This window comes from Mirounga angustirostris, unplaced genomic scaffold, assembly GCF_029215605.1.
Source record: "Mirounga angustirostris isolate CCGP_5_RB_7025 unplaced genomic scaffold, mMirAng1.0.hap1 SCAF_6, whole genome shotgun sequence".
In the NCBI taxonomy this organism is placed as follows: domain Eukaryota; kingdom Metazoa; phylum Chordata; class Mammalia; order Carnivora; family Phocidae; genus Mirounga; species Mirounga angustirostris.
In genome coordinates, this window is record NW_026991714.1 from 85,744,440 (window position 1) to 85,816,111 (window position 71,672).

General features: G+C 46.3%; 1 protein-coding gene across 3 annotated transcripts; it reads right to left on the reverse strand.

Moving 5' to 3' along the window:
* Positions 1 to 233: 233 nt before the first annotated feature.
* Positions 234 to 47,196, reverse strand: TRIM67 (tripartite motif containing 67). 3 transcript variants are annotated; one of them, XM_045876210.1, is made up of 12 exons: positions 47,072 to 47,196; positions 46,444 to 46,954; positions 46,159 to 46,380; positions 13,835 to 13,930; positions 12,338 to 12,460; positions 11,257 to 11,367; positions 9,949 to 10,108; positions 7,565 to 7,710; positions 5,146 to 5,284; positions 3,471 to 3,774; positions 1,446 to 1,608; positions 234 to 299 (listed from the first exon to the last, which is right to left on the reverse strand). In XM_045876210.1, the coding sequence occupies exons 1-12, from the start codon at positions 47,194 to 47,196 to the stop codon at positions 234 to 236; spliced, it is 2,166 nt and encodes a 721-aa protein (XP_045732166.1). The 3 variants fall into 3 exon arrangements, with proteins under 3 accessions (XP_045732166.1, XP_054363757.1, XP_045732165.1); XM_054507782.1 differs by having other exon boundaries at positions 9,955 to 10,108; positions 46,159 to 47,196; XM_045876209.1 differs by having other exon boundaries at positions 46,159 to 47,196.
* Positions 47,197 to 71,672: the final 24,476 nt, after the last annotated feature.

Consider the following 71,672-nt stretch of genomic DNA (forward strand, 5'->3'; position numbering starts at 1 on the left):
GTTCACCACCGACCAGTGGTCACTTTCACAAGTGGCCAGTCTAACCAGTTGCCTCAACAAGCATGGCTTGCAGACCTGTTCTGCGTCTCCCAAAGAACACTTGTCTCTAAGATACTCAGTGGCTGCTGGGGCTGCACCCATGACATCATCGTCCTACCCTCATGGGTTCTTTGAACGTAGTGAGGGGTGGTGGGGCTTTTCCCAGATGCCGGTGAGCAGCTAGAGCTGAGAGGCTAGTTGCCTGACAGCTTGGGCCGCCCCAGGTTTGTTGGCACTTCCAGTCCTGTGTGCAGGGTGACCTGGAAAAGAAGACAGGGTGAGTGAGGGTGGGGGAGGCCACCGCGAGAACCCCGAGGGCTCACATAGCATAGTGGGTCGCCACAGGTAGTGGCCCACTCTGTCGTGGGCTATGCCTTTTTCATCACTGGGCACTTTAGGAGGTGTGACTCAGTATCGCTCATGCAGTGTCCGCGAGTCTGCCCTGAGGAGCTGGTCTGTGCCCGGATCACCCACTTTGTCCCAGCGGCCAGGAGCCCGGACGAGGCTGATGCTCTGTTGCAGCAGGTATATGGTTCTCGCAGTTGTATATTTGTTTCTGCTTTCTTTCCAGGCCCCCCCGTTCCTTTCCGGCACCTGTTCTAGTACCCTTGTGGGAGGACAGCCCATATTCCAGGCTGCCTCAAAGCCCTTCTGTGAATGGGTGGCGGTACAAATCAATCCATCAGTGATTGATGCAGACCTATCAATATGCAGAGCCAGTGGGCACCACAAAGCAGGACTCCCAGAGGGAGGAGGGCTCTGCTAGAAACCAACGGTGCTGTCTCCACATTACTCTCCCTCTCCCCTCACACCCTCGTGGGCTCCCATGTTGTCTCTGTCCTTTTGGGGCCTCCTGAGCCCTCCCCCAGGACGGCCCAGCCCTGAGATCTAAAAGGACATCTTTCCTGCCTGCTTCATGTGGGAGCCAGAGGGCGCAGAGAAGGGTGAGAGGAAGCAGAAGGAGACTCACAGCCCCTCGGACTGGTCTCTTCCAGCCCTCCGCTGTGTTTCTCCTCTCAGGGGAGAGCCACGCCTGGAAGGCCCCAGCCCACACCTGGCCATCGGCTCAAGCTGGGCAGGGGGCACTGACTTCCTCCCAACTGCTCACAGAGTGCCTCCATTGCACCTTTCCCAGAAAATGGAAACCCTACCTGCTTCCCCACTCCAATCCCTCCCCCCCTCCCTCCCACGGTGGCTCCACAAGCTGCCACCGTAGAGCCTCTGCTTATTTCAAGTGAATACGCAAGACTTGATCATGCCGGAGAGACCGTCTCCAGGGAGGGTGGGCTGTGGTAGGTAGCAACAGTCAGCTTCCTTATAGCCCACATTGTCCAAGTGCGCTTCGGAAGCCCCCGAACCCCGAGGGGAGCCGCCAGAGGGGCTCCTGCCTGGAGGGTACGCAGTACCTGCACGTTGCGGTTGAGGCTGAGGGCCGGCATGAAGACCCCGTCCACGTGGCTGAAGGCTGTGGGGCCCTGCTGCTGCCCATTGATGAAAAAGGTCAGAGTGTGCTTATTCAGGTCCAGGAGCACCCCAACAGTGGCCCCCTTGCACACGCCGCCTTCCGTCCTAGGAAGAGAAGCCCCAGGAAGCCCCATCACCACACCTAGCTCGGGACGTAGGTGATGGCTCAGAAGAATCACGTAAAGGATGCTAGGAATATCCTCACCCGCACACAGCCCCCGTGGCCATGCAGGGAGCTATTCTTCTGGGCTATGAGACTTTTCTTGAAGTGCGCTCACCGGTTAAAGGGCCACACAGCAAGGCCTTACCCTTCGTGTATGCTTCCTCACCCTGAGGGAACCGTCTTATTCCGTCCCTTTTATCCTCACAGTCCCTGAGACCTGGACCCCCAGGGAGTTTTAGGGTTTTGATGAGTGGGTCCCACTTGAAAACCTGGAGTGGGGAGCGTGGGTAGGGAAGGCTCCTTTACCTGCCAAGGAAAGGAACTAACTTGGTGCCCTTGACAGTTTTAACCAGTGAGGATGTTGAGATCCACAAAGGGGCAGACAGCCAGGTCTTTGGGAGATTTCAAAAGGTCCACCGGCCTTCAGCTCATCTCAGAAACCTCCCAGGGACTCCTGAAAGGCCGTGCATGGCAGGGGACAGATGCTGAACCTGGAATCAAGTCCCCCGTCTGAGTCGCCAAGAGTGGAGCCTTGAGGCTGAGTTGTGAAGCTCTCAATAAACGTCCCTGATCCCACATTTGGCGGTGGTGGGAATTCACAACCGCCGCGCCAGAAGCATCAGTGAGCGGCCCTGTGCTGAGGGGCCCCGGCCCACCTGCCTCCTCGCCGTGTTGGAAGGGGGTCCTTCAGACTCCCTTCCCTTAGCTGAGGGCTGAGGTCACCGCCTCCACTCCAGGTGCTCCACTCTGACAAGAAAACCATTTTTACCCTTTTCCAGACGGGGCAGGGGCTCATCAGCTGCAGGCTGATGGCGGGCCAGAGAGCAAGGTCGTGAGGAAGGGCGTAAGGAAAACTCGGGCGCTGACCGGAAAAGCGCTTCCCAAAAGGGCAGGATTCCCCGAGGGTGTCCTGGGACCCCCGGGGCCGGATCCCGCAGGTGGGAAAAAGGAACTAGAGCCCGGCCCCTGGGGCTGTTCAGACACCGACCGCCGGGTGGCGGTAGAGACCGGGCCGAGGCGCACACATCTGTTTCCCACCCAAGCGCACCTGCGCCCAGGGTCCGCGCGGGGCTCCCCTCCGCAGCCCCCCACCCGGGGCTCCCACCCGGCCCCTAACCCCACACAGAAGCGGAGGCGGGACCCTGAGCTAAGTCCTGACAGCGCCGCGAGGTGGCCCTGTGACTCGGGACACTTGTTTAACCTAAGCCCTTCATATACTCCGTAAAATGACTTTTGTACTGTTGTGAGGACTGAAGGAGATCGTGTAAATCAGGTGCTTCAGACAGCGTCCGGCGCGAAGTAAGCTCAATAAATGCTCCCCGTTATTCCTCCCGTGGGCAGCGTGTCTGGGCACCGTTCGGTTTAAGCGAGTAGAGACGGAGCTGGTGGGTCTGGACCGGGCCCCTCTGTGGTTTGTGCGCAGGGGCGGGGTAGGTCCAGTCCCTGGAGAGACCTGGTCGCGGCCGTGAGGGCACCGGCCGTGCGGGGACTCGGGCCCGGCTGCCAGTGCGGAAATGAAAGGGGAGCAGAACTGGGAAGGGAACGACAGCCGAGGGCCCGGGCAGAACCTGGTCGTGGGGCCTACGGAGTGTCCTGTCAAGCCATGCCCTGGGGCTGCTCTAGTCTCTGCAGCAGGCTGTGCAGGCAAACACTCACTTCTGCCTGGACACTGGACACCCAAGTAGCTGCAACACCTCCCCCCGCTCCTGACGCCTGAGCTCGGGAATGGCCGCGGGGACGTGGTCCCCACAGGGTCCGCGGTCCCCACAGGGTCCTCGGTCCCCAACAGCCCGCGACGGCGCACCTGTTGGTGTGGGAGTTGCAGTGCATGAACCAGCTGCGGTTGTTGTCCACGTACATGGCCCAGGCCTTGTCATCCTTGCCCAGCATCATGTCCTTGACCACGCTGGCCCTGGCCACCCCAAAGGCGGGGTCTGGGTGGTTGTCGTACCGATCCACATGCAACTCCCAGTAGTGCACGCCCTTGGAGAAAGCCGCCGTGCCCAGCACCACCCGGTCGTCATAGCTGCTGCAGGTGGCCGTCTGGTTGTCATTGGATAAAATGATGTCCCGGTGCCCAGAGTTGGGGTCAAAGGTGAACCAGGCCACTGGAAAGGAAGGAACCAGAGTCAGGGATGGAATTGGCTAGCAGTCTCTAACCTGGGCTGGGAGAAAGACTCATTTGCATCCAGCAGAAAGTTGGCATCCAGCATCGAATGTTCTTTCCTGTGTGATTCACACCCAGGCACACACGTGTTCCCATGCACATGTGTGCACACACACACACACTCTCGGATCTGTGTTCATCCAGATTCTCAATCACATGAGCCCAACCTCGTCAAGGAATGCGGACATTCGGGCCTCAGAGCCCCAAATCTAAATGCATTTTATGGAGTCTTGGTCTCTGACACCCTTCCCTTACGTTCCATACACTGCTGAGAGTTAAAGAGGAAGTAGATATCCATGGCCCCACGTGGTGGGCAGGGGCGGGGGTTGACACACAGAGAGGTGAAGTGATGTGACCAAAGTCACCAAGCTTCATCCTCCTGTTTCGCAGCCCATTGAGTGGCCTCCTCTGTTCTCCAATCCCTCAGGTTGTGGGAAGTGAGGTGCTTACTCTGAAATTATGACCACGATGCATAGGGCAAGAACTGCTGTTCTCCAGGGTAGGGGGCCCCTGCGGGCAGAGAGCTGGTGAACTCTTCATGCCTTCTAAAATGAGCCTGCAGGTTGCACCATTTTCAGAAAGCATCCCCAGTTGTGCCCTTGACAAGAGCATCTGCTCCTGCCCTTTCTCCCCTCCATCCTTGGGAGACTAACCAAGTGTGTCACATTTTCCTCAGGGCGCCCAGAGGATGTGCTAGGATACATGATGACAATAAACAGGATCAGCGTCATCCCAGGACGCTGCACCCGAGGCCGGGGCATGCCTGGGTTAGCAGGGCAGATGCTTTTTGGAACATGAGCTTTATTTATATCATCACTCCCTGCTAAGGACTCAGATGACCAAAATCCCACGAACGCTGATGTGCTCTTGTTGCCAGAAACCTGAAAGGTTGCAGCTAGGTGTGTAAACCATCAGACCTGGGCTCTTGCACTGGATATTCGAGGGATCGTTTCTTGCTGCGAGGAAAGTCATACCCAAGGACCAGTGGCCTTTTCTCCAGGACCGTCCTACCCATTTTCAGCCCCTGGGTCTCCCTGAGCCTCTCAGATGCTCATTTCCCATTCCAGTCCAGCAAATGGGGTGAAGAACTGGCTCTTTTTTGGTGGCTTGTGGGGAGGGAGGTGCAGGCAAGGGGCCACGGTGAGCAGGGCGGGGAGGGGCTGGGAAGAAAAAGTATACACTTCACCACTGCCGCATTCCCTCCATCCCGCCACTCCTCTGTCCTATGCAGCTGAGTGTTCCCTCCCGTCCTCCTTCAGAAGCTCATCCACAGTGCCTGAATCTGGTCTTCCCCCGAGCCCCCAGTGCTCACCATCAGAAGTCTGCAGGACGACGGTTTTACTGTAAGGCCCGACGCCGGAGGAGTTGAAAGCTTTGACCCTGGCATTGTAGGTGCTGTTGAAATGCAGACCGTCGATGGTGCACAAGGTCTCTTTGCCAACATACACTTCCTAAAAGACAACCAAGAGTGCTCAGGAGGCGCCTCTGTTAGCTGGAAAATTTCTCTTGGCAACATGTTGTCATTCAAAGAGCTAGTGCCTCAATAGAGCTTTTGAATCAGGGGAATGTGGCTGAGTGGCTGCAGGCCCACAGACCATGTCCAAGTCGGACACACAGTCCGACCACTGGCTGGCCAGCCCATCTGCCTGTGGAGATGGGAGGTGTGACGGGGTCCTAGGGAGGCAGCGAGGGATGGCGGGTCTGCAGCCAGCTAGCATGCCTCCTGAGAATGTCCTGCCTCCGCTGAAGTCTGCTGGTCAGACAGGACTTCCCAAGGGGCTGGAGGTACAGAAACCCCCACTTCCTTCTTGGTTGGAGCAAGAGAAGGTTGCTGGGGTTTAGTGGGAATGTAAGCTAGGAAACGTGAGCTAAGCATCTAACTAAACAAAATCACCAATCTTTTTAGAAGAAGGGTCAGCACACGTGATGGGAAGAAGTGTGACCAAACACAGGTGGGGTCAAGTTGATTTGGATTGAGAGGGGCACTCCACCTCCTTCCCATCTTCTGCCACCCCTGAGGTTGGCATCTTCCACTCCTTGGCCCTCCTCCCCCAGAACTGCTTTGCTCACAGCCTTCTGAGACGGTGAGACATTTCTGTATGGGACCCCAAAAATCCTTTAGTAGGGATTTATTTTCTTCTCCATTCACTTCAAACTTATCTTTGTCCTCTTAACTTTCCCAAATGCAGAGCCTGGCCCTCCTCCTGTGCCACTGTTTCTACTTTGTCTAAAACATCTTTCCTATCTGGTTGTTTAGGGGGTTGGCTCTTCATTTGTTACTCCAGGTTATTAATAATAGCAGCTGTGTTCCAGGCATTGTACAAGCCATTTTAATCCTCACATGATCTCTGAATGTTGTTTTTGTTTTTTTTGTATTTTATATACAAGGAGACCTGGAGAAGGTAGGAAACCTGCCCAGGATCAGAGTGAACCAATTTGGAAGCCAGGGTTCAAATCCAGGCCCGCCTGCATTCAAAGCCAACACTTTTCCCACTATAACGTGCAGCTCCTCATAAATTCTAGCCCCTGTATCTAGCTTTTGTTAGTGGTCATGTCTCAAAGGGGAGAGGCATCTGTATTTGAATTCTGTGGCTGCTTCTTTGCACATCCTAAAACAGTCTTCTCTTCCCATTTCAGAAACAGGGGCTCTTTTCCTGGTTTCCGGTCCCAGAGTTCTTTCTGGTCTTAGCTCCTTTGCACAGCCAGAACACCTGAGGTTCTGAACCCAGTGAGTGATCTGCCATTCCGTGCTGACCCGACCCCAACTCGTCTCTTCCCTAAATTGCCCACATTCACACAGGACCCAACAATTCCTAAGGGTTCTTTCCCCAAGTCTTACGTTCCTGTAGGATACCTTTCAAACAAACAAACAAAAAAATGAAACAACATATGCATAAATCCGTTTGAGAGAAACAAAAGGAACATTGGTCTTTGGCAAGATTCGATAGATGGTGCAGGTCCCTAGGAGAAGGAAGGTCACAATTGTTAATGGTGGCAGTGGTTTGTTCCAGTTTGTCTTAGTCTCCTCGGGAAGGGAAAGGAGGAACTCTCAGAAGACCCAGAGTTTGTTCTCCTTGGTGTTCCTGCCCACAAAGCAACTTGACAGTGACCTGAGCTTCGCTGTGTGAAATCTCAAGGTAGAGTTCTATTAGGGGGTCTGGGTTGGGGTCTCTCCCAGATGGGGGAGTCGAAGACCATTTCTGGCTCACTAAGAGCCTTTATTGTCGCCACGATATTTCATCACTGGAAACGTGAGTGTAGAAGGTCATCCCAACCCAACCACCATTTACAAAGTATCTGTCTTCCCAGGCAGAGCACCTTGCCGGGTAGAACAATCTGACCCAGGCAGGGCAGGAAGCGACAGAGTGTTGAGGGAGTGGGGACCTGCGTGAGCAGAGATATCTGGGAGGATGTGGAAGAATAGCTATGACTACACTGGTGGGGTGAATTGGGAAGTCGATCCATGCAGGTGACAACTTCTCTGAGCTCGTCCTCTGCCTCAGACCTGTGTCAGTCTTCAGAGGAAAGCTGTCCTAAATTTTCTCTGTGGCTGCCACCTCTGCCCAGACCTAGCCCTTGGTAGAGCAGCCCCATCTTCCAAGGGTCCAGACCCACTGGCCCTCTGTTTTGGGGCCAGTGCCCTTTGGGGGCAGCATTGGAGCTGAGGGCAGCCCCATGGGCTAGTCCAGAAGCTTCGGTGTTACCCCCCAAAGCAATCAGGAGGGCCTCACCCGGAACTGGCCCCCGTCGCCGTCATCCAGCTCCAGGATGTAGCCGTCCACGGGGCTGTGGGTGAAGGGCGGCATCCTCCAGGCCAGCGTGACACTGTTGTTGTGGGTACAGCACTTCTCCAGCTGCAGCAGGGGGCCGGGTGGTACTGTGACAGGAACCGCTAGTTCAGTGCCCCAACCCCTTGAAGGGCCCCGGACACCTGTGTGGACTCTCCTCCCCCCTGGCAGTGGCCCCCGGCCCCCAGAAGGAACGGTGGCCACCTGTGGTCACTCCCAGCCTCTCGCAGCCCCAGGAGTCTCCCTCTCAAGGCGGGTGGGGGCGAGGGCAAGCACGGGTGACTGGTGACCGTGCACTTCCAGCGTGTCCTGGAATCTGGGGTTGGGGGATGGGAGAAGCATGGCAGATGCCCCTGCACCTCTGCGTCTGGAGCCCTAAGGAAGGGCTGTCCTCTTCTCCACCTGCCCACTGAGAATCCCTAGTTTTGAGTCTCAGACCCACGAGGGATTCCCACAGAGCCGGGGTTCGCATGCCTCCTGGCCACACACAGGCCTGTGTGGACCCTCTCTGTGGCTTATACCGAGGCTTGGGAAGGAGCTATTGGGGTGGGGGGCATGCAGAATTCAAAGACACATTTGAACTTTTGGCTGGAAGCACCTTAAAGGCCCAGGGAACCAGATCCGGGAAGGAGAGGCAATCTTAGAGTATCCAACAGCCAACCCTCGGAATTAGGGATGTGAATCAAATGTATCTTAAGTTCTATCATGGCAAGATCAGGAAAAAGGTTTTATATTCTAGCTTCTTTCGGGCTCAAGAGATTGTAGAGATAAATCCAGTCCACACTGACAATTGTTGAAGGGAAAATCACAACATCGGATTTCTAAACACTATGGAGGGACGCCTGGGTGGCTCAGTTGGTTAAGCAACTGCCTTCGGCTCAGGTCATGATCCTGGAGTCCCGGGATCGAGTCCCACATCGGGCTCCCTGCTCTGCAGGGAGTCTGCTTCTCCCTCTGACCCTCTCCCATCTCATGCTCTCTCTCTCTCATTCTCTTTCTCAAATAAATAAATAAAAATATTTAAACACTATGGAGTTCAGTTTGGCTCCGGTCGTTAGGGCTGTCTTCCAAAACGCGCCTGATGGTTCAGCTGGGTGCAGCCCTGTCTTGTTTACAGACTTGGTCTCAGGACTGGCTGAGCAGAGCCGACTCCCTGGGCCTCAGTTTACAAGCATGTAGGGGTCCTCTCTCCATCCTAGGCTCTGTTGTTGCTTCTCCCACTTCCTCTGTGAATCCGCCACCCAATCCCACCCAAAGCAACATCCAAGCCTTGGAAGCAGCTCCAAACCACCTTCTTTCACACCCTCCCTTCCCAGAGCCACCCCTTCTTCTGCCACAACTCCTCACCCCCTGCCGGGCTCCCCCTGCTCCTCAGTACCATGTCTCATTCACACCTAGGGCAGGTGGCATTTCCAAACCTCGCCTGAGGTGCAAACCAAGTGTGGGAGTGAGCACGCAGATGTGCAAGACACTTGTTTTGTCTTTAGTGTAAAACTGGCCACATGTTTGGCAGGTAAAGATTTCCTGCACTCATAGATTCTGTAGGTGTGGCACTCTGTCCTTTGATATTTTGGTTTTAAAAAACCAAACAGCTTTATTGCCTCTCCGGAATGTACCCTTGATGCCTCTGGAGAGAGAGACTTTCGAATAGGACTCTGGTTCTGGCCAACACTCGCTAATTTTGTAACCTGGTTCAAGGCATGCAACTTTACTTGACCCTTAGCCTGTGTCTCCCATGGCTCTCCCCCACCTCCTAGCACCCTCCATCTTGTTCATTCTGCTCTCACCTCTGACCTTCTTGCTCTTCTTGGAACCCAGAAAATGGATTCCTGCCTGAGGGTCTTTGCATATGTCACCCCTCTGCCATCTGGAATATTCTTCCCCTATATCGCATCTCTCTCCTCCTCCTCCTCACATCAAAATACCCCCCTTTCCCAAAAAGCCTCCACTGGACATTATATGATATATTTGTGTACTGTCTATTTCCTTTTCTAGAATATCAGCTCGATCTTATGAGAGAGTTTGTTGACTTGTTCAAAGCTGTGTCCTGCACCTAGAAGAGTGCCTGACACACGGCAGGCACTCACTAAGTGTCTGAATAAACAACTAATCCTCTTTTACAAATGGGAAAACTCAGGCTCAGACTGGGGTGCTACCCACCCTGGGCCACCCAGCTAGTGGGTGGCTGAGCTGGGACTTGAAGCTGGGTCTGTGACTTTGGCATCTCTCCCCTCCCGCTCTGTTTTCCAATGACCCTGAGCTGCCCCCTCAGAGTGGATGCCTCTTCTGAAAGAAGCACAGACTGAACTGGGCCAACCACGGCTCACCCCTACATTTCATCTGGATGAAGTCCAGCTGGTGGATGGCCTGCAGCAGCGGCTCGCTGTCCAAGGTCAGATCAAACTCCGCAGACACTTTTGGCTCCAGGGCACCTTTGACCCACTGCTCCTGAGACACCTGGACACGCTTGATCAGAGCGTCCGAGATCTTAAAGGGGAGCACAGAGTTTAGGGTTTTGATTTGCAAAGGAAAACTCATGCAGCAAGTGGTGGGGAAGGAGGGGCTTGGTGTCTGTGGCTGGGGAGGAGGAGGGGGGCTGCGCTAGCCACGTGCTCTCAAGCCACAGCAGAGAAGATATGATCCCTGCCAGCACGACACTGAGCAAATAAAAATGCACTGTATCGTTGGAATCATATTTTAAAAGAGCAATCATCTAAATGTGAAGAAGAACTTGCTATTTAAAGGTATCAGGCCAAACCATTTTGTGAAGCAAATGATTCTTTTTTAAATACGCAAAAGCAGTCTTCATTATTCTGCTTTTGCTAGATCTCGTCCTTTGCAAAGTGAAACATACCAGTGGTTTGTCCCAGGGTCTGAAGGAAGTGCTTCCTATAGCCCCAGAGTTTTGAGGCTCACTCTCCACAGTGTGTTCCCTCCAAGTTGCTCTGCTCCAAACTCCCCATCACGCCCCCAGCTCTGTTCTCCTCTGCTCATTCTGACACTTGCACGTGTCCCCGAGGAGCCATGATCCCGTGTACCCTTCTTGGGGACTAGTCAAGGGGATTCATCATTTTCCCCGCAGATGGAGGACTGAGCCACCATCTGAATCACTGTCGTGTTCTTGAGAGTGGCTCGTGGCCCTGAGTCAGCCCGGCTGTTGGAGGGATGCCCCAGCAAGGCTGCTTGGGCTCTGCGGGTAGTGGCCATCTGTCTACGCCTGCAGGACTCTGCACATGGAGGTAATGGGCCGTGTGGATTCTGCTAACTCACGTCCTCCACCACAATCTTTCCAGCTTGTCTGGCAAAGACTGTCCTCTCCCATTTGTGGGGAAAATGTTGAGTTGGGGTCTCTGGAAGTTGAAGCATAAACGCATGACATTTTGGCCCTAGAAATTATGACATTTGACTCCCTCTTTTAATCAGGACACAGAACCAGGGTCACAGCTAGTGAGAGTCAGAGCCAAGAGGAGAGCCTAGGTCCTCTGGAATCTCTGAGCAAAGGAATATCTACTCAATTCCCTGGAAGGGACTAATCCTTAATCCTAATCCTTAGGGACTAGTCCTAAAACTTCGGCTAGTTTGGGGACTTGGAGTGGGAAGCCAAGCCTGTCTCTGTCCCCCGAGCGCAGGCTCACCTGCAGGAACCCGGAGGGGTCGTTCTCCTTGATCACCTCCAGGCAGTACTCCATCAGCCCCGTGGACTGGCGCAGCTTCAAAGTGCAGTGATTGATCTGGTCCCAAACCATCTGTGATGAAAAGAACCCCTAGTGACCTTCTCATCAGAGGAAGAGCAGCTGGGCTGTAGTGGGAGTTGGAGAATTAGCACAGAGAAAGCCCTGGGAGAGGCGACCACTTTGCACCCTCTCCTCTGGCTGTTCTGCTCCTGAGCTCCATGGGCCCTCTCTCCTGGGGAATAAATGGACCCACTTCCCAACAAGCGGGCCCAATGCCTGACAGAACGAACTCTGTTCCTGAACTCTGGATAGCAGAGAAAGTGCACAGTCTGAAACTCTCCACGGGACCAGTGACCAACCTCTTATCTTACTTCTCACCTGTCATGGATGGGTTCTGCTGCTTCACTTGAAAGCCACGGACCATCCCCAACACTCATTCCTTCTTTCCTTGAAAGTATTATTTCCTAATTCATTTGGGAAATGTCTATAAAATAGGTTGAACCCCCCAAGACAATGAAGCAGTCCTCCGTCGATGCAGAGTGTTCGTGGCACCTGCCTGGACCAGGAGCCCAGTGTCCTGTGAGGGGAAACCCTCCCCTTCCCACGGTGGACATTGGTCATATTATTATTGCTCATTTGAGGGCATGAGATACTAGAGAGGGCCTGAAGAAGGGGACAGAGCTGGCGACCTGAGCAGAGTGTGGCCTCGCCACCAACCCTGGTCACTTCTGCTCTGCAAGGTGAGAGGCAGAATTCCTTAGATAGAAAACAGGACCTCAGAGAAGATGGGAGACAGTATTTCTGACCTGAGCAGGAGTGTGGGCATCTTACTGCAGCTTTGTAGGGAGAGCATGGCTTTGGGGAAAGTCACGTGAGTGTGAGCAGGTGCAGGGGCAGCTTGCTCATCCCTTCTTCGCCTCATTCATTCATTCGTCCATTCTCTCACTCAACTCATATTGACCCGGTGCCTACTGTGTGTGCCACCCCACGTGCGGTGTGGAGGCTGTGATGAGGACCAGGGTGTCATCACCCAGGTACCTACCTTCAGCTTGTGCTCCCTCTCTTTGGTGACCTTGGTGAGCAGCTTGGCTTTCTGCCGAGTTAAAGCGTCGACCAGCGCATCACACTGAGCAACCAGGCAGGCTTCGTAGTCCAGTCCGTTTTCCTGGGGGAGGCAGAGAGCTTTAGGGAGAAGACATGCTGAAATCTGGCCAGTGCTAGACACAGAGAAGTATTTCAGAGAAGCTCTTGGCCAAGTCATCTGTAACATTATTACATTGGAAACAATGTGAATATGAGTCAGAGGAGGGGTACCATGAATCTTGGCACATCTCTATGGTGGAATATCCATTGTCATTCAAACCTTGTTCATTAAGAGGTTTTTTTTTTAAGCTTTTATTTATTTGACAGAGAGAGAGAGCACAAGTAGGCAGAGAGGCAAGCAGAGGGAGAGGGAGAAGCAGGCTCTCCACTGAGTAGGGAGCCCGACGTGGGGCTCGATCCCAGCACCCTGGGATCATGACCTGAGCCGAAGGCAGCCGCTTAACTGACTGAACCACCCAGGCGCCCCAAGAGTTTTTAATATCATGGAAAATGCTCATGAAAGACTGGGAAAGGGAAAAAAGGGGGGGGGTTTACAAGTTGTGTACGGCACAATCCCACACTGGGTGCATGTACACGTGTGTCTAAATCATGGAGGAACATGTCAAAATGGTGAAGCGGTCACCTAAGGTGGAGAGATATCGAAGTTTTTCTTAGTCCTGTCTATTGTTCTCTACTTTCCAAGATTTCTACAATATATACTTTTGCTTTTTGTAGTCAGAAGACAGGAAAACAAAATACAGTGCTCTTGCTGTAGGATCTGTCTCGGTCTTAAAACAGAATCCTTCGAGGTCTCTGAGATCAGCAAGGATTCCGAGCCCGTGCCGTGGCCTGTGCTGAAGCTCTCACCACCGGCACCCCAGAACGTGACTGTGTGTCCCTTCTGGTTCATCATCTCTGTGAGCCAGTCCTCCATGCATGCGCATGCATGCAGAGCACACGCGTGTGCACTCTCTCCTGCAGACAGCTCCTGAGGCCAGAGACTGGGCCTTCTTGATCTGTATTGGACTCAGTATGGGACACAATACGGGAGCTCAGTACACACATGGATTTAGTAAATGATGCATTGGTATTTTGATGCACTGATTCCCTGCCTCTGAGGCTATGCAGTAGGACAATTAAACCTTCTTTTTTTTTTTTAAGATTTTATTTATTTATTTGACAGAGAGAGACACAGCAAGAGAGAGAGCACAAGCAGGGGGAGTGGGAGAGGGAGAAGCAGGCTTCCCGCGGAGCAGGGAACCCGATGCGGGGCTCGATCCCAGGACTCTGGGATCACGACCTGAGCCGAAGGCAGATGCTTAACGACTGAGCCACCCAGGTGCCCCGACAATTAAACCTTCTACAAAATGCTCGCCACAGGACTGTCCCTTCCCTCTTGCCACTTCTCGTCTGCTTCCTATACTAACTGCCCTCCCGGGACTGGCGCTCTCCTCACCTGGATCTGCTGCAGGATGTTCTTCAGCTGGACCAGAAACTCCTTTGCTTCTTTCGCCTTATCAGAAACCCCATTTAAGGCCTGGGACAGTTGGGCCTAAAAAGATATCGTGTGTTGAAAAGGCAAATTAGGGGTGAACAGCATATAGTTTGTTCTTCACCAGCAAGGCTGGTGCGTGTAGGTGAGGGGCTGGGCCGGTTCCCCCATGCCCCCATTCCTCATGTATGCAGAGACCACTACTGACTCATGGGCCCTAAACAGTTGCTTATTCCTCCAGCAACAGTTGACAAATGTTGATTGACCTACACTCTTCTGTCTGGACCCCAAAGCTGGACAGAGGTAAGGAGCGTTCCGCTAATTTGTTGAGGCTGACTGGTCTGCTCCTGATGTTTGCAGAACCCAGGACCAGAAGGCAAATAGAGCCCTCTCCTCCCATGGTAGTTCTATCCCTCATCAGTAGGACCCTCAGATGCTTACGTATGGACATCCCAGGTCCCAGCCACCCCACCCCACCCCTATTCGTCTTTTGGCCTGGGGTGGGGGAGGGCAGGGAAGAGGCCTGCCGGCCCTAGAAATGGGCTGGAGCCATCTGGACTGGGAACCCTGAGGCATTGTCTAGAGGTGGGATACGGGCTCTACGGCAGTCCCCTTAACCCTCGGGACCCCTCTCCTTGCAGAGAGCAGTGTGGACAGAGGAGGCCCAGAGGTGGAGCTGCCGGCCCAGATGGAATCTATGGCCTTTAGCATTAGGCTTCTTTTTAACAAAATGCACACACACACACACAATCAAATTTGTCTCCAAACCTAGCTATCGCAGAGACTGATGACCTTGATTGTTAAGCATGTTAACCATGAGTCACATTTTTCTAATTAAAAAGCTGAAGATGGGGCCAGAAAGGCCAGGGTCATATCCTCGCCCCTCCCTTGCTTTCTTGAGGTCATTGCTCAAATGTCTCCTGGTCAGTGAGGCCTTTCCTGATGACCCCATAAAATAGCCCTCTTCCCTCACCCCACTTTGTTCTTTATAATGCTCATCACCCCTCGACATAGCTTTGTTTACTGGTTGTCTCCCCACGCTCGAATGTAAGCCCCCTAGCACAGGGAACTTGCCTGGTTTGTTCACATCTAGGAGCCCCTGGCACATGGTAACATTGCATGAATATTTGTGGAATGAATGAATCAGTGGTTGGTATTCTTTAGACCATACCAAGGATCCTCCGAGTGTGGTTCCTGGACCAGCAGCCTCAGGGGCACCTGTCTCCTGGGGCTTTGTTTGAAATGCAACTTTTATGGCCCCATCCCCGGGCCTGCTGATCAGAAACTGGAAAGGAAGGGCCAGAGCCTGTCTTTTATGAAGCCCTTGAAGGGGATCTAATGTCTTTTGAGATCCACTGAACTGTACAAACACAGCCTGGCTGAGCATCTCTGAGGACCGTGGTCACTAAAGCCATGGAGTAGAAGAGATGACTCAGGGAAACATGCGGAAAGAGAAGCAGGGGGCCTCAGACCTAGGGAGCACCAACAACACTGAAGGTGAGGTCAAGGTGAAGTTTGGGCTCGGTCCTGCTCGGTCCTTTCTCCACTGCCTTCCCCATCCCTACCCCTGCCCCAGGTGGTTTAGACTCCTCCCTCCATGGCTCACCCAGGGTGTGCCTCTTTCTTTCTTTCTTTCTTTCTTTCTTTCTTTCTTTCTTTCTTTCTTTCTTTCTTTCTTTCTTTCTTTCTTTCTTTCTTTCTTTCTTCCTTCCTTCCTTCCTTCTTTCCTTCCTTCCTTCCTTCCTTCCTTCCTTCCTTCCTTTCTTTCTTTCTTTCTTCTTTCTTTCTTTTTTTTTAATTTAAATTTTAGGTAGTGAACAGACAGTGCGACATTGGTTTCTGGAGTAGAATTCAGTGATTCCTCACTTACATACAACACCCAGTCCTCATCACAACACGCACCCTCCTTAATCCCCATCCCCAGTGCCACTGTCTATTGCAAGGATCGATGCACAGGGGGCGCCTGGGTGGCTCAGATGGTTGGGCGTCTGCCTTCGGCTCAGGTCATGATTCCGGGGTCCTGGGATCAAGCCCCACGTTGGGCTCCTGGCTTAGCGGGGAGCCTGCTTCTCCCTCTCCCTCTGCCTCCCCCCCTGCTCATGCTCTCTCTCTCTCTGTATCTCTGTGTCTCAAATGAATAAATAAAATCTTTTAAAAAAAAAAAGTATCGATGCACAAAGATGAGCCAATCAAACTTACGGGGATGACAAGAGTTCTATGTCTGCTCTGTCCAATTCGGCAGCCACCAGCCATGTGTGGTACCTTCTTCTCAATGCCCCCTGGAGGGCCTACTTGAAAGGCCACTAATGTAATTCAGGAGCTCCATTTTACATTTTATTTAGTTTAAGCTTCAACCCCCACAGGTGGCCCCTGGCTACTGTTCTGGACAGCACAGGTCCCTGTACCCATCCTGGGAGGGGCGCAGGTCCTAGGACAACTTGGCCCATCCCCAGATAGCTGCACCCACAAAGGAAACTGAGAGGTCAGCATTGTTCATGGGCCCCAAGGGGATCATTAACAACAGGGATTTTATTTATTTTTTATTTATTTTTATTATTACTTTTTTTTATTATGTTATGTTAGTCACCATACAGTACATCATTAGTTTTTGATGTAGTTTCCATGATTCATTGTTTGCGTATAACATGCAGCGCTCTTTCATTTTTAAAAAAAGATTTATTTATTTATGTGAGAGAGAAAGAGAAAGAGAGAGTGCGTGAGCATGAGCAGGGGGAAGGGCAAAGGGAGAAAGAGAATCTCTAGCAGACTCCCCACTGAACGCAGGGCCAGACGAGGGGATCAATCTCACAACCCTGAGATCATGACCTGAGCTGAAATCAAGAGTTGGACTCTTAACCGACTGAGCCCTCCAGGTGCCCCAACAAAAAGGATTTTATTTATCTATTTATTTTTAAAGATTTTATTTATTTATTTGACAGAGAGAGACACAGCGAGAGAGGGAACACAAGCAGGGGGAGAAGGAAAGGGAGAAGCAGGCTTCCCAGCGAGCAGGGGCACTGGGATCATGACCTGAGCGGAAGGCAGATGTTTAACGACTGAGCCACCCAGGCGCCCCCAACAACAAGGATTTTAAATTGAAGTCTATCAGTGTCTAGAAAAGTGTAGCACTTCCTTCCCTATTCCAGTCTCCAAAACATGGGGCCCACAGAGGCTGCACCAGTTCCTTCCCCAAGGAGGGGCCCATCTCCTGTTAACCTATATAGTCTTTGAGGCTGGGGACTTTGTCTTTTGTCTTTGCATTTCTAGCCAGTGGTGCCGCCACAAAGGAGGGGCGCAGAAAATGCTCACTGACTGATGGTGATTGCTTGACTGGAGGTATATGCTAATGTAGGACAGATCCTGGTAACTCCATCACGGCTGCTCACGCCCTTTGCCAGAGAGGAGCCCCGAGTGCCGCCTTAGTGAGGGTCCTCCACCCTCTGGCTGGCACTTGGCACCAGCTCAGCTCTGTCCCCGCTCCAGCCATCCAGTGCCAGCCTCCCAGCAGCCCAGCCCACTGCCAGGCCCGTCCACCTGCTTCCTCCTTGGCAAGTAGATCAAGGAGCGTGGCCGGGAGCCCAAGAACAGAGTGGTTTTGAAGGACACCAGTGACCTTAGGCCAATACCCAGCTCAAAGGGGAATAATCTCACAGTTCAGCAGACACTGCTGCCAGGCCCACCAGCCTTGCTGCCTGACCTTTCCCGCCCCTTCTTCTCAATGCCCCCCTGGAGGGGCTACCTGAGCACAAACCATCCCAGGGCCCAGCAGTGTGTTCCTTTGCCTGAGGGTTCCTGCACCCTGGTCTCCCGTTATCTCCATGGAAGTACGCCTGATGGCAGTGTGAGTGCTGGGGCGGGGGTGGGGGGCACTAGGTGATGTCCTGCAAGCACACACTTATACTTTTCTTGACCTTGATTGTTTCATATATGAAATGGGCACAAGTCACCTCTACCTGCCCAGGGGATAGCATTGTGGAAGTTGGACCTGGGTGTTCTAGTGGAAAAGGAGCAAAGGTTTTTGGGGTGAATGTTGAAATCATTTTTTAAGAGGCAAATGGTTTATTTGTTGGCTTTGTGCTAGGGGTTTACAGCATATTGTATTTTGCTTCTGCTTTATTTATTTATTTATTTGTTTGTTTACTTATATATTTATTTATAGACATGTGTTTCCTCTTTTCCCTGGGGACTGTTTGGAGTACTAGCTGTGGACACTGAAAATTGTCCCTTTCTGGTCTGAGAGAAGAGCCTGCGGTCTGAGAAATGAGAATGGGTTGTGTTGTCTCTTTGTTTGGCGACTATACCAAACTCTTGAAAAGAAAGGAAATATCCAGGCAAAGATGAATGTTTTTCATGATTGAGTGGATTTTTAAAGTATTTTAATTCCGGGATGGTCAACATCCAGTGTTATATTAGTTTCAGGTGTACAATACAGTGATTCATGGCTGAATGGATTTTTTTTAAGTAGGCTCCATGCCCAGTGTGGAGCCCAGCATGGGGCTCAAACTCACAACCATGAGACCAAGACCCAAGCTGGAATCAAGAGTCAGACACCCATCTGACAGAGCCACCCAGGCACCCCATGACTGAATGGATTTTAATCTGCATCAGAAAGTTGCATTTTATGTCTTCCTATTCTTTGAAGGTTAGAATTACGTTCCTGTAAGTATTTCCGAGCTGGGTCAAAGCAACAGTCTGCCTGGCCCAGCATTACGTGTTCACCAGCAGCTCCAAGGAGCCACTTCTAGGTACACAGGGCCCTCGTCTTCCATTCTGGATGGTGGAGCAGTGCATTATAATGCATGAGGCATGAGGACTCTGGGCTAGTATGGTTCAAATCCAGGCTCCATCACTGGTTAGTTGGGCATCTTCATCTCTTTGTTCTACAGTGTCCTCCCCTATAAGATGGGAAGGATGGTAATAACCCCTACCTCCAGAGATGTCTTATGATTATGCTTAGTAATGTAACTCAAGCATTCCCGAAATCCTCTTTAATTGTGAAACCCAGGTCTGCCATATATGAATTGTTGCGGACTGAATGTTCGTGTTCCCCGAAAATCCATACGTGAAGGCCCTAACCCCCAATGTGACGGTATTTGGTCGTGGGGCCTTTGGGAGGTAATTTGGTCATGTGGGTGGAGCTCCCATGATGGCATTCGTGTCCTTAGAGGAAGAGGCAGGAGAAATATCTTTCTCTCTCTCTCTTCTTGCACATGTACCAAGGAAAGACCATGTGAGGACACAGTCTAGGGGTGGCCGGTCAGAGATAAGGCAGGAAGAGAGGCTCAAAAGGAACTGACTCAGCCAGCACCTGGATCTTGGACTTGCAGCCTCCAGAACAGTAAGAATGGATCTGTTGTCAAAGCCACTCACTCTGTGGTATTTTGTTACAGCAGCTTGAATAGCCTAAGGCATGCATTTATCTAAATTACCTAACTGGGGGCGCCTGGGTAGCTCAGTCGGTTAGGTGTCCGACTCTTGATTTCAGCTTGGGTCTTGGTCTCAGGGTCCTGGGATCGAGCCCCTCGTCGGGGTCCCTGCTCAGGGGGGAATCTGCTTCTCCCTCTCCCTTTGCCCAGCCCCGCCCCCGCTCGTTCTGTCTCTCTCTCGAATAAATACATAAAATCTTAAAAAAAAATAAATTGCCTAATTGGGATCTATTACAGTTTGGGTTCAAATGGCCTCAGAGATAATTCTCCTATGTTTGTCATGGTCTCTGTGCGCGGGCTCCTAAGCTGCTTCCTTTCCAACCTGGTCCTTGTTCTCTCACATCTGGTTACCCAGCAGGAGGGCAGGAGGGCAGGAGGTTAGAACCAAGGATCTAGACATGGCTCAGTCCAGCCTCTCATTTCACATACACAGAAACTGAGTTTCTAGTAAAAGGTGACCGTAAAGAGTGCACACACAGATGAGTGCGTTCCCTTTGATGGTAGAAGGCACACTTTGTATGGGTGGCATGCCTTACACACAGTGGACACTCATTAAATGTTTCTTTTGTGAAGTTGCCCAAGGTCATACAGCTTACTAGAAGCCATTCTGGTTTGAATGTAAAAGCTCGAGAAAGTCGGTGCCTCTCTCAAGGAAGCTATTGTCCATAGGCTTGAAGGGGGTGGAGGAATAAGAGCCATGTTATTATTATTTTTTTAAAGATTTTATCTATCTATCTATCATCTATCTATCTATCTATCTATCTATCTATCTATCTATCTATCTATCATCTATCTATCTATCATCTATCTATCTATCTATCTATCTATCTATCTATCTATCATCTATTTAGAGAGTGCAAGCAGGGGAAGGGGCAGAGGGAGAGAGGGAATCTCAAGCTAACTCTGGAGCTGAGTGCTGAGATCATGACCTGAGCAGAAATCAAGAGTCAGATGCTTAACTAAGCCACCCAGGTGCCCTGAGACCCATCTTATTACAATGTCCATTTGTGTGCATCTAACATCATCACAAGTTTGAAGAACATTTTCCCCATGAGCTAGGGAATCCTTCCTTTTAGCACTATAGACCCCACTGCTAAATGAGAGAAGGCAAGGCCCCCAGTAGTGCCTGTCTACTGGGGTGTAAGGTGGGGCTTTGAGTTTAAGGCTGCCCACATGCAGTGAGAGGGGCAATGTCCGATTACATGCTGAAGATCACCACTTAAAGGTCATGCCAGAAAACTGAATCCCGCATATCCAAGTAACCTCTTGACCATTGTCTCTCAAATGCAGCCCTGACCATGGCATTTCCCTTCTCACCAACGTTCTCCACTCCCCACTGAATCAAGGTCCTGTCCCAGGCTCTGGATGTTGTCGCCCTCTCTAGTGTCACCTCCCAGGGCTGCCCATGTGGTTTCTACCCTTCAGTCAGACTAGGATCGGCCACCCCTGGGCTTCTGTCCTCCCCGCCTTGGCTCCTGCAGTGCCCTCTGCCTCATAAGCTCTCTTGCTCAAGTTTCTCATGTTCTTGCCTGCTAACATCCCATCCATCTGTACAGACCCTTCCCAAATGCCACCTCTTCCTGAAGCTTTTGCTACCCTCCCCAAAGGAAGTGTGCCCTTTGATTTCAGACCAGGCTGGCTTCTAGGACACAGCTCACTGTCTTTGAGACATGTGGCCCAGGAGTGCATTGGCTTTCCTGCTCTGTTGGCCAATCCCAGGCCCCCGATGTCTGGCAAGCTTGTCCTATGCATGTTGTGTGGAGAACACCGTGCCTTACACTTAGAATGTGCTGCATAAATAGCTGTGTCAGTGAGTTGATTTTGTTCTAGACTTTGTCTGACTAGCTCCCTTGAGCTATGCAAGACTCAATTCTCCCACATGCTGGGCATAATTAAAATGGCCATGTGGTCCCTCCGAACCCACCGTTTCTAGGGCACAGAGCCCCATATGGTACTGGGCGCTGGCAGTCTGACCCTACCCTGCTGATCGAGATGCTTTTCATGACTTGTGGGTATTAACTCTTTCTAGTTAACTGCCACCACTGATCCACCCAAATGTCACCATACTAGGTGGGACATACTGATGTCCTTCCATGCCGGGCGTCTCAAGCATTCTTTCACCTAATCCTGCTCACTCCCTTTTCTGAGCGACCTGCCAACAGCTGGAGAAGCCCTGTCCCAGAGCAGCATCCCCTCTCCAGATGGCAGAGAGCAGCTCTGTTTTCCAGTCTCCTCCAAACTGCTAGCCACAGGCTTGAAGAGCTCAGTAACCAAATAAACAAAACTGTCCTAGTGGTCAGCCTAAATTAAGCCTTGGAAACCCAATGGTGGGCCTTACTATTGAAACAGATGTAGTGACAGAGCCAGAGACTGGAAAACCTAGCACCCGTCTCCCAGGGGACAACTCATAGGGACAGGCAGGTGCAGGGAGGTCCTGGGAGAGGGGAGGGGATTGGCCCACACAGGGTGCTAAGATGGGAATGGGGACACCCCCTCTCCCCAGTGAGGTAGTGGCAGCCAGACCTCCCAGATTCCTTGACCTTGTAAGATCCTTCTTTCCCAGTCGGCTCCTAGGACCCAGTGCCCACCCCCAAGGGGCCAGGTTATAGAGACTTTGTTCCACAGGGTCTGGAGGGTGTGGAGGACTGATGCTAAGGGGACAGGACTCTCAGGTAGAAGTCCACTTAGGGAAAGATCAGACCAGTCTTTGCTGTGAGAGGAGCAATGCTGGATGGCAAGCCTCTTCTGTGTCTACTGTGGGCCACAGGCTAAGGGGACCCCCCTCAAGTAGCAGAAAATATCTTTGGTGGAAGAACTAAGCAACCAGCGGTTACCCAGGCAGCTTCTTTCCAGTGGATGTGGCCCAGATTTGAGGGGGGAGTCCCCTGAGGCTAGACAGCATAGAGGATCAGCTCTGTCCCCAGTGACTCGTATGTTTCAGGCCACTGAGCCAGTAAGGAGGAGACATGGTATTTGAATGGGGCTCTAGATGCTGATCCAGTGCTCTGTTCTGTGATCTGCCAAATCCAGAACCTCTAGATGGAGGCTGTTGCTGTGACCCTGTCCACATCGAAGAACTGTATCTATGAAGACCCTGCCTGCCCTTACTGCCCCCACCCAGGGCTGACGCAAAATAAGCGAATACTGTGAGGGGATCTACCTTTCCTTGATTTCTCAGACTTATTCAGTTGCCCTGGTTGTGAATTCTTAGGGTGTATTAGTTTCTTGCTGCTGCTAGACAAGTTACCATAAACTTAGTGGCCTGAGTCAATACCGGGTTTATTTGCTTACAGTTCTGGAGTCTTACAGAGCTAAAATCAAGGTATCAGCGGGGCTGGTTCCTTCTGGAGAATCTAAGGGAGAATCTGTTTCCCTGACTCTATCACTGTCTAGAGGCACATAGACCCCCGGGCTCCTGGCCCTTCCTCCATTGGTCAGCCTCCTGCTGTGTCCTCGGGTCTCCTACTACTAACTCTGGCCTCCTCCCTCCTCTTACATGGATCCTCATGATGACATCAGACCCAGATAAGTAATCCAGAACCACCTCCTTATCTCAAACTCCTTACACCTGCAAAGTCCTTTTTACCATATAAGGTCACATATTCACAGGTTCGGGGATTGGGACGGGGGCGTCCTTGGGGGCCGTAATTCAGCCTGCCACACCTGGCAACTGAACTTATCCTTTCCAATCTCATCTCGCGTGTGATCACTGGAATGTTCAGTGTCTGACACCTCAGAGGCCCACGCTTGGGTGAGGTCATGTTGGGTGTATTCAGTGTTGTATTCCCAGCTCCCGGCCAGGTGCCTGGCACACAGTAGTGACCAGAAATGGTGCCTGACTGAAGGCCTGTTTCCACTTGGATCCCCTGTTCCTTACGGAGGGCACGGGGCAGGTATGAGGACAAGACCCATCCATGAAAGACCCGCCCTCTGAGGCCAGAAGCGGGGGTCCTACTGAGATGGCTGTAGTACGTGTGCCTCAGAGCACACTCTGGCTGCCTGAACCCGGCGGCAAGTTGTCCTCTCTTGCAGTGGCACAGCTCCCTGACACTGGGGACGTCCCATCAACAGCAACAGTAACAAGGGATGACATTCCCTAAGTGCCAAGCCTTTCCATGCCTAATTTAGCTGATTGCTCACAACCTCTCAGGGAGGTGCTATTATTATTATCCTCGTTTTATAGCAGAGAGGATTGAGGCTCAGAGAGGTGAAGTAGTTTTCTCCAGATCACACAGCTGGAAAGTGGCAGAGCCAGGGCTCAAAGCCAGGTTTTTCTGGACCCAAAGCCCAGGCACTTAGCTCATGCTGCTTTCAGATACTCAACCAACATGGAGGAAGGAGAAACCTGATCTTCCACCAACACTCCTTGGAGGCAGGGCTGGTGGGCTGGGACAGCCCCTCATCGCTGGCTGCATCTTTAGTCTTGAACAGATCCCCTCCCCGGCATTCTGTCTGTTCAGGCGGGGCTGCCTATCTCCCAATGTCTCAGGAATTTGTCAGACCTGAGCTCCATTCTCCACTCCATGAAAATTTCAGATATGCAGTGGCCATAGCAACTTTCCAGATGTCAAAGTGACATCCCTGGGCGATGCACCTGCACAGCCTAGTGGCCCTCCCACAGGTGGAGGAGATGCTGACCAGTACTTACTTCCCACTCCAGCGTTGCCCAGGGGCGGGCTTAGTGGGGAAAGCAGGAGAGCCAAGAGTGCACCCGGTAGGTAGAGGATAGGGTTGGCATGTCATCCCCACACCTCATTCAACCTTGGTCCTAATGCAGTTGAGGAGTGGGAGGGATTGTGTGGACACAGTCATAGAACATAGTTCTCAAAAAGATGTTTCTATTTATGATTCTGACACCATTTTCAATGTGTGGGTTCTTTCCCCCGCACCGAGCAACACCAGCTGGGTGTGCACCGATTCAACTCAATACCTGGAGACAGCATCAGATCCCATAGGTTAAGGGCTCAGTCCTACAAGACTGTCCACCACCCACTTCAGATGCCAATCTCAAGCCCACGTGTCACCTGTGCTTCTGGCAGATGGGCTATAGATCAGAGGTTCCCATGACCCCCTCCTCGGGTTTGATTAATTTCCTAGAGCAGCATCCAGAACTCAGAGACACACTTTACTTACTAGATTACTAGTCTGTTAAAATGGGAGAAAACTCAGGATCGGTTAGATGGAAGAGATCATAGGGTAAGGCTGGTGCCTGGAGAGGCGCGAGTTCGAAGATGTACCCACATCCCACCCAAGCAGGTGGCCTCCTCACCCTCCCAGGGTAAAATCCAACTCCCCCCTTGGGGAGTCCAAGCCCACTGGGACCTTTCCCATGCACCTTCTGAAATGTTCCCTCCTGCCGTGTAAGGGATGAGGACCCAGCAACTGGGACACCAATGGGTGACACAGTGGTGACCTTCCAGCCTCATCATTTCCCCGGGCAGCTTCTGAGCTTCTCATTCTTAGATTTATCTTCTGGGGCGCCTGGGTGGCTCAGTTGGTTAAGCGACTGCCTTCGGCTCAGGTCATGATCCTGGAGTCCCGGGATCGAGTCCCGCATCAGGCTCCCTGCTCGGCGGGGAGTCTGCCTCTCCCTCTGACCCTCCTCCCTCTTGTGCTCTCTGTCTCTCATTCTCTCTCTGTCAAATAAATAAATAAAATCTTTAAAAAAAAAAAAGATTTATCTTCTGTTCAAGATTCGTGTGCCTGGTAAGATTAGCACACTGTTGACCTTGGTGATCAGGCAGACAAGGATGCTACGGGAATATGTTGGTAGGACAGGCCTCTGGCAGGGGATAGAAGCACACCAGATGGCCAGAGCATCCATCATCCCAGCCAGTGGGGTGCCAAGTGGGGAGAGGCTGCCATTTTCCTGCAGTCAAGATACTTCTCAGCTCAAGCCCTCACCTTTGATCAGCCTCAAGGGGGCTTTATGGGTTGAATTGTGTCCTCCCAAAAAGATATGTTGGAGTCCTAACCCTAGTACCTCAGAATGTGACCTTATCTGGAGATGGGGTCTTTAAAGAGGTATTCAAGTTAAAATGAGGCCCTTAGGTGGGCCCTAATCCAATAAGACTGGTGTCCTTAGATACAGGGGAAGTTTGACACAGAGATAGACACACATGGAGGGAGGTCACCACGTAAAGACGGGGTGATGCAGCCACAGGCCAAGGAGCTACCAGAAGCTGGGAGAGAGGCCTGGAACCAATCCCTCCCTAGAGCCTTTGAAGGAAGTGGCCTTGTGTCACCTTCGTTTCAAACTTCTGACCCCCAGAACTGCAAGAGAATACATTTTCAGTCTCCTAAGTCATGTAGTCTGTGGGACTCTGTTAGGGCAGCCCCAGCAAAATGCAAAAAGGTCTAAGTAGGACTTTCACAGATGTCCTGCTTTAGCCAATAAACCTGGAGTTGATCCTCATCTGTTCTGCTCTGCCTGGAAATGCATTCCTCCTTCTATAAAAAAATCCCATCTCTGCCAGAATGTCTCTCCTTCCAAACCCCAGGTTCAAGGTTTTCTCTCTTGTGGCTCAAGCAAAACAAAGTCAGAACTTCTCAGCCTGGCTGTCAACACTTTCATCCATTCATCGGTCTTCACTCAACAACCATCTGTTGGCCTCCTACAGATGAGGATGGGTCGGAAGGATCAGCACCTTCTCCCTCCCTGGGCTCACTTGCAACCCAAGCATCTACCTTCTGGCAGATCCATGACCCTGAGCTCTTGTCCCAGCTGTCACTTCCACTGAGGATGCCCATCTTCAGTCCTGCTCAGCTTGCCCAAGTCCCACTCCAAGTTCTCCTCTTCCACGAAGTCTTCCAAGAGTCCATGCATTTGTGGGGCCCCTTCTCCACTGTCCTCCCTCAGCCTCTCACTTTCCCTCAGGGCTAGTCCTTGTCACTGTCTGTCTTGAGATCCAGTTACTCGTCTACCTGCCGGTGTCACTCACTGGCCCAGGACTGCCAGGGTGAGCAGTGAATTCCTCTTTGTGTCTCCAGTACTGTACCCGCACAGAACAGACACTCACTAGTGTCTGTGAATTGCTCACTCGTGAATAGTGAATCGACCAAATCTAGTGCATGGGCTCCGGGGCAGCAGAAGAGCAAGGATGAGTCTTTGTTCCCTTGGGTGGGGCTCAGGGGCAGCGCTATAGACTGAGGTTCTATTTCTAGAGCTATGATGCCTTATTCCTGACATGGCCTCACCTCCCGGCCTGCCCTGTCTGGCTCATCCCAGTTTTGTGGCCTCTTCCCAGGGGTCCTACCCCGGTGCGAGCTCCTGAGACCCACTCCTTTGGGTGATTTTAGATTCTTTCCCACTTCAGATGAGAAAAATAGAGCCAGACACCCTTCCAACTTCCTTCCTTTTTTTCTCCCCCCCTTAGACCCTTCCAAAGGAGGTGGGTGGGATGGAGGGAGGTTCAGGGGAAGGGGAAGCTCCTTTCTTGCAGAGAGGTTTCAGATAAAGGCAATGTGAACCTGGAATGGATGCAGTGTAGCTACATGTCGGCTGGCTGGACTCAGGAATTCCCACAGAGGGAAATTTTCCACCAAGCCAGCCACTCAGGCTTTGGTAGATGGGAGACCGTCACTGAGGTGCTCTGCTCCCCAGGTCACAGTTCAGCTTCACACTAAAGGAGGCCTTGAGTGCAGAATAAGCGGACCCTCCCCTACCTGTTGGCCATGTGCTCAGAAGCCCTGCTGAGTGGACCCCTAGAAGTGGGCTTGGGAGTCAGGGTCTGAGTGCAAACCCTAATTTTCTGTGACTGGGTTTCTGACCGTCTCTGAGCCCTTGTGTCCTTATGGGAAATGGGGTAATGATACACACCCCGTGGGGCTGTCTCAGGTTCATGGAAAGCCCTGGGTTCAGGGGCTGGCACTCTACTAACAAGACCCCAGAGAGGCTTCTCCAGAAATCGCAGGGACCCCAGTTTTTCTGCTGTTGGCCATCCAGTTCCTCATAATAGCATGCTCATTTTGCTTTGAGAAATTGCCTCTTCCCCATGGGGTACAGTCTGGTGGGAATGGAATAGGCCCTGATCCTACGGTTTTCACCCCCACGAGGGGCAAACACATGCCCTGATCTAGGCCAGCAGTATGCCAGCTCCTTGGAACTCAAAACTGAGCAAAGAGACAAAGAGACCTAGAAGAATGAGCATTTGTTCCATTGCTCTCTGACCTCCTGTAGATCCCGCTTCTTAGCATTTGGAAAAGCCTTTGGAGCCTGAATGCTGGGTTAGAATCCTGACCCACATACTCTGTGAGCTTGGGTGAATCATTTCATCTCTCCCTTTCCCCATTTTTCTCAACCACGAAAGGGGGGATAATGGCGGTAGCTATTAAGTTATTAAGCGAGTTCATCCATGTGAGGAGCCGAGAAGAGGGCACCGCACACGGGCTATGTGCTCACTGTTGTTACACTTGCTCAAAACTCCCACTGATTCTGCGAGTACTCAGAAAAAAAAGTATTTTATTTCCAACAAATTCTCTTCGAGCTAACCGGACTTCATTTCTTTTGTTTGCAACAAAGAACTCTACCTGATTTAGTGGTTAGGAGGCCAAACACAAAGATAGCCAGGTTATAATTCATGATTCTTGCTGCACCTCGATGAAGGTGATCCTTACGGAGATAGTGAGGTGGGAGGCCTCTTTTCCTTCCTCACCACGACTCAGCTTCAGGCTCGGACTCTCCAAATGCTGACAGCTTAGGAGTTCTCCGTGAACTCCTGCCCCCGGGCACGCAGGGGGAGCAGTCGGGCCCGTCAACTGGGCTCCAGAAGCTGTCAATACTGATAATGTCAGAGCCCCCAACCACATTTCCGGGCTAGGATGTAATGCTGAGGTCAAAAATAAGAAGAGGTAAGCCTGGTGGCGAATATCACCGGGAAGTGGCTTCCAATTATCAAATATACCCGTGGGCACACAGTTCCTTCCTATTCTGATAAGGGGGTCAGTGAGTGCCAAATGACCCTCAGGAGTGCACACGTGCAGAAACCAGACTCAGAATAATTGGAAAATTCATGCCCCGCTGGGACTCGGGCTTGTCAGTTCCCGTTGCACTGAACGGGCAAAGGCAGTCGCGGGTCCCACCTTCCAGACACAACCCACCTTAGCACACCTGTCACATCTCGGTGCCTCTGCACCTGCTGCGCCCTCCTCCTTGCTTTGCCAGCACACACAGTCATCATTCAAGTGTCCCTCCTTCATGTTGTCTTGCCCCCCAGCCCCAGCCCTCCCAGAGTCTACGGAGATGCACCTTTTCTGGGCCCCCATGCCACCCCACACCTTATCATATTATCCTGTCGTCATGCATTTACTGTTTCTTCTGCTAACCTGTGTGGTCTTAGAGGATGGAGACTCTATCTGCTTCATCTCTGGATGAACTACCAGGGTATAGGCAATAAGTATTTGTTGAATAAATGATTTTTTTTGTTGTTGTTGTTAGATAAACGACAGGGAAGTTTAAAAGTGAACCAAGGATCGGAGGCAAGGACTAGAGCTCTATCTTAGCTTTGGATCTGACAGGCAATATAACATTAGAATGATTGCGCAATTTCCTTTCTTACTCTTTGGGGTCACTTACTCTAAAAAAGGATTATGTGGATCTCATTTGTCATTAGCCACATAGAGATACTATGAGGAGAATATGCTGTGGAGGTATACTAATGATCTCAAACTATCACTTTTAAACTTGCTCAGGAAGTGCTAGATTTATAATTCTACCATAGTAGAATACATGGATTTTAAACAAAATGAAACTATCCAGAAAAAGGTTTAGGGCAGAGCGAAGAAGTTCAAAGCAAACCAAAGTAATAAAAAAAAGACAATTTTTGGGGTGCCTGGGTGGCACAGTTGGTTGGGCGGCTGACTCTTGGTTTTGGCTCAGGTCGTGATCTCAGGGTCCTGGGATCGAGCCCCATGTAGGGCTCCACCCTCAGCAGGGAGTCTGCTGGAGATTCTCTTCCTCCCTCTCCCTCTGCCCCTCCCACCCTGTGCTCTCTCTCTCAAATAAATAAATAATTTTTTTTTTTTTTTTTAGAAAAAGAAAATTTTTTGTCACCTCTGGACAGTATGCCCTGTTCCAGGAGTTGTATGTGTGACAGGGAATATCTATCTCTCCCTAGTTCAGGGAATCATGGGGGAAAAGCCCAAATTAAAAAAAAAAAAAAATCAAGTCTAAAAAGTATTTTATTTCCAAGAATTTGTTGGAAATAAAATACTACATAACCCTAAATATGGGTCTGGCAGAGGACACAACTAGATTTAAAAGTGTTTCCTCAGTGTTATGCAATCAAAGGAAAAGAGAGAATTGTTTTGACCAAGAAACAGGGCAAGGCTCAGAAGAGAGATGCAAGATATGAAGTGGAAAGAATGTGATTTTATCAGACTGTGTAAGCAAGTTAAGCCATCGTAACAAACACCCCCCCTACACACACACACACACACAACTCAGAAGCTTCCAACGGCAAAGATTTACTTCTTGCTCACATAGAGTGCTCACTGCAGGTCACCTGTAACTCAATTTCATGTCCTCTTCATTTCAGGATCTGCCTAAAGGAGCATCCCACATTTGAGATTAGGAAAACAGCCACAGCTGGAACACATACTGATTCTTAGAGCTTCTCCTGGGAGGCGGCGCACATGACTTCAGCTCTCATGTCATTGGCCCACGCGAGTTACACAGCCTAGCCTTGTGCGGATGGGGCAAGAAGTACAAAGTACTTTGAAGAAATAATAAAATTTAGCAACGTGATGCCTGGAGTCAGGCTGACTTTGGCTTTCCTTTACTAGCCATGTGCTCTTGGGCGAGTCTTCTATAGAGTCTATATGTTGGGGATTATAGTGCCTACTTCTTACTTAAGACAATTAAAATTGAAAAACATACCAGAACATGTGCCTTTTTTTCTTCCTTCCCCTGGGTCACCCACCCTTCCTTCTACCATTGCCTTCTTCCTCCATTCTTCACCTTCCATGCTGCTGACTTCAACACAATGGATATGACAGGAGTCCCAGTACAGCTTAGGCAGGAAAGTATTTGAGATTGATCAATCTATCATCTATCCTGTATCTATCTATCTAGCCACTATTAAGGCAATTATATATGTGTGTGTGTCATACACATTGTAAGTTATAAGAGTACAGATGATTTTTCACATTTTTCTTTGCATCTTTGTATTGTCTGAAAATTTTTTTTTAAAGATTTTATTTATTTATTTGACAGAGAGAGAGACACAGCGAGAGAGGGAACACAAGCAGGGGGAGTAGGGGAGGGAGAAGCAGGCTTCCCGCGGAGCAGGGAGCCCGATGCAGGGCTCGATCCCAGGACCCTGGGATCACGACCTGAGCCAAAGGCAGACGCTTAACGACTGAGCCACCCAGGCGCCCCTTGTCTGAAATTTTTAAACAATAAGTATTATTTCTTTTACAATCAGAAAAAACAATAAGGCTATTTCTGTTTTAAAAAAAAAAAAATGTCACTAGGATCACATTTGAAATCTCCACCCTGAACTGCTAAGGAATTTTACAGCTGAAAACTAACAGCTCTGTGCTCTTTCCCACAAATACCTTCTAATTCAGGACATTTAAATGTGAGAACAATGTCCTGATGCAGCAATACTATATATATATTTTTTGCCACTTTTATTTTAATTCCAATATAGTTAACTAAGCAGTAACATTTCGTACAGTAAACCTGGATGGTTAATATTTTCAATATAGATACTTTTGGTGATTATTGTGAGGACTCATGGGAAAGTTATAAGGATGAAAAGTTGTAAGGATGAAATCTGCCTCTCCTGCATCCTTCTCCTACTCTTTGCCCAGAGTCTTCAGGGCCCTGCAGATGTCCAGTGCTGTCACCTAATACCCCTAGCCACCCCCACCGCACCCCCTACCCCCTGCCCCAGGACCTCATTGCCCCTGACCCACAACTGGAATCTAAACCCCTATACCCATTAGTGAGCCTGGTCTCTGCCACGTCAGGAGCAAAGCCATTCAATATGGCTGAATATTTTCACAGGGCTTCAGGAAACGGTTGGTTTAATCTGCCTGGATTTGGGACTTTTGCCTTTCAATTGCCAGCTCTTTTTATGTTTCATTCCTCCACCCAGATTGACTATGAATGTTATTGTGTGCCAGGGGTTGAACTGTGTCCCACAGAAATTCTGACATGGAAGTCCTACTCTCCAGTATCTCAGAATGTGACTTCTTCGGGGTTAAGGTCACTGCAGGTGTAATCAGTTAGGTTAAAATGAAATCATCATGGAGGAGGGTGGGCCCTTATCTGATGTGACCAATGTCCTTATAAAAAGGGGAAGTTTGGACAAAGTGACACACACACATGGGGAGAATGCCATGTGAAAATGGGAGGTCTCAGCCGTAAACCGAGGAACCACCCCAAGCTAGGGGAGAGGCCGGGGACCCATCCTTCTCTAGAAGCTTCAGAAGGAGTGTGGCCCTGCTGGCACCTTGATCTCTGACTTCTGACCTCCAGAACAGTGAGAAGGACAAATTGTGGCTGTTTTAAACCACCCATTTGTGGTCATTTGTCTCCGCAGCTCTAGCAAGCACATACATTCTGTATACTCTTCCATCCTGCCACAGACTCTTTCAGAGGTATCCACAACCTGGAATCATATCACACACAGTCTGTCTCACACCATAAATAGGGGTGTCAGGTTAAAAGGAAGCTGGTCAAGGTCCTGGTACCTTCAGGAGAGAAGTCGGGGACTATAATGAACGAGTGCCTCGAAGGTACAGTAGGTACCTTCACTTACTTCCTCTCACTTCGTCCCATACCAGCCTTTCCAGTGTGAGGAAACTGAGGCACAGAAGCATCAGAAACTGACCCAAAGACAGAGCTTCAAACCCATCCTAGACCTTTTGATTTCAATTCACACCCTCCCCATTACTTCAGCCAGTGAGGGACCAGACGGTTGGTGCAGGCGATCCTGGGATGGATCTCTCTAGGCATCCCTTTAATGCGACAGTGGGAAGTGGTCCCATCCAAGGACAGCGCTGCTTCTTAGCCCTCCCGCAGGAGGACTCCTACGCACGACCTCTGCCCTGGTGCCCTGCCACACCACACTCGGCCTTGACCCTCACAGTAATAACCAAGACAATGATGGCAACTGTGGCTTTCTCCTACTGAACACCTGCTATGAGGTGTGCACTGCCTTAAGTTCTTCAAGTGCATTATTCCATTTAGTACAAGGTTATTCCATGGCAAGACAGAGTTTTAGGACTGTTGTCTCTAAAATGAATTTTCTTTTTTTTTTTTAAAGATTTTATTTATTCATTTGAGAGACAATGAGATAGAGAGAGAGCATGAGAGGGGGGAAGGTCAGAGGGAGAAGCAGACTCCCTGCCGAGCAGGGAGCCCAATGCGGGACTTGATCCCAGGACTCCAGGATCATGACCTGAGCCGAAGGCAGTCGCTTAACCAACTGAGCCACCCAGGCGCCCTAAAATGAATTTTCTTATTCCCTGCATTCTACTGCCTCCACGGCACTAAAGATTTCAGTAACATCACTTTAGCAGACTTCTGCTCAATCTAGTCTCTGGACAAGCTGTAGCAGTGCTTACATGATGTATAGCATTCTTGAATCACTATACTACACACCTGAAACTAACATAACACTGTATGTTAACTATTCTGGAATTAAAATTTAAAAACTTAGTGAAAAAAAAAAAGACATAGCAACGCTAACATCCAGGGAAAGTCACACCGATGTTTCCAGCTAGCTTCTGTCGTGCCACAAGATCAGCTCACTGTTTCTGATACCACGTCCACATATAATAAGGGGGGGGGCATGCTAATGAGCGTGGATGGCTCTTTTCAATCAGGGGCCCAGAAAAATGCAAAATCCCTCCTCCCCTCATTTTCCATGCCATTGGCAGGAATGTCCCCCCACCCCCTTCATGAATCAGTCTGTTCCATGATTCACCATGAATTAATAGGGACTGCACTGGAATAGTCATTTATGGCATTGTTATTAGAATACATTTTGGTGTTATCACTATTCCTTTATGAAATAAATGTTTCTCATAGCCTATCAGGTGCCGGCTGCTCTGCTGGGTACTGTGAATACAAAGATAAATAAGACACAGTTCTTGCTGCCAAGACTTTCAAAGTGTAGTGTTATTTATGCATGTGATGTATAAAGTTGGTTAAATAAAGAAAGACACCTGGTAAGTCTGTTACCTGCAAGACACCATTGATAGGTATAAATAAGAAAAGTCTAATCAAGATGGGATTTTATTTTTAAAGCTGTCTAGAGTATTAGAATGAGCGTCTATAAAGACTGGGAAGACTCAGTTGGCAGAAAAGTGAAATTGGGCACAGTCAAGACCATGTTTACATGAAGACAAGCCAGACACCAGACAGCAATTCCAATCATGCGTGGATGGTACCAAACAAGTCTGGGATAGGATGTCAGGTGCACAAAACCCTGGGACCAGAATCCTGACTTTGCCAATGTGTAAAAACCATTTGCTGACCAAAGGCAGGTGAGGTTCTCTATCACCTAGTAACCCAAACTGCTTCGTTAGGATCAGGCCAACTGCAGTCACTGGTAACCATAATAGAATTGTCTTTGTGACAATCATGTTTGACAAGAATTGGTCTTAGAGTTTTCCTTCCAAGGTCACATTACAGAAAAGAACATTTGCCTTTTTGTTGGGACACCTCCTTCCTTTTCACCTCTCCAAATTCTTCCTGTTGTCTGAAACCCACCTCAACTCCCCTCTTTTCTCACAATCCTCCCTCATGTCTCTGTTGGTATGACTCCCTACTTAGGGTTGGTTCCATACGCTTTCAGCACCAGCTACTTATGCTCTGGCGTTGTTCTTTATTTCTTGTGCATTAGTGGAGATGAACCCTCCCATCTATCTAATGCCTGGAGCTAAGGACCAAACCCAAATCATCCTCTTAATCAACCTTTTGGTCTGTTCCCTTCCATTGCCTCCTTCCTCCTGTGAATCTCTTTTCTCATCTAGTTTTCTTACTTTTCTTTTGTCTCCTCTCTTCCCACCCTTATCCTCTTAACTGAGCAAAGCAGGCTGCAATGTTCAGAGGTTTTTGCTACCAGGTTTTACTGGCAAACAGGGTAAATATAACAACCTGGGTAAATGATAAAAATTTACAAGAATCTTCCAAAGGAATATAGCCAAATTTCCTGTTCTCCATTGAAATTGACATAAAGCTAACATCTGATCTTTCTTAACCTTTCAGGCTAGATGTCCCCTTAAATGTGGCTTCTGGAATCCATTTGTCACATTATTTTTTTATCACTCCAGATCTACAATGTTTTCAGTAAGTCTCACATGCTAAAAACTGGGTAATTGAAGATCCCTTTTTAAAAAAACAAGAACCAGAAATGGCTTCATATTTCTCAATGTCCCTCCCCTTCAAGTGAATATATGTTAATCCCTGGCACTCTACTATCAGATAATAAGCTGCTTGAAAGTAGGAACTAGATTTTAAACCTCTCTCTTAACACCTCACACATTGCTGTACATTTAAGTTCCTTCTTTCTTTCTTGACTGATAAAACTCCTCCTCATCATTCAAGACATCAGCTCAAACATCATCTTCTCTTCAATCTCCCCTCACTACTCTTTTCCCCTGCCCCTTCTGAAACTCTAGGCAGCATTAACTGCCTTCTCCTCTCTGTTCCCTTACTGGTTCATTCACATTTCAAATATGGCACTCATTCCACTTTTTAATATTAGTTCTATGTACATTAGGTTGGTTATAAAATGATCCCTCTTCTCCAGTCAGCTGTGAGCTCTCATATGGCCTATTTTATATGTATCCACAGCCCCCAGCACAGCCTGTGATTTACAGTAGGTATCCAACGAATGCCTACCCAATGGAATGTTTTGATTGGATAATACAGAGAGCCATGAGATGATGTTTGTCCTTCGTGTGCTAGAGGAAACGCAAATAGACTCAGGAATGAAGGTACCTTAACAGTGCAGCTTTAACTCATACTTTATTTGGGCCCCAACACAGAGATCACACCATTATCACCACCACCACCACCATCATCATCTGACACCCAGCAAAACCCAAACACGGCAGATGACAGCATGAATCCTGCCTGTTTCACCCAGATGGCTCTGAAGCCTGTGTACCCCAACTGAAAGAAGCAGCTTTGGGAACCCGAGGGGCCCGTGTAACTTCTTCTGATGTACATGAAGCAGAAATCACTCAAGGAACAATTTCAATTTTGATTTAATACTATTGGAAGCTACTTTTCCATGGGTCTCTCATTTCTGTAAGTCTGACCAATGAGGGACGGATCGCTCTTTTTTCTGGATACTCTTTCCAAGAATGTTTGTATAGACAACAATCTTGGAAGCTAGAGATGCTGTCTCCCTCTGGAGCTATGTGCCCCACACTAACCACCCTTTATAAAAGATTTAGGCTCCCCAAGTTCAGGGTTCTTCTCCTGTGATACAACCTACTATGTGTGCAAACGGCGTCTGGCCCTCTTATTACCGCCCACTGTGAATGGGGGCTCAGGAAACTGGCACAAACATGCAGATACTCTGACTACTGCTATTGCTATGAGTGATAAATTGTTCTTCATTTCTGACCCGGGAGTCTCATGTCTTCCGCCTGCATCCATGAAATTGTGGTAACTGAATTTTGCTAGCTGTACATAGGCTAAAATTCCAAATCTCCCACAGTTCCCGACATTATCACCCCCAGGAGAATTTTCTTGCCTTTAATATGCCCTGATTTGCCCCCTGTGAGGAAGACAAACATTCATCAGTGAGAAGCTGCAAATACTTGTAAAGGAAACCAATTTGAGGGGCAATAATCACACCCTCTGAACAAGCTGATGGTATGTGGTGATATTCCCATGAAAGATGTGAAATAAGGTGAATGATCCTATTGTCTAGAGCAGGCACAGTCATTTGGGAGTCTCTGAAAGGGAGCTGTCACATGTCCCAGTGACTGGGAAGGCCCCTATTCCTTGATCTGAATGTTTTCAAGCAGCATTTCTTTAATAGTGACTGAGCACTGCTCAGAAGTAGGGTTCTAGCTTAATGAGATTTTCCAGAGGTTTCTTGTTCTCTTTGGTTTTGTTTTGTTTTGTTTTGTTTTTAAAGATTTTATTTATTTATTCATGAGAGACAGAGAGAGAGAGAGAGAGACAGAGGCAGAGGGAGAAGCAGGCTCCCCGCGGAGCAGGGAGCCCGATGCGGGACTCGATCCAGGGACTCCAGGATCATGACCTGAGCCGAAGGCAGTCGCTTAACCAACTGAGCCACCCAGGCGCCCTCTCTTTGGTTTTATTAAAGCAGGCCACTGTTTGCTTCTTTATTAATCTATTTCAAAAGGTATTTAAGGCAGTAGAATTCAATAGCGCATACCTTAGAAGAGAGAAAGAGAAGGGTGGGGACACAAAATGAAGCCAGAAATAAGTCTTGGAATCTATAACATAATTAAATCTATTATGTATGCACCAAATATTTGGCTCTAAACATTCTAGCAGCTGAAGACAAAAGTGAAACCTGATTAGTTACACAATCCAAAGAGACCGTTAGATTAAAAAAGGGCAACATCTGCACCCAAGAAGTTGGCTTGCAAGAGGAACGTGACAGTCACTGCAGGGAAGTACAAAGCCCTATGAGGACCCTTCTCCCTTCCACAACAAAATCCTAGGCCACTAGAGAGAAGCAGCAACTCCTATCCTTCTATCCCATCGCTCTGAGCAAGGTGAAGACCCCATGTGGCTAGAGAAAGGGAAAAGAGAAAAACCCTACCTTTCTGGGTGAGTTGCAGAAAATAGTCATTGGTCCAAACTATTTGAAGCTTCCTACTGCTAGAGAAGGGGCAGGACAACTAAGAAAATGCAGAGAAAAATCTGGAAAGGGGCTAATCAGTTGACATGACACATCCTAGGAAAGAATAAGTGAGCTTGAAGAGTGGTCAATAGAAATTATTGAAACTGGGGCGCCTGGGTGGCTCAGTTGGTTAAGCGACTGCCTTCGGCTCAGGTCATGATCCTGGAGTCCTGGGATCGAGTCCCACATCGGGGTCCCTGCTCAGCGGGGAGTCTGCTTCTCCCTCTGACCCTCCCCCCTCTCATGCTCTCTCTATCTCATTCTCTCTCGCAAATAAATAAATAAAATTTTAAAAAAAAGGAAATTATTGAAACTGTAACACGAAGAGACAAGAAGAACGATTAAAGAAAAAAGAACCAGAGCATCTAAGAACTGTAGGACAATATCAAACTATCTAACATATATGTAATTGGAATTCCAGAAAGACAAGAAAGAGAGAGAGAACAGAGCACAGGAATTATCTAAAGAGATAATATAAGAGAATTTTCCAAAAATAATAAAAGATATCCACCCACAAATCTAAGAAGCTCAGAGAATCCCAAGCAGGATATGAACATGTAAACTTCTTTCCGTTACTGCTGTCTCTCTCCTAATTCAAGTCCCTATCTTTATAGCCCAAACTACTCCAATAGTCTCCACTTGGTCTTCCTGATTCCACTCTTGTCCCCTTACTATGCGGTTTGTAAATGACAGTTAGAATGATTAAAAAAAAAAAAATCACTTCCCAGCTTAAAGGCCTCCAGCTGTCTCCCACTGCATTTACCATAAAATCCAATCTGTTCCTGTGGCCTGCCATACTCCAAGTCCTCTGCACCCATCCTATCTCCCTGCTCTTGCTACTTATTCATCTTTTTTTTTTACACTCCAAACATAGGGGCCCATTTCTGTCCTACAAATACATTGGGCAACTTCCACCTCTGGTTCTTGGTTCTTGTCTTCTGTATGAAACACGCTGAGCTGAACAGAGCTGAACAGGGCTTCAGAGCTGAACAGGCCAGTTTTTAAGTCTCGCTTTTTCAATCTTCCCCCAAAAGAGTCCACCAAGTCCTTTTTATCATATTACTTTACTTCCATCTTAATGGATATCAGAAATTATCCAATATCCACTAAGAAATCATCCAGTATCAGAAATTATCCAATTTATTTATTTGTGCTTTGTTGATCTCCTTTCTCTTAGGACTATGTTGCTCTTTGTGGGAAGGGAACACATCCTTCTGTGGCCTCAGTGTTTAGAGTGGTACCTGGTATGATATAGACATTCAAGATTTCCTTGTTGATTGAATGAGTAATTAGTTGAATTGAAGAATAAATATTCATTAAGAGCATAAGCTCAGAAAAAGGACTTAATGTTCAAAAGACACCATCAGCTTTTTAGTTATCTATAGTTAAGTATTAGAGAATACTTTTAGTTATGTGGGTATACCACTCAGCCGATAGGCAAAGCTAACCATATGACAACACATAATTTATTGAGTGATGATAAGCCACCCTTTTCCCTTTAAGAGGCCTATCATTTATTGGTTTCCTGGTTTTATTACTGCCACCCAGAATCAAATTATTAACAAGGACTGAGAGATTGGGCAATATTTGTACAAATATTTGCCTATTTCCTAACACAACCTTGACCTCATTTTTAAAAACTACGTACTCTCTGAACAGATTTTTCAAATGACATGTGACCAAGGCCCAGCCTTCTTGCAGGTGCCAATGTTCCTGTCTGCTGTGTCTGTCATTTAGACCTCTTCCACACTCCTGAGTTCACCAGCCCCACCTCACCTGTCTCTGTCCCTTCTGGACCATTCCGTACTCTCTCTCTCCTCCAAACCACTTATCCCCTCTAGAGCCCCCTGGAAAATGAAGAGGCGATGCTACATGATCTGTTACATTCCTTCCAGCCTTCAAACTCTCTTATGCTATTTATTCTAAACAGGATGTTTTGTCTCTTCCTCATCTGTTGACTTCCATTTTCTGCTGCTCCATTACAGTCGAATGAAAGAGGGGTTGTGTCCCAATCTCTGTCCCTACTTTTTAGAATATTTCTTCCATTCGTACTACTCTTTGGATGATGCTCCACACATCTGTTTTTGTTCAGATACATACACAGCATTCTATTCCATTTTTATAGTTAATCAAAACGTACAATGAAGAAATTTAAAGGATCATCTTTTTATAGAATCATTTCACAACTCGCTGTGCACCTACAGCAAGCCCCTACCCCAAGTTCCTCATCTGCAAAACAAGGAGGCTGGAATTTATGATGTCTGCTGGAAACAGCCTATTCCAGGAATTAAAAATTTTAAATCCTGCACAGTTTTTGCTTTGCAAGAGGAAATTCCAAGCAGGGAGGAGTGAATTCACACCCTCCCCCGCACCCCCCCACTCCCCTCCAATGTCACCTGGATTCTCCCTTGCCCCTTTAGGTTCCATGGTTTTGATACTTCCAACCTCCACCACTCCCTAGGCAGGCCTTTCAAAACTGGCTAAAGAGTGGATAAAGCACTCTCTTTGTTTCTTTATAGAACAACTAAGTAGCAAACCAAAAGGAAATCCAGAGATTTTTAAACAGTAAATCTGTTTCTCTTCAATCCAGGAAAGCAGCAAAGAGCATTTGTCCAGGATTTCCTTCTCCTGAGACACCCATGCTGGAGCCCAGAAGGGCCCAGACAGCTCTGCACACACCTCCACCCCTCAGAGATTCCCACTCCTCTGGGCCACATGATCCTTGAACACTGCATTGTCTCCCAGCACAGAATTTGCTGAACCTAAATATTCTGTTTAGTGCCGGAGTAATTAAGTAAGGCTCTCTGGTTCAATCTGCTCAGACTCCCTGAGTCCACGTATTGAGTATCAGCTTCAGGCTTGAGGGGGCACCACATTTCTCAGATGACTTGTACAGTTAGAAGGATGGGCCCAGTGTCCTGGACCCCAAAAAGCATCCCTATCAGGGCTTCTCAAATTTTGAAGTACATACAAGTCAACACGGGATCTCGCTAACATGCAAATCCCGAGTCCATAATTACCGAGGCAGATCTCAAGAGTCTATATTTCCAGCAAGCTCCTGGGTATGGCAGTTGCTATTGCTCAGCTGACCACACTGTGGTCACAGGTCCTAGTCTAGAGGTAGCACACTGTTTCCCTACAGAGGACCAGGTGGTAAATATTTTCGGCTTTGCAGTCCACGGAGCTCTGGTGAAGCTACTCACCTCTTCCAACAGCCACTGTAGCTAAATGCAGCCATAAGCAATATGTATTTATTACTTGGTCTATAAAGTACTACCAGTATTCAAATAAGTGTACTTATATCATAGTTCACCTATGATACATGTTCTGCCTTTCTTATTTATATATTATATATAAGTAGGTATAAATACCTACTGTTCCAGTAAAACTTTATTTACAAAAAAAGATGGTGGGCAACGGTTGGTCACCCCTTTCCCTAGTCTGTCTCAAAGATGAAGAGATAAGCTCCCCTGTAGAACTCTCCCCATTGTTGACATCCACAGCTAAAGTCTCATTACCATGAATATCCATCCACATAAAGGACCTCCCACTGAAGGCTAAAAATACCAAACCTCAACCATGGAACGACACCACCGAGTACAGTATGAACTATATGTACCGCTGGTAATGGTCTTTCTCATTCTTCAAGGTCTTCCCAAATTCTAAACCCTTCTATCTCTATAAACAGTCTTCAAGAAGAAGGTAAAAGCAGTTCAAGTTTATGGATTTTTGCCTTCTGCTCTGAAACCCACTTTCTGTTTTCCAAATGTGTGGAGTGCTGAGGAAAGCATATCTTTCAAAGGTTGTTAACATAAGTGTTCTTTCTAATAATTGTTCCAGAATACCGACCTGCTTGGAATTAAATCCAAGCATGGGGCAGGGCTATAGCCCAGGTGGCTTTGAAAACATGGTGATGTTAACACAGAGGGTGGTTTGAGAGGCTGTGGTAGACGTTAGTTATCAGAGTAAGCTCATGTTTCCAGAAGTTGAAGCAGATTAGCCGTTGGTTCTTAGACAACCTGGGACAGATGGAACAGAAGCCAGTCTAATACTTCATTTCTGAGAACTTCAGAATTGGTAAAAGAGTCAACTTCTCAAAAATCCAGGCTTTCATTCAGATTGAGCATATTTCCATGCCATGTGCTCTGAGGACCCTGATGCATTTCAACATTCAGTAGCACTGGACTTAGAATCGTCAGCTAGTGTGCAGCAATCAGCCATAGAATAGTAGAACTCAGACCTCCCCAAAGGGTTTTACCAAGCACTTCTCTCTACCAAACTCTCTTCCCCCCCCATCCAACCCCACCCTAAAGTGCCTCAGATAAGCCCTGAAGGCTTGGTCTTTTCATAGGCCTTCAAATCAAGAGGGGTACTTGGGCAATAGCTGCTCAGCTCAAACCAATTTTTGAGAGAAGGCAGATTGCCAACTAGTAGTTAAAAATATAAAAATCTAGATACTTGTAACCCTCTTTTAAAAAAGAGATATAACAATAATGTGATGAAAATAGGAAACAGTAATTACTAGAAACAAGATAATCCACCTTATTTTCACTCCCCATGGTCCCTGTCTACATGAATTTTTTTTATTACTTACATAATTTTTCTATTGGGAGAAAATAGGTATAAACTTTATGGAAGGCAATTTGGCAACATTAAGCAAATATCTTAAGGCCAGATATCTTTTCACATAGTATCTCCATATTTAGAAATTTAACCTAAGAAAATAATTAAGAGGGAAAAAAAAAAGAGTATAGGCATAGATTTAACTAGAAAGATGTTTATAACAGCAAAAGACTGAAAACAACCTAAAGTCCAGCACTGAGAAGTTGATCAAATAAAATATTAAATCCTTATGAAGGAATGGCATGCAGTCATCACAAATGATGTACAATAACTGACAGAAAAGATATTTATATTATATTATTAAAGAAAAAAGACACAAAATAAATGTATGATAGAACTCTACAAGAAAACCCTAAAACATTAGAAACTTTTTTCCTCTCCAAATTAGAATTTGGAGATATTTAATTTTTACATTTCTACATTTGTAATTCTAACTCTTAACAAGTATTTATTACTTGGTCTATAAAGTACTACCAGTATTCAAATAAGTGTACTTATGATCATAGTTCACCTATGATTACATGTTCTGCCTTTCTTATTTATATATTATTTCTTTTATTTATTTATTTTTAAGATTTTATTTATTTATTTGACAGAGAAAGCAAGAGAGCACAAGCAGGGGGAACAGTAGAGGGAGAGGGAGAAGCAGGCTCCCCGCCAAGCAGGGAGCCCGATGCGGTGCTCGATCCCAGGACCCTGGGATCATGACCTGAGCCAAAGGCAGACGCTTAACCATCTGAGCCACTTTAAAGGCTTTATCCTTTTTATAAAACAAGGTAGGAACATGGTGCTGACAAGCCAAGTGCCCTTTGGCAGACCCTCAAGACATGAGAGTAACCTGATGTCCTGTTTTCCCTGAGATTTCTAGGCCTTATCACCTCCTTTGCTCTTGCCAAGTGCTGACTCATTAGGAACAGTAATCCTGGGGTATCAAGGAGATTTTGTTTTAATACTCTCTTATTTTCCAGGGTTCTCCAAAGACTTCTAAAGAAGGGTTTATCCAGCATTTTATACCTCAGTTCAGGAATCAATTTCTACCCATTTTAATTCAGGGTTGACCATTTGCACCCAGCAGGAGTTACAGATGAACTGGTTGACGTTCTGTGATGTGTCACTCTAGGGGAGAGATACAGTTCACAATGATCCTTTCCCCCTGGCTTCAGGAAAATTAGAATTCCATGATCAAAAGGCAAAAAGACAAAAGCTCTCCTGGAGAGCTCCCCTTCTGTGTCCTATCTTTCACAACATATTGTTTTTTTCACATCAGAGTTTCTTTGAAATGATTAATCCTTTTCCAGAAGAATTATCTAAAAATGTGTTACAATAACCAACATATGGAAACAACCTAAGGGCCCATCAATAGACGAACAGATAAAGAAGATGTGGTACACACACACACACACACACACACACACACACACCCCAATGGAATACTACTCAGCCATAAAAAGACTGAAATGTTGCCGCTTGTGACAACATGGATGGACCTTGAGGGTATTATGCTAAGTGAAATAAGTCAGAGAAAGACAAATACCACATGATTTCACTTATAAGTGGAATCTAAAAAACAAAACGAACAAATAAACAAAAGACAACCCAGACTCATAGATGCAAAGAACAGAGGGATGGTTGCCAGAGGGGAAGGGGTTTGGGGGGTGTGAGAAATGAGTAAAGGGGACCAAGAGATACAAACTGTCAGTTATAAAATAACTAAGTCATGGGGATATAATGTATAGCACATGGGGAACACAGTCAATAGTATTGTATTAACTTTGTATGGGGACAGATGGTAATTAGATGTATCATGGTGGTCAGTTTGCAATGTATATAAATGTTGAATCCCTATGATGTACATGCAAACCTAATAGAATATCGTATGCCAATTATACTTCAACAAGAAATTAAATACATAAAAATGTGTTTAGCCCAAACCTAAAGTTTTTACACCATTTTCCAAAAGGTGATAATCAACCTTGTTTTAAAATAGATTTCAGTGTCACTTAGAAGTCTCTGCTGAAGAATCACTAATTAGATGGCAAGCCCCAGTCACGCTTGGGAGGAATTAGAGCAGGGCTTTAATGAAGATTCCTGCAGTCACAGGAGTGTTAGGGAAATGTTTCTGTCCCAAATCTAGTTCTGGTAGTACCACAAGGCTTTGTCAATGCTGCTGGGATTTTTGGATAATAACAACAGAGGCTTTAAGTTTGACTGAAGAATTTAAACTGTCCCCGTAGGAGTGTGCAATCGAATGTTGCAGTTTCTCTTTCAAAAGTAGCCACCCTCACAGTGGAGTTCTAGACACCTGCCCACAAAACCAGACCAAACACTCCACATGTGTTCCCTAGCCCCTCGTTGAGCCGCTCATAAACACTCAACAATCGTCCTTTCTGTAGAAAAATAGCACCTGCTAAAAGATAACAGAAGAACTTCTGTTCATTCTTGAAAAGTATCTTACATCATTCCTTCTGGATTTGGGAGGATGTCTTAGTTCCCTGAAGCTGTGGCAATGCGTATACAATTGAGACACCAGATTCTGCATAGTCCTGTTTCCCACAGATAACTTTCCCACTCGGTTGAGCAAATATCACACGTGCTTACAATATTTCCTCATAACTTTGCATTGTTGGTTGAGGATAGAAATGTTCAAAAAGTGCCGTGGGTACCGAGGGAAGGATGACCAATGATTTTTTTCCTGCATAATCTTCATCCTTGAAACCATAGCTCATTATCCAACTCACTTTTCCTGGCCAGAGTCTTAGTATCTTTTAAGATTGCATGCTCATCTCAATTCATGTTGGTTTCCACTCTCCACTGAGTCTAAAGATTTAGGTGGCAACACCTAGAATTAGTTCTGGCCTCTAGGCTGTGAAAGGTAACAGCTTGTGAAATCTGAATGTGAACCTACACTTCCTGTCTTGGCAACTGATCACTTTCTTTATTTGTGAAATGATGTCTCTTCTGCAAATTTCCCACTCCAAGGTGGATGTCTAATGTTTTCCCCATTTCTTTTCTGATTTTCTGATTTGAAAATGTTAAATTACAATAATAGCACATACATTGTAGCAGATGAAATTATATAGTAACTGAATACAACAAATCTATAATAGGAAAGATTAGTCCCTTCTCTTCTCACCTATGTTACCTTTTTTGTCCATTTCCAGTTGGATGATACAAGGTAACCATGGCAAATTGCTTATGTCTTTCCTCCTCAAGCAGAATACATAGTTCATGTTGGGCCATTTGGAGACCTTCTGCCTCTTTGGGGAGTGAGAGTTTACTGGAAAGAGGTTATTGAATGATAAGTGTCCAAATGTGCCGATGTAGTTGGGGTCATCAAACAAGGGACTCTAACTCTGTCAGGCCAGAATCACTGACCTCAGGTGCCAAAGAGTCCAGTTGTGTGGCTTGGCCTTCGGATAGAAAATTAAGGTGAATGTTCATTAGAAGAACTGACCCCACTCTCGCCTGGGGACCTGAACAAGGATGTGACCTGATTTTGAGGATTCTCCCTCGCAGGGTCAGGTACTGAGGACACATTGATAGCCACGAGTTGGCACTTAGAGGCTGTTCCATTTTCACTTGGGAGGTGGCAGCCCCAGGCAAGTCACTGGGGAAGAAGGCTTGCAGCAGCCTGCAGAGGAAAGTATGACTTGATCGGCAGGGTCCCCACATTCCCGCTGCCATGAGTGGCAGAGTCCCAGCAAGAGAAAGTCTCTGGGGGGAAATGATGCTCCCTTCTTAAAAGGGCACACACCCAAATTCTCAAATAAGGCCCACGAGGAATTATATCTTCCCTCTAGGCTGAGAGGCATTCTGGGGGTAGAAAGGGCTGGAGACGCTTTGAGAGAGTAGGCAAATTTCTGCTCTGGAAGCTGAGGGGAATTCTGCTCTGTAGGAAATAGTGTGTCCTTTCACTGAGGGCTGGGATAGTATCCTTCCTGCCTTAAGGGAAGATGAACCAAGAGCGAGGAGATAGCGGACATTTTCCTGCAGGTGGGTGGGAACACTTGCACTTAAAAAATCTTTTTCCCCGGAGGAAGGGGGCCCTCGATGCCATAAATCCGGAAGGGCCCTCAGGATAATTTATAAGTCAACTTGGGGAATGAAAAAGCCCTGCTTCTGTATTCTGGGTGCCCTTTGTATAGAATCATACGATCTCAGGAGGGAGTGGCCGAGGAAGTCATCTTTCCATGCCCTTCCCATTCCCAACAGCCCGTTCAGAGCACTGGATTCATTTCAGCATTTGTCAAATGACTGAGGAGGGAATGAATGAATGAATGAATGAAGTAATTCCTGCCTTCTGCCAACTCTCCAGGGAAGAGGCCAGGCACCCTTCTCGCACCCTCTTCTTTGCACCTGTGCCCCCGCGCCCTGCCCAGCCTGCGCTCACCTTGTGCTGCTTCCACATGGCTCCCAGCGGCTTCACCTCGTGCTTGCCGTGACGGCCCTCCTCCAGGCACAGGTAGCACACCGGCGTTCGGCAGCTCACGCAGTACATGCTGTAGCTCTCCATTTCGTGCTCGGGGCACGTAGGGAACTTGCGGGCCGAGCTGCCCCCCGCCGCTCCGGCGCCCCCCGGGCTCTTGCAGCCGCCGCCTCCGCTGGGGGCGCCCTGGGCCGCGCCTGGGGATGCTGAGGCGGCCTCGGCGGGCGCGGGCGGCGGCGGCGGCTGCACCAAGCGATGCTTAGCGAAGGGTCCTCGGGACGGATGGCATTTGAGCTGGCAGGCAGCGCAGTAGAGCACGTCGCACTGCTCGCACAGCGTGGCGGCCGGCTCCGGCGGGGTGCGGTCGCACAGCTGGCAGATGGCCACTGCAGCGGCTGCGGACGCCCCGTGCACGGCCCCGCGGCCCTGCTGGTGCCGCTGCACGATGGCCTCGAGCAGCCGGTTGCGCTGGAAGCCGCGCAGGCCTCGGTGGTCCAGGGACGCGCTGCGGTGGCACTGCGGGCACGTGATGGAGCTTGAGGAGGACGAGGACAGCGAGGAGCAGGCGGCACCCCGGGCCGCGGCGGCCGAAGAGCCAGGCGGCGCAGGCACCATGGGCAGCACGCGAACCCCGTTGGGGGACTTGAGGCTGGGGGTGTAGGAACCATAACCGCTGTCTGTCTCACTGTACAAGCTCAGCTTGTCCGCGTGGTCCCCGCCACCTCCCGCACCGCCGCCCAGGCCGCCGGCTGCGCTCCCGCTCGCGCCGCTGCAGGCCGGGCCCGCCGCAGCGTCGTGGTCCAGAGGGGGCGCCGCGCCGGCGCCGGCGGGTAGCCCCGAGCCCCGGGAGTGCAGAAGCGGCTGGGGCAGGTGCTGCTCACCGTCCGGTGTCTGCACGGCGATGGTGCGAGCGCAAGGAAGGCAGACGTTGTGAGAACAGGGCAAGATGATGGGCTCCCGAAACAGGGAGCCGCACACGGGGCACTTCAGCTCCTCCTCCATCGCGGCGCGGGCAGGCCGAGCTGCTCACAGCTCCGGAGACAGGCGGAGGGGACCAAGCGTGGTTAGCACCGGAGAGGCTGCAAGCGAAGGCATTACACAGGCATGGCCACTTCACAGCCCGGGGGCACGCCCCTCTCTCTGTCCTGGGGCCACCGCCCTAGGACCGCTGGGGGCAAGAGAAGGGGGAGGGTCCTCACCTCCTGCCCGCGAGGCTCCTGCGCCAGCGGCTTCAACCTGCGGCCAGAGTCCGGAGCCAGTCGGCTGCCCTCTCGATGGCCTGTGAGGCGCTCTAGGTTGATGAATCAGCACTAGCGCCGCCGCTGGCTGCAGCGCGCGTCTCCTCTGCACATCAGGACCAGCGGCCGGGCTGCCGTTCCCTGGCTGTTGGGTTTCAACCCCTCGTCTCCAGTGGGCAGCTGCTCAGGGGCTCCCTTTTGCTCCGGCCCCGCCCCAGTCAGAGCGATCAGTAGGTGAGAAGGCGGGTGAGCAGGCCCTTTGGCCGTGGGGCTGGGTTCAGCACCACGAGGCGACGGACAGCGCCCAGAGCTTGAGGTGGAGCCGCCGCTCCTCGCGCGCGGACTGAGTGGCCGCCACCTGGCGTGCAGGGTCGCAGCTCCAGCGACTGTCTCGGCGGGGCCCGGCTGGCTCCGAGACCTTCGCTCGCCGCCCTCCCTGGTGGCTGCTGGTGCGAACCAAATGCGCCCTGGGGGCTTTTTCCCCGCGGCAAGGACTGACCCGCTGCCTGGGTTCGCTGCTGCCGCGCCTGCGGCGCCTCTGACCTTGGTCGCGCGACGCTGCAGCCGGCGGGCGGAGGGCGAGTGCCCGGCTGGCTCGGGAATCCCCTCCCCGCCTCCCTCCCGCCGCCGCCGCCGCCTCCCCGCGCGGCGTGCTGAGGAGTTGTAATTTCCTGAGCGGAGAGTAGTGGGGGGCGGGGGGAGTCGAGGAGGCGTCAGCTCAGCGAATAAGGGCTCGCCTTTTGCTGCTAGGGGAGTCAAGGGGCAATTTTAAGGGTTTCGTAGAGAGGATCATGGTTAATAATAATCTATTATTTGGATGGAGATTGCATCTTGAATTAGTACAACGCCCTGCCCCGCCCCTGCCATCTTCCCCCCGTGCCCGCTCCCGCGCCCCCACCCACCACCATAAAAGAAGGGGACCTAAAAAGCCAGTTGTTTACAAATGGATAGGTAGCATGGTTTGACAGTCGCTTCCCGAATCTATGACAGAGCAAAAAATGCAAGTCACAAAATGTCGGACAACCTGAAGCCAAAGGGTGAGGTTTTATTTACGGATTGAACCACAAGCCATTTTCTCTCTTGGTTTTAACCAAGAGTTCTCATCCGCGGTCGACGCCAGTCGTCCATACAGTCTGAGTGAGGACACAAGGTAGGATTTCTAAAAAGGGACTCCCTGGCGAAACGCGAAAACGCGCCAGTTTAGGCCCGTTGACCCTTGGAACAGGGCACCCGGGACCCAGTCCTACCCTGCTGCGGATGGGGCGGTTTGGGGCCGGCGGGAAGTCAGGGAGCAGAGGTGTTGGTTTTATGAATGGGGAAATCTCCACGCCAGCCACGGGCTACGGGAACAGCCTCCCACCCGCGGCCCTGGCTGTTTCGTCTGCTCCGCTGTTCTCTGTCAGCTGCCGAAGGAAGGATGGTGGGGGGAGGCCGAGGGCTCGGTGGGTGGGGATAGGCAAAAGGAAGGGCTCGCCGCGCGGCAGGCTCTGCCTACAGAAGTGTCACCAGGCATGAAACAGCCACAAATTAGGAAATCGTTTGTTTAGAAATGATATGAATATTGAAGTCACGCCTCCCTCCCCCGTTCTCAGATTTTCCAGTACTCCAAACAAAGACAAGATAGGCGCCACAGAGCAGTGCGTGGAGTCTCAGCATTTGCTAGTCACCGGGTGAGGGGGCTGCTCTGGCTGGCGGTTTACAGCAGGAAAAGGCTGCAGCCCTGACTATGGCTTGGTGTCTAAGGGACAAGGATCCCTTGCAGGTAGACCTCTGGGGGAGAGGGGTGGCGATAGTCTGTAAGGCCCGGCCCCGAACTTTGGGATTGCCAGCTCCTTTACTGAGCAGTCTCCTCACCCTGAGCAGCTTGCTTTCGCTTTCCTAGTCTCTGATCTTGCGTCTGTCAAATGAGTCAAATTATGTATGCGAACTAAATGAAGTAATCCTAAATACAAATTGCATAGCCTACTTCCGGCTTTAACATCCAATGACTCTTCAGTTCGGTTTTGTATTGAGCAGCCTGGCTCCAGTTTGTCTTAAGGTTGAAGAGCAGGCAGGTCAACCTTGTGCCCGATAGAGCCCCGCGGAGGTTAAGAGACCTGATGTGACTTCCCTTCAGCTATAGGGGGCTTAGAACAATTATTTAACCAGGTATCAAGTATCCCCAGGTGGAAGATGGTGACAAGCCTGTCCTAATCCGCCTTCTATAGATAAAGTCTTAATGAGCTGGATCCTGCCTGCAATGCTTTGATAAGCCTTCAAGAAAGTTGCTACAGTATCAGGTCCTGGATGCCTGGCATGAGTATAGATAGGTCTATGATTGAATGCACTCGAAGATGCATTTCTTGTCATTTTAACATTGTGATCACTCAGTCCAGCCCAGCTTAGCCCAGCCTCCTGGTGACTGCAAGGAAAGTAAGAACCTCTGGTTCTATTGTAAACAGCCTCCTCCCCCACTAAGCAGTCATAAACCTGAGACCCACTCTTTGTCATTTTCAGACTAAGGTAAACTGCTTAGGGGCATGGGGAGGGCTGCTGGAGGGGTATATAAATCTTTCCCTCCAATTCCAATAACTCAGTCACTCAGGCTGAGCATGATTTTGTTTCCTCGGGGAGGAAGCTCATCTAATACATCAGAATTGTACACCTATGCATTTCTCTCATGCCCTCCATCCCCACCACCTCAATTCCACAATCTATCAGTTTAGCCTTGTATTGCACTGTTGCTAAGGCATTGCTCACTTGGGAGATTGGTATTCTACAGCTGCTTTGTATGATCTGAGGTTCCACAGCCAGTTCCAACATTTCACTGTATAGAACCATAACTACTAACAATTGTCAACATTGCCTATAAAAAGCTCTCTTTCCATCCCAACTTTGTCACATGCTCTAGGTGTAGAAAATTATAGCTCTATTTTCTATAGAAAATTATAGCTCTAGAAATCTTCCTTTCTTTCCTGCAGAAGGTATCAACAGATCCACATGGAAATTTTCTCCTTTTAAATCTCAGATTCAAATAGGTTATTTTCTTTTTGTTCTTGTGTGTGTGTGTCTATGTGTGCATGTGCTGTTAAAGACAACAGGCCCAGGGCGCCTGGGTGGCTCAGTCGGTTAGGCGACTGCCTTCGGCTTAGGTCATGATCCTGGAGTCGCTGGATTGAGTCCCGCATCAGGCTCCCTGCTCGGTGGGGAGCCTGCTTCTCCCTCTGACCCTCCCCCCTCTCATGTGCTCCCTCTCTCTCATTCTCGCTCTCTCAAATAAAAATAAATAAAATCTTTAAAAAAAAAAAAGACAACAGGCCCAAAATGGAGTCACTTATGCTAAGTGACTCACCGAACTGAGACTTAACTTAATTACAATTTTGGCTCTCCTAGAAATGGAGTCTGGAACCAGTCAATCAGAAATCGCCTGATTAGCACTCACTAGGTAATCTGCCTAAAGAGCCTTGTCATCTCCTAGAGAAAGTCACCTTGTAATAACCAACCCATTTTTTTTTAATCTAGTATGACTTCCTTGTACCAATAAAAGTCTTTCATTTTGTATAGCTTCAAAGAGCTCCTTTCTATCTGCTAGATGGGATGCTGCCCAATTCATGAATCACTGAATAAAACCAATAAGATTTTTAAAATTTACTCAGTTGAATTTTGTTTTTTAGCAACGCAGCAATTTTCTTAATATCCTTTACTTCTGATCGTCCTGGTGTTTAATTATTTCTATGTGCTTCTCTTTCCTTTGGTCATCTCCATCTCTATTCTAAACTACTTATGGATCTCAGAAAGATGGCCCCATATTTAATTCCTGGTTATGAACATAAATCTCTCTAGTGTCATCCTAAGTACTCCATTTCCCATAGCCCTGTTTCTTCTAAAAGAGAAATATTTGGACACATTGGAACAGCACATTAGTAATTAAAACTCAACAATGCACTGTCATCAAGGCAGAGAAAAACATTCTGCCATGAGTTTCTTTGTGCTCCAGGATTTTTTCTTTTTAAGATTTTATGTATTGTAGAGAAAGAGAGCATGAGTGGGGGTAGGAGCAGAGGGAGAGGGACAAGCAGACTGAGCGCAGAGCTGGACGTGGGGGGCTCGATCTCAGGACCCTGAGATCATGACCTGAGCCAAAATCAAGAGTCAGATGCTTAACTGACTCACCCCTCCAGGATGGTTTTTATGCTTGAGTGTCCCAGAAACACTCCAGAGGCAGGATAATGTTGCCTCTCCTCCCAAAAAAATACAAATAAGTTGAGTAACTTAAACTAACACAGCAAGTTACAAGTAACATAATCAATCTGTTTTGTCTTTTGAATTTCCAGTATGAAATAGAAAGTTATTTAAGGCTTTATCAACTAAAAATAGATGCTGTATTTTAAGCATAAGAATCCTTGAAATTTTTAGATGAAAACATGATATTTTTCTTTTAAGTTTTTGTTTGTTTATTTTTTTACAGTGTAGGACGATTTAGGAAATTTAATAAAAATCTATAGCCCAGGAACCATATGGTCTAAAGTAGTTTGAATTTAACTAGAAAAAAGTGGCCACATCCACTGCTATGCACAGAGCACCAAAGCTGCTTTGTGGCAAAGTTAATGAGGAACAATTACCACTAGCAACACAAAGCATCCTCTCCAGGCCATAAAACTGGCTTCTTCTCCAGAAGACAGATCCTATAGAGGAATCTTAAAATCCAGCCACTTTCCCTTTCAGACTGGTGCTTAACAGTCTTCTAACCTTTTGAGTACCAAATAATGATTGCCCCACACCTCCTCCAATGTCGAGACTCTTCTCTACAGATAAGGATGGTCTCAGAAAGGCCATCTTTCTCTTGCTGCATCCTTTGCAAGCAAAAGGATTTGGAATAAAATATCAGATGAAACAAATTGACTCCAATTTACAGGGCTCTTTATATATCCAGAGTATCTTCATACTGCATGGAAACTAGTATTATTACCATAAAAGCAATTTCAAATATTTCCCCATGGTTACAAATTTCAGTCATGAAAATTGTAATAGTATTTTACATTTTCATAGCATCCTTTCATATATAGTATCTAATCTGATCCTTACAGCAACATAGACTGGCCTGGGAGATGATGAAAATGAAGGATGGGCTCTGGCTTACATGGCAGATTCTCATCAGTCATGCTAATTCAACTTGATCCCAAACTAGGCACAATTGTTTAGTCCAAGGGTAGTCACCTGACTAGGCTGGGTCAGTTAGAATCTTCTCTTCCTAGAATGTATAATTGGAATCCAGAGAAAGAATCCAGATGGGATAGGCCTTTAAAATCAAAGTTAATGAGCTGTTGTGATCTTAGAAAAAGCAAAAGAAGCAGAGAGTGAAGAGTCAAGCTGAAATGCAGAGACAGTAAAGAAAGAGGGTCTTCTGAGGGTCCCACAACCTTGCATGTTTCTGAGAACCAGCTACACTCCTACCTTTAGTTTACATGAAATACCCTCTGCCTTCGTGATATTATGATGTCCTTCTTTCCTTTCAGAAAAGATAGGCACTCAGAGAAGAGTTAAAAAAGACAAGATTGGGTTGGCCCCTCTGCTTATTCAAGTGATTAAGGTAATGCCCTTATTTAGTTGGATACTTCAGTCAACTCCATCTGGATGTTGACATTTTTCTGCTTTCAACCTGTTTTTATTGAATAATAGCCTTGACTACTCTTTGTTTTTGCTCTTTTAATTCTTAGATGCTGTTTTCTACCCATAGCTTGACCTCTTAAGCTTCACCTCTCCCTTTGCTCTCACCCTAACCACCAACATGAATGGGCCATTGACTTCCCTTTGTTGGGCTCCATGCTTCCTCTCCCTGACCACAGCAGAAGTCATGGCTCCATGATGTCCTTATTTTCTCCACTCAATATTCTTTTAGACAGGAAATCAATGGGCTGTTAGAATGTACTTGGTAGTGTCTATAAGTCTGTCTCCCATAATAAAACAAAGGGCCAACCCTCAAAGTTTGTAAACAAGTTGGTCAATTGGTAGGAATAAGAAAAATCAGAGAAGAAGTTGTGGACCATTATGCAGAAGTGCTTTCAACCTCATAGCTTCATTCACCCATCTCCCCAGAAAAGATATACCATGAAGGGGAGAGAACATATAGGCCATCGGGCAGGGCATCTTCTGTATGGCAAAGTCCTAGAGATGACTCAAAACCATGTCACTGTCCAATCCGCAGCCAAAAGCATTCCTTTATGACAGGGAAGTCACTATACACTTAAGCAGACTGTAGCTTCTTAATTTCAATCACATTTTGACTTATTTCCACCTAAGGATCCCTCAGGTTTTAAAAGAAATTTGACAAACCTTCTGAGTTTTGAGGCAGTACAGATATTGGAAGTAAGGGCTTTGGAGCTAGACTACATGGGTTGCAATCCTGGCTGTAGCTGGGAAATTTTTGGCAAGATGCTTAATCTCTCAGCGACTTGGATTCCTTGGCTGTAGGTGGAGATAGTAACAGTATATCCCTCAAAGAATTGGGACAACTTAGTGAAGTAACACATATAAAACATTAAGAAGAGTGGGCAGTATGTAGTGTTCAACAAATGTTAGGTATTATTACTCTTGTACTTTCCTGTCCCCCCAACATATGTTATATGTTATATTCTCAACAGATATTGTAATAAGTGAACTGAAAGTAGGCTACTTTGGCTCAAATGTAGGACTGTATTTGAGGATAGTTGGGAAAGTGAGCCACATGTCTTGTGTGAGTGACAAAGGAAGATGGAAGAGCTATCAGAACCAATCTCTCAGAAAATGGATGTAGCATTTAGGAAAAATACAATCTCTGCTCTAGAGGAGCTTAATATCTAAGGCAGATATCACAGAGCAAAGAAAACACAGAAGTAATGGACTTGCTAAAAATAGAGAACAAGGTTTTTTTTTAAAAAAAAAAAAACAGGAAGCAAAGAGAGACTTTTAAGTGCTTACACTATGCATTGATTAAAGTTTAAGAGCATTGATTTGAAAGCTTTTAGTGAAACAATGCTAAATAAAGAAATTGTGACCAACTCATACTTGCACATCTTTTATGTATGTGTAACTGGATGATATTTTGATACATTAGTCAAATAGTCTCAGTATTTTTTAATAATTTATTTTCACTTATTTCTCTTTATCTCAAAATCCTTTCATTGAAATTCCATACCCATCTCAAAGGGATGGTGGTCATGGTAGAACCAGAGAGAAAAAAGAGATTGAAGTCTTGGCTTGTGACTTCCAAATAAGGTTTTGAACTCATGGCAAAGATAGTATTTTAAGAGAAAAAGAATAATTCTCAAACTTTGAGTATAAGAAAGTTTTGAGCTTGAAATAACTCTGTGCATAATTTATGCCATAAACAATAGTTTTTAGAAGACTATAAGATCAGTTAGAATCAGTTTCTCTTGCTTTAGGGAGAACCAATAACCAAACAAACAAAAGTGTCCTTCAGAGAAGACAACACAGAATTCGAGGGAAAGCTAGAGAGTTGAGTGTTGGCATGTCAATAGGAGGATGTTGCAGACCACTGGCCCCATACTGGCACCGTGGGAAGGGATAGGGAGAACAAACCCTTCATGCAGATCAGAGGATCTGAAAGCAGAGAGAATCAGAGCTTTAATTTTTAGGAGTAGCCTGAGAAGCCACAAGCTTCATGGAGGGCCCAGATGGATGAAAAGGCAGGAGAGCTGAAACAGCTACATGTTGTGTCCAGACGGACAAGGCAAGGCATCCCAGCTGGGTCCCTGCACCCACAAGTGTTCCAGAAGCAGCAGAATGTTTCTTGTGTGGTTTATTATGGCTCAGATCTACCCCCAGAAAACTGGCAAACCTAAAGCAACCTTTTAGTCAGAATCTACAAGAACCATATGACCAGAAGCCAGACTGGAAATCAGATATGTCAGTAGATGCCAATGTGTGTGAAGATGATGGTCACATGAGACTAGAGGCTTAGTGCCCTTCACAGACACATGCTCTCACAGTGGAAAGCCCTCCAGAACTCAAGTTAACCCCAGGGAGATAAGGAGGGTGGGGTGGGGGTATTTGCCTGGAAATGACTGAGAAAACACTCAACTAACAGATAATAAATTTCTATCATCCAGCAGAATGGTGGCTGAAATAGAAACTGAATTCACTTACACATTTCTTGTTCCCCTAGGTGTTTGCCATGAGAATCATACCCTACTCATATATTCCCCACTTTAATCATCACAAAACTCCTGTAAAATGAGATTATGATCACTCTATAGAAGGGAATGTAAAAAATGGAAAACATTAATTACTCAAGTGTGCTTGACCATTAAGTGGTGGGACTGAAATTTAACACACACTTTCTGATTTCCTATCATCATCCATTTGAAGATACTTGTGTACCTACTATGTGCCAGGCACCCTTAGTAAAAAAGACAGCTATGATTGCTATCTTCATAGAACTTCCAGGCCATGTAAAAGAGATGGAAATTTTATTTTTTAATTTATTTTTTAAATTTAATTTAAATTCAATTAATTAACAGAGTATATTATTAGCTTCAGAGGTAGAGTTTAGTGATTCCACAGTTGCATATAACACCCAGTGCTCATTACATCCTGTGAGCTCCTTAATGCCCATCACCCAGTTACCCCATTCCTCCACCCACGTCCCCTCCAGCAATCCTCAGTTTGTTCCCTATAGTTAAGTCTCTTATGGTTTGCCTCCCTCTCTGATTTCGTCTTATTTTATTTTTCCCCTCTCTTTCCCTATGATCCTCTGTTTTGTTTCTTAAATTCTACATATGAGTGAAATCATATGATAATTGTCTTTCTCTGACTGACTTATTTCAGTTAGTATAATACCCTCTAGTTCCATACACATTGTTGCAAATGGTAAGATTTCATTTTTTTTGACGGCTGAGTAATATTCCATTGTATATATATACTACATCTTCTTTATCCATTCATCTGTCAATGTACATCTGGGCTCTTTCCATGGTTTGGTTATTGTGGACATTGCTGCTATAAATATTGGGGTGTAGGTGCCCCTTTGAATCACTATGTTTGTATCCTTTGGGTAAATACCAAATAGTGCAACTGCTGGATCATAGGGTAACTCTATTTTTAACTTTTTGAGGAACCTCCATACTGTTTTCCAGAGTGGCTGCACCAGCTTGCATTCCCACCAGCAGTTTAAGAAGTTTCCCCATTCTCCGCATACTCTCCAATATCTGTTGTTTCCTGACTTGTCAATTTTAGCCATTTTGACTGGTGGGAGATGGTATTGCAATGTGGTTTTGATTATATTTCCCTGATGCTGAGTGATGTTGAGCATTTTTTCCATGTATCTGTTGGCCATGTGTATGTCTTCTTTGGAGAAATATCTGTTCAAGGCCTCTGCCCATTTCTTGACTGGATTATTTGTTTCTTGGGTGTTGAGTTTGGTAAGTTCTTTATAGCTTTTGGATACTAGGCCTTTATCTGATAAGACATTTGCAAATATTTTCTCCCATTCTGTTGGTTGTCTTTTGGTTTTGTCAACTGTTTCCTTTGCTGTGCAAAAGCTTTTTATCTTGATAAAGTCCCAATAGTTCATTATTGCCTTTGTTCCCCTTGCCTTTGGAGACGTATCTAGCAAGAAGTTGCTGTGGCTGAAGGCAGAGAGGTTGCTGCCTGTGTTCTCCTCTAGGATTTTGATGGATTCCTGTCTCACATTTAGGTCTTTCATCCATTTTGAGTTTATTTTTGTGTATGGTGTAAGAAAATGGTCAAGGGGTGCCTGGGTGGCTCAGTTATTAAGCATCTGCCTTTGGCTCAGGTCATGGTCCCAGGGTCCTAGGATTGAGCCACACATCAGGCTCCCTGCTCCACGGGAAGCCTGCTTCTCCCTCTCCCACTGCGCCTGCTTGTGTTCCCTCTCTCGCTGTGTGTCTCTCTGTCAAATAAATAAATAAAATCTTAAAAAAAAAAGAAAATGGTCAAGTTTCATTCTTCTACATGTGACTGTTCAATTTTCCCAACACCATTTGTTGAAGAGACTGTCTTTTTTTCCATTGGATAGTCTTTCCTGCTTTGTCAAAGATTAGTTGACAGAGTTGAGGGTCCATTTTTGGGTTCTCTATTCTGTTCCATTGATCTATGTGTCTGTTTTTGTGCCGGAACCATACTGTCTTGATGATTACAGCTTTGTAATAGAGTTTGAAGTCCAGAATTGTGATGCCACCAGCTTTGGTTCTCTTTTCAACGTTTCTTTGGCTATTCAGGGTCTTTTTTGGGGGTGGGTTTTTCATATATGGCTTTTATGATATTGAGATATGTTCCCTTTATCCCCACACTGCAGAGAATTTTAATCAAGAAAGAATGCTGTATTTTGTCAAATGCTTTTTCTACATCTATTGAGAGGATCATATGGTTCTTGTCCTTTCTTTTATTAATGTGATGTATCACATTGATTGATTTGTGGATTTTGAACCACTCTTGCAACCCAGGAATAAATCCCACTTGTTCGTGGTGAATAATCCTTTTAACGTATTGTTGGATCCTATTGGCTAGTAACTTGGTGAGAATTTTTGCATTCATGTTCATTAGGGATATTGGTCTATAATTCTCCTTTTTGGTGGGGTCTTTGTCTGATTTTGGGATCAGGGTAATGCTGGCCTCATACAATGAATTTGGAATCTTTCCTTCCATTTCAATTTTTTGAAACAGCTTCAGAAGAATAGGTATTCATTCTTCTTTAAATGTTTGGTAGAATTCCACTAGGAGGCCATCCAGTCCTGGACTCTTGTTTGTTGGGAGATTTTTGATTGCTGCTTCAATCTCTTAGCTGGTTATGGGTCTGTTCAGGTTTTCTATTTCTTCCTGTTTCAGTTTTGGTTGTTTATATGTTTCTAGGAATGCATCCATTTCTTCCAGTTTGCTTAATTTGTTGGCATATAGCTGCTCATATGTTCTTATAATTGTTTGTATTTCTTCAGTATTGGTTGTGATCTCTGTATGATTTTATTTATTTGTGTCCTTTCTCTTTTCTTTTTGTTAAGTCTGGCCAGGAGTTTATCGATCTTATTAATTCTTTCAAAGAACCAGCTCCTAGTTTTGTTGATCTGTTTCTACTGTTCTTTTGATTTCTATTTCATTGATTTCTGCTCTAATCTTTATTATTTCTCTTCTCCTACTGGATTTAGGCTTTATTTGCTATTCTTTCTCCAGCTCCTTTAGGTGTAAGGTTAGGTTGTGTATTTGAGACCTTTCTTGTTTCTTGAGAAAGGCTTGTATTGCTATACTCTCCTCTTGGAACTGCCTTTGTGCATCCGAAAGGTTTTGAAGAGTTTTGTTTTCATTTTCATTTGTTTCCATGAATTTTTTTTAATTCTTTAATTTCCTGGTTGACCCTTTCATTCTTTAGTAGGATGTTCTTTAACCTCCATGTATTTGTGTTCCTTCCAACTTTTCTCTTGTGATTGAGTTCTAGTTTTAACGCATTGTGGTCTGAAAGGAAGCAGGGAATAATCTAAATCTTTTGGTACCAGTTTAGACCTGATTTGTGACCCAGTATGTGATCTATTCTGGAGAATGTTCCATGTATACTTGAGAAGAATGTGTATTCTGTTGCTTGAGGATGAAATGCTCTGAAATCATCTGTGAAACCCATCGGGTCCAGTGTGTCATTCAAAGCTCTTATTTCGTTGTTGATCTTCTGTTTAAATGATTTATCCATTGCTGTGAGTGGGGTGTTAAAATCCCCAACTATTATTGTATTATTATCAATCTGTTCCTTTAATTTTGTTATTAATTGGTTTATATAATTGGCTGCTCCCAAGTTAGGGGCATCAATATTTACAATTGTTAGCTCTTCTTATTGGATAGACCCTTTTATTATGATATAGTGTCCTTCTTCATCTCTTATTACAGTCTTTGGTTTAAAATCTAGTCTGTCTAAGGATTGCTACCCCAGATTTCTTGTGGTGTCCATTAGGATGATAAATGGTTATCCACCCCCTCACTCTAAATCTGGAGGTGTCTTTGGCTCTAAAATGAATCTCTTGGGGCACCTAGATGGCTCAGTTGGTTGAACATCTGCCTTTGGCTCAGGTCATGATCCCAGGGTCCTGGGATCAAGTCTGGCATTGGGTTCCCTGCTCAGCAGGGAGTCTGCTTCTCCCTCTCCCTCTGCCCCTCCCTGCTGCTTGTGTTCTCTCTCTCAAATAAATAAACAAAATCTTTAAAAAATAAAAATAAAATGAGTCTCTTGTAGACAGCATTTCAATGGGTCTTGTTTTTTTTTTATCCAATCTGATACCCTGTGTCTTTTGATTGGAGCATTTAGTCCATTTGCATTCAGAGTAATTATCGAAAAATATGAATTTAGTGCCATTTTATTACCTATAATGTCACTGTTTCTGTAGATTGTCTCTGTTCCTTTCTGTTCTTTCTTACTTTTGTGCTCTCTCTTTGCTAAGAGAATCCCCTTTAATATTTCCTGCAGGGCTGACTTAGTGACCACTAATTCTTTTAGTTTCTGTTTGTCCTAGAAGCTCTTTAATCTCTCCTTCTATTCTGAATGACAGGCTTACTGGATAAAGTATTCTTGGCTGCATATTTTTCTAATTTAGTACTTTGAATATATCATGCCAGTCCTTTCTGGCCTGCCAGGTCTCTGTGAACAGGTCTGCTGCCAGCCTTATGTTTCTACCTTTATAGGTTAAGGACCTCTTGTCCCGAGCTACTTTCAGGATTTTCTCTTTATCTCTGAAATTTGCAAGCTTCACTATTATATATCAAGGTATTGACCTATTTTTATTGATTTTTGGGGGGGGGATTCTCCATGCCTCCCGGACTTGAATGCCTGTTTCCTTCCCCAGATTAGGGAAGTTCTCAGCTATAATTTGTTCAAATAAACCTTCTGCCTCTCCCTTTCCTCTTCCTCTGGGACCTCAATTATTCTAATATTGTTCTTGTTTTATGGTATCACTGATCTCTCAAATCCTCCCCTCGTGATCCACTATTGTTTATTTCTCTTTTTCTTAGCTTCCTTATTATCCATCATTTTGTCCTCTATATCACTGACTCTCTCTTCTGCCTCATTTATCCTAGCAGTTAGAGCCTCCATTTTTTAAAAAAGATTTCATTTATTTATTTGACAGAGAGAGAGATAGCGAGAGCAGGAACACAAGCAGCGGGCATGGAAGAGGGAGAAGCAGGCTTCCTGCCGAGCATAGAGCCCGATGCGGGACTCGATTCCAGGACCCTGGGATCATGACCTGAGCTGAAAGCAGACACTTAAAGACTGAGCCACCCAGGTGCCCCATAGAGCCTCCATTTTTTTTTTTTAAAGATTTTATTTACTTATTTGACAGAGAGAGACACAGTGAGAGAGGGAACACAAGCAGGGGAGTAGGAGAGGGAGAAGCAGGCTTCCTGTGGAGCAAGGAGCCCGATGCGGGGCTCAATCCCAGGACCCTGGGATCATGACCTGAGCCAAAGACAGACGCTTAATGACTGAGCCACCCAGGTGCCCCAAGCCTCCATTTTTTATGACGTCTCTGTGAGAGCCTTTATTATCTTGACCTGATTAGATTTTAGTTCTTTATTTCTCCATAAGAGATTCTCTAGTGTCTTCTATGCTTTTTTCAAGCCAGCTAGTATTTTTATAATCATTGTTTTGAATTCTAGTTCCAACATCTTACTTATATCCATATTGATTAAATCCCTGGCAGTGAGTACTGCCTCCTGTTCTCTTTTGGGGTGAGTTTTTCCATCTTATCATTATGTCCAGAAAAGAACAGATGAAAGAGAGAGAAAATACAAAAATAGCAACAACACCAGAAATATGTACACTAAGCAAATCAGAAGAGAACAGAAACTTTAAAAAAAGAGAGAGGAAAAAAAATCCAACAAGAAGTAGAACAGAACACAACAATAAAACAGATCCTGGATGTATTTTGGTCTGCTTATTAGAAAAAAACTAGATCCCAAAATGGGAAAAAGAGAAAAACTTATATATATACAAAAATAAAATTGAATACAATGAAAGGAAACCAAAAATGAAAATATATATATAAATGTAAATGTAAAAATGAACATTAAAAAAGACTTTAGGGTGCCTGGGTGGCTCAGTCTGCCTTTGGCTCAGGTCATGGTCCCAGGGTCCTGGGATCGAGCCCCGCATCAGGCTCCCTGCTCAGCAGGAAGCCTGCTTCTCCCTCTCCCACTCCCCCTGCTTGTGTTCCCTCTCTTGCTGTGTCTGTCCCTATCAAATAAATAAATAAAATATTTTTTACAAAGATAAAAAAAAACTTTAAAAAAGAATTGATAAAATAAGGAACTAACTGAAAAGGAAAAAAGGAAATATATATAAAACTAAAATACTAAAGAATAATAAGAAAAACCCATGAATTCTATATACTCTATACTATATACTATTTTCCCCTAGCACTGGAGTTTTTCAGTTCTGTGTGATTGGTAACCTTGGTATTAGCCTGATATTCCTGCTGGTCTTTGGGGGGAGGGGTCTGTTGAGCTGATTTTCAGGTGCCTTTGCCCCAAGTGGAATTACAGCCCCCTTGCCAGGGGGCTGGGCTCAGTTAAAGTGGCTCTGGATTGCACAATGTGGTGCTATTTTGCTGCCTGAAGGCTTTCAGCACCGATTTTGGGGATGAAATGGTGGTGCCCCCCCACTCTTCAAGTGCACCCTCACAGAAAAGCCCTCAATCGCTCTTGTCTTCCTGGTTTTCCACCACACTCCGTGTTTACCCAGCCAGTGACAGAGAGTTTTTATCTCAGGCATGCAACCCTGTTTGGACTCTCTAAACTTTACAGACTCCTGTGGCCTGTACCCACGCTGTTCCTCTTGGGGGAGGGAGGGGGGTCTTGCTGAGGTTCTGCCTCTTGCTGGGCCCCTGCTCAGAGCCCGACCAGGCTGTCGTTCATAGTTGATGGCAACACAAGCAGAAAGCTGGCACCTGGACTCGCTGTTTGCAACCGGCTTCCTCACTCTAATGCTTGGGAACTCTGCCACACTCGGCACCCCTGTTTTTTTTGTGACCTGGGGGATGTGGAGACCACACCGTCCCACCTAGGATTCTGCCCTGCTTTTCCTCCTGAGCACCTTTCAGACAGGGACGTTCCTCACCAGAGCAGATTTCTAAAAGTTCCGATTTTGCTCTCTGCTGCTTATAACACTTTCTGGTAGCCTCCTTAAGCTGGCTCCCTCCCCAGGGCAGTTTAACTTCCGATATATCACCTTGGATTCACATCTCTGCACCTCCTACCTTGCAAAAAGCAGTCGCTTTTCTATTTGTAGAATTACAGCAATTCTTTTCTCAGCTCTCTGGTTAATTTCGTAGGTGTTCAGAATGATTTGACAACTATCTAGCTGCATTCCATGGACCAGACAAAATTAGAGTTCCCTACTCCTCTGCCATCTTAACTCTGGATGAAATAGTAATTTGATGTGTAACAGATATCATCTGGAGCTGCTTGTCCCTTGAAATCTAGATATTTTTATTCAAATTGGTGATTCTATGTCTCTTGAAAGCCCAAATCTCTTTACCGAGTTTTACAGAACTCACAGATTGCTGACATTCTCAATGTCATCTCTGCCTGTGGCCATCTGCTAATGCACAAGTCATTCTTGCGCTTTGCCCATGTCAAATTGGACATGATACCCAGCTCTTCCTGGGTTTCCTAAACACCCCCTCTTCTCTCTCTCCAACTCTGAGCTAATAGTTTGATGCAAGACTTGAGTCCTTTGGACCTGTGCTTTGCTGGTATGGCTGACCTTCTGCTCTGAACTGCTGTCCTGACCAAGGGGTCAAGTAATTGGTGCTGCTATGGCATGACCCTGCTCCTCTCATCCTCATCCACTCCATCTTCATGTGAACAGGTGATTCAGCTCATGTAAGAGTCTAGAACCAGGTGATAGGGCACTAAGAGCTGTGGGACAAAGTCTAATGATCTAACATACATGTAATTGGAGGTGCAGAAGGAAAAGAGCAGGCCAGACTGTGATCACTCAAAGGTATATACTGCAAACCCTAGGGCAAGCACTAAAAATGAAATAAAGTGGAACAACTAAGTTCACAGTGGAGGTAAATGGAATCATTTTTAAAATACAAAAGAAAAAAGGAAGAGGGGGAAAAAATCAAAGAGTAGATGGGACAAATGAAAAACAAATAGCAAGATGGTAGATTTAACTCCAATCATATTAACAATTACATTAAAGGTCAATGTTCTAATCACTTCACTAAAAAGCAAAGATTGCCAGATTGAACTTAAAAAGCAAGAAACCTACCTTAAATTTAAAGACACACAAGTAGGGCTGCTTGGGTGGCACAGTTGGTTCAGCAACAGACTCTTGGTTTTGGCTCAGTTCATGATCTCAGGGTCGTGAGACTGAGACTAGTGTTGGGCTCCATGCTCAGCAGGGAGTCTGCTTGAGATTCTCTCTCTCTCCTCTGCCCCTCCCACTTGTGCTCTCTCTCTCTAAAATAAATAAGTAAGTAAATCTAAAAAAAAAATAAAGACACACAAACAGATGAAACATCAAGGTAGGTTGAATCACGATATTGTAGACCTGAAACTAACATAACACTGTATGTTAATGATATTGGAATTTAAAAAATTAATTAAAAAAAGAAAATTAGAGGGACTATACATTCAGACATAGTACATTCAGAATGAAATACCAGCATAAACAAAAGGGAATATTATATAATTAGAAATGGTAAATTCAAGAAAACAAAACACTCCTAATGTGTATGCAGAGTATATTAACAGAGCTTCAAAATATATAAAGAAAAAAATGGAAAGAATTGAAAAAGAAATAGTCAAAAATCTACAATTATAATTGGAACCTTCAACAGTCCCCTCCAATGAATAAAGCAAATAGACAAAAAATCAGAGAGGATATAGAAGATTTGAACAACACTATTAACCAGCTTGATCTAATTGATATTTATAGAATACCCCATCCAACATCAGCAGAATACAGTATCTTTCCAAGTGCACATAAAACACTTTACCAAATAGTCCATACTCTGAACTATAAGAAAAAAAATCTCAATACATTAAAAAAAGATTCTTGTCATAAAAACTGTGTTCTTTGACCACAATGGAATTATATTAGAATGAATAATAGATCTCTGTAAAATTCTTTTTTAAAAAAAGATTATATTTTTAAGTAATCTCTACACCCAACAAGGGGCTTGAACTCACAACCATAAGATCAAGAATCAGATGCTCTACCAACTGACCCAGCCAGGCGCCCCAATCTCTGGAAAATTCTTAAACACTTGGAATCTAAATAACATACTTCTAATTCCATGGGTCAGAGAAAAGTCAAAAGGGAAATTAGTATTTTGAGTTGAACGGAAATAAAAATACAACATACCAAAGCTGTGGGATGCAACTCAGAGAGAAAACAGTGATTAGAGGAAAACTTACAGCACCAAATGGCTGTATCAAAAAGGAAGAAACATCTTAATCAATGACCTAAACTTCCACCTTAAGAAACTAGAAATAGTAGAGCAAATTATAACCAAAATAAGCAGAAGATAGGAAATAATGATGATGAGAGCAGAAATCAGTGAAATAAATTACAGAAAAATAATAGATGAAATTAACATCCAAACGTTGTTTCCTTAAGATCAATAAAATTGATAAAATCCTGGAAAGACTAATCTGCAAAAGAGAGAAGAAACAAATCACCAGCACCCAGAATGAGAAAGGAAACATCACTATAAATCTCTAGTCATTAAAGAAAAAAGGGGTGGGGCACCTGGGTGGCTCAGTCAGTTAAGTATAGGATTCTTGATTTCAGCCTGAGTCTTGATCTCCAGTCATGAGTTCAAGCCCCACGTTGTTTAAAAAAAAGGGGGGGTTGTTTATAATGAACAATTTTATGCCAATTAATCTTATAACTTAAATGAAATGGATAAATTCTTTAAAAGACACAAACTACTCAAGAAGAGGTAGATAATGATTAGATCTGTATCCATGAAATAAAACGACTTCACAGTTAAGAACTTTCTCACAAAGAATACTCCAGGTCCAGATAGCTTCACTGGTGAATACTACCAAAAATGTAAGTAAGAAATTTTACCAAAAATTTAAGAAATAATAGCAATTTTATATACACTTTTCCAGAAAATATAAGAGAAGGCAACACTTTCCAACTCATACTATAAGACCAGCATTACCTTGATGCCAAAATACAAGAAGAAAAAGCTACAGACCAATATCCTTCATGAACACAATAGCAAAACTCCTTAACAAAATTTGAACAACTCAAATCCTTCCATATATAAAAAGAACAGTACTTAATGGCCAAGAGGGGCTTTTCCCCAAAATGTAAATTTGTTTCAACATTATAAAATTAATCAGTACAATTCACTCTACCAATAATACTAAAAAAGAAAAAACCTATGATCATCTCAATAAAGGAAGAAATAGCACAAAAGAAAGAAAGAAATGTAAGACCCACCCACGATTAAAAATTCTAGGCAAACTAAGAATGGCAGGAAATTCTTTAACCTGACAAAGCACATCTATGGAAAAACAGCATACTTAATGGTGAAAAACTGAATGCTTTCCCCTTAACCTCAAGAACAAGGACAGAAATATTTTTTTTACCACTTCTATTCAATATTTTACATGTGGTCCCAGTCAGTGCAATAAGCCAGGAAGAAGAAATTAAAGGCCTACAGATTAGAAAGGAAAAAGTTAAACTTTTTAAATTTGTTTATGACATGATCATTGACAGAAAATTCCAAGGCATCTACCGAAAAGCTACTAGAACTAAGTGGGTTTAGCAATGTTGCAAAGGTCAGGATACAAAAGAAAATTTATTTTAGAAAGAGAGCACAAACAAGCAGGGGGGAGGGGCAGAGGGAGACGTAGACTCCCTGCTGAGCAGGGAGCCCAATGTAGGGTTTGACCCCCAAACCCTGGGATTAGGACCTGAGCTGAAGACAGCTGCTTAACCGACTGAGCCACCCAGGTGCCCCAAGATATAAAAATGAATTGTATTTCTATATGCTGACAATAAATAATTGTTAAGAAACTGAAACACCATTTTATAAGCATTAACAAATTAAATATTTAGGGAAAAGTTTAGCAAAATATGTGCAAGACTTGTGCGCTGAAAACTACAAAACACAGTTGACAGAAATTAAAGAAGATCTAAATAGAGAGATATACTGTGTTCATGGATTGGAAAACTCAATATTGTTGAGATATCATTTCTTCCCAAATTGGTTTATAGTTTCAATGCAATCTCAGTAAAAATTTCTGAAGAGCTTTCTTTCATAGAAGTTGATAAGCTGATTCTAAAATTTATATGGAAACGCAAAAGATCTTGAATAGCCAAAAGGGTTTTGAAAAAAGAACGAAGTTGCAGCCACTCTGGAAAACTGTATGGAGGTTCCTCAAAAAGTTGAAAATAGAGCTACCATATGATCCAGCAATTGCACTACTGGGTATTTACCCCACAGATACAAAAGTAGGGATCCGAAGGGGTACGTGCACCCCGATGTTTATAGCAGCAATGTCCACAATAGCCAAACTGTGGAAAGAGCCAAGATGTCCATCGACAGATGACTGGATAAAGAAGATGTGGTATATATATACAATGGAATATTATGCAGCCATCAAAAGGAATGAAATCTTGCCATTTGCAATGACGTGGATGGAACTGGAGAGTATTATGTTGAGTGAAATAAGTCAAACAGAGAAAGACATGTATCATATGATCTCACTGATATGAGGAATTCTTAATTGCAGGAAACAAACTGAGGGTTGCTGGAGTGGGGGGTGGGGTGGGAGGGATGGGGTGACTGGGTGATAGACACTGGGGAGGGTATGTGCTCTGGTAAGCGCTGTGAATTGTTCAAGACTGTTGAATCTCAGATCTGTACCTCTGAAACAAATAATGCAATATATGTTAAGGGAAAAAAAAGAAGAAGAAGAAGGTATCGGGAGGGGAAGAATGAAGCGGGGGAAATCGGAGGGGTAGACGAACCATGAGAGACGATGGACTCTGAAAAACAAACAGGGTTCTAGAGGGGAGGGGGGTGGGAGGATGGGTTAGCCTGGTGGTGGGTATTGAGGAGGGCACATTCTGCATGGAGCATTGGGTGTTATGCACAAACAATGAATCATGGAACACTTCATCTAAAACTAATGATGTAATGTATGGGGATTAACATAAGAATAAAAAAATAAATTTAAAAAATAAAGAAAGAAAGAAAGAAAAGAAAAAAGAACGAAGTTGAAACTACATAATTATGAACACTACATAATTTAAAGACTTACTGTAAAACTACAGTAATCAAGACAATAAGTATGGCTAAAAAATAGGTATAGAGATAAATGGAACAGAATAGACTCACACATATGTGGTCAGTTGATTTTTTTTACAAAGATACAAAGGCAATTTGATAGAGAAAGGATACTCTTTTACTAAGTGGTTCTGGAACAACTGAATATTCATATGCAAAAACAAATGCTTATCATTACCTTGCATCATATATGATAAATTGATTTTAAGTTGATTATAAGCTTAAAATAAAAGCTACTGTGATAAAACTATTAGAAGAAAAGCTTTGTGACCTTTAGTTAGGCATAGATTTTTTTAGATTAACAGAAAAAGCACAAACCATTAAAAATGTTGATAAATTGGGCTTCATCAAAACTAAAAATTCCTGTTCTTCAAGTGACACTGTTAAGAAATAAAAAGACAAGCCACAGTCTGGAAGAAAATATTTGCAAAATATCTAGCTGATAGGAGACTTGTATCTAGAACATTCCAATTAAAAAAATGGGCAAACAATTTGCATAGACCCTTCACCAAAGAAGATACACAGATGGCAAATAAACACATGAAAAGACGCTCAACAACATTAGTCATTAGGGAAATGCAGATAAAAATCTCATGAAATACTACTGCATACTCACATGAACGGTTAAAATTTAAGTCTGACAATATGAAGTGTAGATGAGGGTGTGGGACGACTGAAACCCTCAGACATTTCTGGTGAGAATGCAAAATGGAACAGTCACTTTGGAAAACATTTTGCAGTTCCTCCTAAGTTGCATACAAATATATCATACAATCCACACTTAGATATTTACCGAAAGAAACAAAAGTATATGTCTACACAAAGACTTTTATGCAAATGCTCAGAGCAGCTTTACATATAATTGCCAACAATTGAAAACAATCCAAACGACATCAAGAGGAGCATAGATAAATTATAATGTGCACATCTGATGGAATATTACTCAGTAATGAAGAATGAGCCACAGAGCCATGCAACAACAGGTGAATCCCAAAAGCATTGTGTTCAGTGAAATAAATCAGACACAAAAGGCTATTGATCCTATGTTTCATTTATATGACATTCTAGAAAGGCAAAAATATGATAGGAACAGAAAACAGATAGCTCAGGGACTGGGGATGGAGGAAGAGATTTGAATGCACAGGGAAATTATGGAGGGATGGAAACATTCTATATGTTGATTATGATGGTAGTTGTATGATTGAATAAATTTATCAAACTCATTGAGCTGACCACTTCAAAGTGGTGAATTTTTTTTTATGTCAGTTATATCTGCGTTGGTTTTATATTGCTATAACAAATCATCACAAACTTAGCAGCTTCAAACATCCATTGGGCTCACCGTTCTGTAAGTCAGATGTGCAGTATTCTGTGGCTGGGCATCCCAAGGCTGAGACTGTGGGGTCAGCCAGGCTGAGTTCTTGTCTGGACTCCCTGAAGAAAAATCCACTTCCAAGCTCATTGTTGTCGTTGACACAATTTAATTTCTTGTAACTATAAACATGAGGCCCCCATTTCCTTGCTGGCTGTCAGCTGGGTCAGCTCTTAGTCCCTAAAGGCCACCCCTACTCCTTGCCACATGACCCTCCACATTTTCAAGCCAGCAATGTTGAATCTCTGACTTCCGACTCTGACCAGGCAGAGAACACAACCCCCTTTAAAGGGCTCATATAAAAAGGTCAGGCCTGGGGCATCTGGGTGGCTCAGTTGGTTAAGTGTCTGACTTCAGCTCAGGTCCTGATCTCGGGGTCCTGGTATCAAACCTGACATCAGCATCGTGTTCCCTGCTTAGCGGGGAGTCTGCTTCTTCCTCTCCTTCTGCCCCTCCCCCCACTCATGCTCTCTCTCTCTCTCAAATAAATAAATAAAATCTTAAAAAAAAAAAAGGTCAGGCCCATCTGGATAATCTCACTATTTTAAGATCAACCATGTCATATAATATAACCTGAGTATGAGAGTAAAATCCATTATATATACAGTCCTGGGAATTATGCAGGGCAAATATGTGGCAGGGGGTGGGGAGATAGAGGGGGCAGGAATTCCTGGAGGCCATCATAGACTTCTGCCTGCCACAATACTTGAATAAATCTTTCTTAAAAAAATTAAATTTCATGTAATTTACATTTAACATGTTGCCTTTTTGAAAAGGATAAAGTTATTTAAATTTGGGACTATCCCAGAAAATCTGGTATATATTGTTGCCATATGATCTAGTTATTTTCCTGGTACATATGTTAGGATAAGATAGAGAGGAACTAAGCTAACATATTTTGAATGTCTACTATGTGCCAGACACATGCTAGACATTTTACATAAATAAAGCATCAAAGGGCCTCTGATTCAAAGGAAATGCCGGGAGAGTGGGTAGAGGGGAAGGGAAGGCAGACAAAACTTGCAACGCACAAAGTTGAGGGTGGAAATATCAGAAAGCAAACCTGGGTCATTCTGGGCTTCTGTTTCCAACAAGAGAAAGAAGGGAACCTAATTGAAGGGGCGATAGAGATGGAGCTATAAGTGGCCCCCATCGAGGTGTCTTGGGTGGGGGGCAGAGCTTCTCAGCTGGAGTGTCTCGAATGGATTGCAGGTGTCAGGGGTCAGACGAAGCCAGAGAAGCCTCGTGTTTACCCCTGTAAGCTCTACAATGTCATCATTTTTGAAATGTGCTCTCAGGTGAAAAGGTTGAGAAGCCCTGGTCTGGGGGTTAAGACAAAACTCCTCCAGAAGTGAGAAAGAACACAAAAGACCCAGGCAGAACAGAAAATCCTGTCTCCTAAAGAAGGGTTCTGGGGTGGTATCTGTCCTTCAATCCCTCAGAAGTGCTTGGCACATCTTTTCTAAGCTACAAAGCAGCAGAGAGATCTGGGATTTAGGTGGACCTAAAGTAGGAGGACCAAAGGCCATGGATATGCAGACCAGAGAGGAAGGAACAGGACAGGGACTGTGACCAGGGTGGGGAGCAGGTTGAATGGTGAGTTGCCTGCTACTGTAGCTGCCTGGCCCAAATGTCCCCACGGTCCCCGCAGGTGTGGGCACTGACACCTGACCCAGTGAGCCCTGTCCAGTCCCGAGCTCAGCTGGTAACGGTGAGGTGCTACGGTGGAAAGGGTAAAGATTCTGGAGTGACACGCACCAGGGACCCCTTCCTGGCTCCACCACTAACCAGCTCTGAGCACGGAGGCGAACTATAAAACATCTGAGTCTCTGGCCACATCTGTATAATGGGACTGCTGGTAGGGCTTCTCCCCTAAGGTATTTGGGAGCAGGACCTGACGTTGCTGTCTGCCACACCCCGGCAAGAGCACTCAGTAAATGGGAGCTTCAATACACCAGATGGCGAGGGGTGGCTGTCCTGTGGCTTGGGGGTGTGGCACCCTTTGGAGACACAGAAGACCACTTACCTGTCCTCTGCTGGGGTGACCGATCTGTAGATCTGCACTTTAGTCCCTACCCAGCCCTTGTCTGCTCCCTTTCCTCTCCCTTTGGGGTGGGACCCGGCCCCTGTCCTTATGGCTGCTCACTCATGCTCTTCTTCTGGGGAGACTATCACTCAAAACCACCAGGATGCTTACCGCACCTTGACCTTGCTCCATCCATGGTTTATATCCCTTATATCCCAGGCTGGACTTTCTCATATTCTCAGTACTCTGCTGGTGGCTGTACTCTAGGGGACCGTTTCTATACAGGATAAGCTCCCCTGGCCCTGGTTTCTTTCCCTCCTCTTCTACCCCGCACTGCTCCATCTCAGATTGGGTTAGTCCATCTGAGGGCTGACAACTAAGGGTCAAGAAGCAAATGAAGGCAACACCAGCATACATAAGTACCAACAGGTGCGCACCCCCCTCCCCCCGCCCCGGAGAGAGAATGCGCTGGGAAGGAGCATTGGGTGGTGAAGAAGGAAGGAAGGGCTGCCAGGGGTGGATAGGAAGGAGAAGCACATTCCAGGTGGAGC

Coding starts and splice junctions, on each gene's coding strand:
- TRIM67 (XM_045876209.1), bottom strand. CDS start 47,196: ATGGAGGAGGAGCTGAAGTGCCCCGTGTGCGGCTCCCTGTTTCGGGAG. Junction 12,461..13,834: donor ACATCCTGCAGCAGATCCAG/GTGAGGAGAGCG, acceptor TGCCTCCCCCAG/GAAAACGGACTGGACTACGA. Junction 11,368..12,337: donor AGAGGGAGCACAAGCTGAAG/GTAGGTACCTGG, acceptor TTTTCATCACAG/ATGGTTTGGGACCAGATCAA.